This window comes from Ailuropoda melanoleuca, chromosome 3 (genome assembly GCF_002007445.2).
Source record: "Ailuropoda melanoleuca isolate Jingjing chromosome 3, ASM200744v2, whole genome shotgun sequence".
Taxonomy (NCBI): domain Eukaryota; kingdom Metazoa; phylum Chordata; class Mammalia; order Carnivora; family Ursidae; genus Ailuropoda; species Ailuropoda melanoleuca.
In genome coordinates, this window is record NC_048220.1 from 67,956,822 (window position 1) to 68,008,180 (window position 51,359).

At 40.0% G+C, this 51,359-nt stretch overlaps 3 protein-coding genes and 1 long non-coding RNA gene across 6 annotated transcripts in view; 3 read left to right on the forward strand and 1 right to left on the reverse strand.

Annotated features, from left to right (window-relative positions):
* The window catches only part of ARSK (arylsulfatase family member K), a 49,419-nt gene extending 40,836 nt beyond the window's left edge, over nucleotides 1–8,583 (forward strand). The window contains exons 7-8 of one of the 2 annotated variants that reach the window (XM_002927865.4): nucleotides 5,094–5,318; nucleotides 7,490–8,582. In XM_002927865.4, the coding sequence (XP_002927911.2) occupies nucleotides 5,094–5,318; nucleotides 7,490–7,779 (515 nt within the window). In that variant the 3' untranslated portion in view covers nucleotides 7,780–8,582. Of the gene's footprint in view, nucleotides 1–5,093; nucleotides 5,319–7,489 lie in introns of both variants that reach the window. The other variant, XM_019808595.2, reaches the window with a different exon arrangement.
* An 8,589-nt stretch (nucleotides 8,584–17,172) lies between these two features.
* GPR150 (G protein-coupled receptor 150) lies at nucleotides 17,173–18,825 on the forward strand. Of its 2 annotated transcripts, XM_034656525.1 has the most exons (2): nucleotides 17,173–18,277; nucleotides 18,374–18,825. In XM_034656525.1, exons 1-2 carry the CDS (start codon nucleotides 17,312–17,314, stop codon nucleotides 18,608–18,610), a joined length of 1,203 nt encoding a protein of 400 aa, XP_034512416.1. In that variant the 5' UTR covers nucleotides 17,173–17,311; the 3' UTR covers nucleotides 18,611–18,825. The 2 variants fall into 2 exon arrangements, with proteins under 2 accessions (XP_034512416.1, XP_019664150.2); XM_019808591.2 differs by having other exon boundaries at nucleotides 17,173–18,825.
* Nucleotides 18,826–24,993: 6,168 nt separating this feature from the next.
* On the reverse strand, nucleotides 24,994–37,403 carry LOC105241409. The gene is made up of 3 exons (XR_860459.3): nucleotides 37,293–37,403; nucleotides 29,897–30,030; nucleotides 24,994–27,549 (listed from the first exon to the last, which is right to left on the reverse strand). It is a non-coding gene; the product is annotated as an uncharacterized LOC105241409 (long non-coding RNA).
* Nucleotides 37,404–37,426: 23 nt separating this feature from the next.
* On the forward strand, nucleotides 37,427–49,356 carry RFESD (Rieske Fe-S domain containing). Its single transcript, XM_002927864.4, has 4 exons — nucleotides 37,427–37,549; nucleotides 47,050–47,225; nucleotides 47,344–47,378; nucleotides 49,070–49,356. Exons 2-4 carry the CDS (start codon nucleotides 47,051–47,053, stop codon nucleotides 49,331–49,333), a joined length of 474 nt encoding a protein of 157 aa, XP_002927910.1. The 5' UTR covers nucleotides 37,427–37,549; nucleotide 47,050; the 3' UTR covers nucleotides 49,334–49,356.
* Nucleotides 49,357–51,359: the final 2,003 nt, after the last annotated feature.

Here is a 51,359-nt window from a genome sequence, read left to right on the forward strand (position 1 = left end):
AACCAGGAAACAGCATGGCAACATTATCATTTATCTAAAATTAACCTTTTTTCAAGTGATAAAGCATTGGTATTCATAGAGCTCTTACAAATCTATAGGAAAAAGAGAAATACCCTACTAAAGAAGGGACCGAAAGATATAAACAAACAGTTCACAAGAGAAGATACACAAATGGCCAAGATATTTTAAAGGTTCAAACTCGGTAGTCAGAAAAATATTAAAACAAGAAGCCAATTTTCTTTCACATACAGAGTTTGCAAAGATTAAAAAGAATATATATATATGACTATATATAAGAATATATATATTTTATAAGATATATATTGATACATGTAATGTATATAAGAAATATAGAAAAAATATATATATATATAAGAAAATCTCATACTGGAAATAGGCTTTTCCTTATTCTGTTTCTGGGAGTATAAACTGGCACAGATTTTCTGGAGGCAATAAATATGCATACTTTTTGACCTAGAAATTCCAATTTTAGAAAATAACCTATAGCTATATACAAAGATTTATCTCCATGGATATTTATTGTAGTATTGCATTAAGTTAAAAAATCAGAAACAATATGAATACCAAGTAGTAACAGACTGGGTAAAAAAACAGTCAATTTTATTTTAAACGGTGACATGATATGTGAGAATGGCCCCCATGAATTATCGGAAAGAAAATGGAGGCTTTAAACTGTATAAACAGGGGTTTTTTGTTTTATTTAGTGAGATAGGGTGTATCTAATTTATTGTCCAAATTAGCACATTTTGGAGACTAGTAACAATTACACCAGGATGAATAGCCATAAACAGAGACTGTTGCCTTCTTGAACATTCTCACCAGCCAACAAGGCAGAATTGTCCTGATGGTGTGTGTTTAATATGATGTTTCAATCTACCTTTTAAAATGAAGTTGTCAGTACTGGAAGAGTTTAAAGCTACTTCAGTGAAGATTAACTCAAAAATTGGACCCGTAGGACAGTATGTTCTCTCTCACCTCTGCTTAATAAATAAGATCACAGATTGTGATAACGTATCTACAAGGGGCTTTTTTTGGTGACTCTTCTAACCAATTAGGAGTTTACGATAGATATAAAACATAATCTATTCTTAGGATTCTAAAGGCCCTTTTTTTATTAGCTTAGCCATAGCTGTATTATTTTGTATGAATCTAAATTACACACAGAGTATGGGATTAAATTTCTTAGATCAAAGCCTCCAGCCAGACCTCCTCTTCCCTTATGAATCTCATAAATATCATATAAGAGATGGTGATTAAAAACACCTCAAAGAGAAGGATATTAAATAGGAAAAACCAATTGGGATTCCTGTTTTCATAAACCTACCTTACTACGAAGAGCCTGTTCAAATTTAAGAGGCTACAATGCTTTTATTAAAAAGTCTAAATTTACAAATAGTTTTTCAAAGGTATTTTAACTACACCTGAAACTAGTATTGCACAGCATAGTAAAATTAATAAAAACTTGGGGAAAAAATATAAAAGGTATTTTAAAAGAGTTTTTTTTTCTTTCCTATAAAATGGTATTTTATGATAAAGTAGAAAGGGTATTCTTAGTCTGTTTATCTTAATAGTCCTTTATGGTATACTTTCACATTATCATTTTCTAATACTGGCAGAAGAGTGCCATTTTTACGAACAGGAATTCTTTATACTATTAAAGTTGATATCACTTCAGAGATTATTCTTTAAAAATTACTCCCCCATATTTTTTCTTCTTTAATAACCTATTATCAGCATCTTTTGGCTTATTAGAAATAAAGGTCGTCTCACTTTAAAATTAAAATTGTTTTGATTTTCTATTTTAAACTTAACTTCATGTGAATTTTTTTCTTTTAATAGTTGATCTTTTTTGTAAAATACCTGCCTTCCTCTCACATAAAAGAGAAACCCGTGTTTTTTGAATTGTGAAAATGTAATTATGTAAAAACGCAGTTGTGTTTAAAAGAATGCTTAATTGTGATGGATTCAAATTACAAACCCCTTCTTGCTACAAGATCTTAGTGGAGGGTTGGGAGAAGCATTCTACACAGACTATTTTGTTTTTATTACCTAAAAATATGGTGAAGTTGAGTAACTACAGGAAAGCAAGACTTGTGTTGTCGTACTGAAGATTCCAGAGATCCTGGCGTCAGACTGCCTAAATTCAAATCCCTCCTTCAGTATTGGCCTTGGGCAAGTTACTTAACATCTCTGGTCTCCAATTTTCTTACCAATAACGTGTATATAATAGCGGCTATTGCAAAGCTTAGAACAATGACTGGAACATGGCAAACGATTAAATGTTAGGCATGTCATCATTAGTAGTTTGTACTCTTCGGTGTGCCCTAAAACATGTACGCAGTGTGCGTCACTGCCGTACCAGTCTAGTCTTTTATCCACTCATATGCTCAGGAAGAAATACAATCTTCTGTCTCTTCAGGAAACCATCATATGTATCCAGGTCTGCATTTCCCCCATTTGTTCAGTGTTTTAAATTCAAGGCCCTTTATTGAGAATCCTGCAGTTACTTTTAATTTTTGCTTATACTACCAAGAAAGATGAAATTTACTTAAAACAGAATTCGAATGACAGATTTACCAGAAGGAAAAAACGTATGAAAAGGGGTTTTAAACGAAGATCAAAGAGCTTTTGAAATGCAGTTCAGGCTAATGTGCTTTTAAGGACATCACTGATAAATGTATGAGAAGTGAATACCCCATTTCCTGCAGCGCAGAGAAGCTAATCAATAGCTCAAGCATTTATTAAATACTCTGGATATTTGACAGGGGTTTTATTCTTCATCAGTTTACAAAGGTATATAATACTACTACTAATAGACTGGCAACGAGTCACTGTTCTCTCTTGCCTGGACTCCTGCAGTACCTTCCTCCACCCACCTGCTGCACTGACCACTTTTAGTCAATTCACCCTGAGGTCATTAGCGTCAGGCATGGCATGCTTCTACTCGAAGCCTCTGCTGGTTTCCCTTTCACACAGAGTAAAATTCAGAATCTCTCCTTGGGCCTAGGATTCCAACATGATCTCTCAGTCCTCCTTTACAGTTGCACCCCTCACCTACTCTGCTCCAGCCATTCAGGGCTCCGTGGTGTCTGGGGAGTGGACTAAGCAGGCTCCCGCCTCAGGATCGGTACATTTGCTCTGCCCTGGGGGGCTGCCCTTCCCCCTGGTATCTACGGGACTCACCCTGGCCCTTCCTTGGGGTTTACATGTCACCTCATCAGAGAGGCCTTCCCCTGACCACACTATATACAACGGCACCTGAACACACACTCGCCATCATTCTGTCTCCCTTGCCCTGCTTGATTTTTCTTCATTGCACCTAGCGCCATCTGACATGTTTGTGCGTCTGTCTCCTCACTTTAGAATGTAAGCTCTAGCAGAGCTTACCTGCCTTCTCTACTGTTGTTTCCTTACACCTGGAACAGCACCTAGGTTGTTGAATGAATTAAAAAAAACTCAACTGCGCTCTTCTCACAGTTTACTACTGACTTCTCATATAAACACGGAAAAACCATGTCAATTTTCTTAGTCTTCCAAACTTTTTTTAAGGAAAATTAGGCTAAGAATAGATCTGAAATAAGGTATTTCTAAGCATTAGAGATTATTAAAATGCTGAATACAGGAACTTCCCAGTCCTGGGTATATACCAATTGGTCCCTGCTTCCCAGTAATCTTTGAAGTCCTCTTCTCTCCCTTCCTACGCCTCACTGGTGGTGCCCCCTGAAGGCTGCCAGGAGACCAGCCTGAGCCAGCTGCTCCCCCACTACTTGCATTCCTTAGGAGACCTCACAGTAGTGGCCTACTGCCTTGTGGCTCAGTGACTTTTATCGGGCAGTCCCTTTGTCTCACACATCCTCTTTAATGTCTTTACTCCTTTTGTTTTTAACCAGCTATCTCTAATCTTTCTTTCTTTCTTTCTTCAAAAAAGTCCGTGATTATGATTGATTGGCAGAAGATTAGTACTTGTAATATGCCCCTTCCAAGGAAATGGGAGAATACGGATTTTTAAATTACGTTATATGTAAAACATGTAGCATCAGAAGATTTATAGAGGTCTTCGTGGACCTCCTGGTTCTCCTGTAATTAACATATTTTTCCTCAAATACTTAGTCATGTTAATTTTCTTATTCAATTTTGTTTAACTCCTAGCATTGCAGATATATTACTTCTTGTTTTTCATTGGAAATATTTAATTATACCTAAAAAAACATGGGACATGGAAACCAGAAAAGGGGTGGAAAGCAACTGCAAACTCATTTTGGAACTATCCCAAGTACCCAGTCATAATTAATGGTAATTTTTCTATAGGAAAAAGATAGTTTGAGTTCCAGGTACCTTAAAAGCAATTTTTAAAAATACCTCTTTTTAAGTTAGACATTTCTCATGCTATGTTTTATATGTTTATAAGGGGAAAATAAATTATTTTTCCCTACATCAGTATAATCCAGGATTTCCAACATATGTTCTGCAAAATATTATTAGCCCCTCAGTATGCTACTTAAAAATGTTATGTCATCAAATAATTTTGGAAAAAATGGCATACTGTTATACCACCCTTAAAGGTTTATGATATGTATTAGCAATACATTTACATCTACAATAAATTTACATACTTAATTTTAATCATTCTTTGCAAACATATGACTACTAAACCCCTTTCTCATTCTCATATAGGTCTTTTATCTTAATATCTGGTGGAACAAATGTGAGAAACAACTGTAATTATTTATCATTCAGAAATAAAGGACTGATTAATATCTGTTGAGGATTTCCTATCAGGTACTGTTCTCAGAACTTTACATAAGTCATCATATTTAAACCTAAAATAAGCATATGAAGTACAGGTATGATTATTATTCCCCTTTTACAAATGAGGAAACGGAGGTTCAGAGTGGTTAATATCATGTCCAAGGCCACATGGCTAATGAAGTAAGTATTTGGACCTATGCCGTCTATTTACAATGTCCATATATGGTCTTTGGTATCCATAGCATCTAATGATGTCATTTACATATATCTCAACTGATGAAAGAATAAGGTATTTAAAAATATTATGTTATTTTGTTACATAGATATTGCTGGAGCTCCTTTGCCTCAGAACCTGAGTGGATACTCTTTGTTGCCATTATCATCAGAATTGTTTAAGAATGAGCATAAATTCAAAAACCTACATCCGCCCTGGATTCTGAGTGAATTCCATGGATGCAATGTGAATGCTTCCACATATATGCTTCGGACTAACCAATGGAAGTATATAGCCTACTCTGATGGCACTTCAGTATTGCCTCAGCTCTTCGGTAAATCTGTCGATATATTTTTTTTAAGTGTAGTATTATATGGAATGAGCTGACTCCATGGTGTTGCTCAAGAGATCCAGAAATCATTGGTTAAATAAGTAAATATCTGCTGCTTCTCATGCCAGGACAATCTACAAAAGGCTGCCCATGTGAGGTGCAGCTTTGCAAATCATCTGAATTTCAGAGCAAGTGTCTGAAGGCTTCTGATCGGGGTCTCAAGATCGAAACCATGGTTTTCCCTGATCAAGGTGTCTTCTAATAGTCATGGTTATCTTTCCTAAATAGTAGTTAATACCCTCTCATTATATCTTGATTTCAGCTGTTCTGGAGATTAACCCCCTATATCTTGTGAATCCTGACATTCTACATTTATTATTTAAGATGATACCATTATCCTCATTTTATAGAGAAGACTAGGGGTCAAAGGGATTCAAATACCTGTGCAAGGTCTCACAGCTAAGTGACAGAACTGGGATTTTAAGCCACATCTAACTTCAAAATCCATGCTCCTACTCTATAAAGATGACTGCTATCTTCACTACTCTATGAATTAATTTTATTTTTTAAATTTTTAAGAAAGATTTATTTATTTTGGTGAGAGAGAGTGTGTGTGCACAGGGGGGATTTGATTTTGGCTCAGGTCATAATCTCAGGGTCCTGGGATTGAGCTCCACATCAGGCCCTGTACTGAGAGGGGGGTCTGCTTGAGATTCTCTCTCTCTGCCTGTGCCAAAATCAAAAGTTGGACGCTTAACCGATGGAGCCACGCAGGCACCCCTTTGTGAATTAATTTTATTTATTTTTATTTTTTTTAAAGATTTTATTTATTTATTCGACAGAGATAGAGACAGCCAGTGAGAGAGGGAACACAAGCAGGGGGAGTGGGAGAGGAAGAAGCAGGCTCATAGTGGAAGAGCCTGATGTGGGGCTTGATCCCATAACGCCGGGATCATGCCCTGAGCCGAAGGCAGACGCTCAACTGCTGTGCCACCCAGGCGCCCCTGTGAATTAATTTTAAAGCAACATTATTAAATTCAGGTTTTATTTATCCTTTGCCCCCCTTTTTCACATAAAATACTCCATTATTAATATTCATTTCCCCCTAATTTCCTTTCCAATTAGAAATGTCAAAATTGTTAACTCCAGATAATTCTTTAGGGGCTAAACTGATTGACCTCCCCCTCCCCTCTTAACTCTAAGAGCAGGAGATTCTTGGCTTCAAAAGGTAGTCCTTAAATTTTCATCCTGATGTGTAATAGGCGTCTCTTGCTCATTCATTGGACATTTTCTGCAAAAAGCAGATGTGACTGTAAAAGGATCAATGGGTGAGCCTACATTTCCTATATTCTCTAGGGTTTATTCACTGACTTCCCTTTCCCAAAGAGGTGCCATCTGAAATCACCTAACAAATTCATCAATGTTTTCAGGGCTCTTCTGGAAAATACACCACATAGGCCCATAGAGGTTTTTCCCTCAACATGTAATGTTCATTTATTAAGTAAATTGTCATAAGATCTTTGATTTGCGATTTTTCCAATTAGATTGACATCCAGTCATATTCTCTGACTTCCTTTTACCTAGGTAAATAGGGTATCATGTTCCAAAATATTTATCATTCTTTTCTTGGTGGTAGCAATTGAAATACATTCTTATTTCCTTGGCTGTTTGCTTAAATGGACAGTGTTGATGAATCAAACGTTCAAAAATCCAAGCACAAGATGCTGAAGTATATGGAAAACTAAGAGTAAGTGAAATTGCAAGAATATGACTTGACTATGTAAAGACTTCTTATATCTGGCAAGTTTGGGGCTGTTGCAATGGGACAATAAAAGCATTACTATTTTTTTTCCCTCTGTATGTCAAAGTAAACAAGGCATCAAAACCAGGAAGAATTAGGGCTAAGCCAGCTTACTAGTGATAAGAGTTCATCTATTTCTGTCATCTAGGAAAGGATAAGAAAAAAAAAGAGAGAGCAGGGTGATAGTAGGAAGGTAATTTGGACACCTTTGGTATATTACTTTACCATTTATACTGTCCTTTATCTTATTATGCTAAGAGGAATTGAAAATAAAAATAAATTCAAATACATTATCTGTCACAGAGTAATGATATTCTAAAATATGTTTCTGTAGCAGGTAACTTTTGACAGCTATTTCATTTTTTTCTTCCAGATCTTTCCTCAGATCCAGATGAGCTAACAAATATTGCTACAAAATTTCCAGAAGTTACGTATTCTTTGGATCAGAAGCTTCGTTCCATTATAAACTACCCTAAGGTTTCTGCCTCTGTCCACCAATACAACAGAGAGCAGTTTATCAAGTGGAAGCAAAGTGTAGGGCAGAACTATTCAAATGTTATAGCGAACCTCAGGTGGCATCAGGACTGGCTGAAAGAACCAAGGCAGTATGAAAGTGCGATTGATCGGTGGCTTAAAACCCCCATTAATCCTATTAAAATCTGAGCTACGGTTAGAAAATAATGTTGGAGAGCAACGAATAGAGATATGTTAAGAGATCATGATTAGCTTTTATATGTTTGTTTTAATAATTACTGATTTTTAGTTCCTTTTAAAGAATATATTCTATTTTAAAATAAAACAGTAATCGTTACAGAATTACATATTTTCAAAAATGATTACTATCAGGACCTCATTCTTACTAACTTAACAACTTAATGGAGGTATTAAAAGGATGGAAGCAAATAGTATAAAGTTATGTTCCTCTGAAAAATATGGAATATAGACAATTTTAACAATTATCTTATGATTTATGAACCATAAAATAGTTATTTGTATTTGGTGGTGTCTGATGAGTTATTTGCCTCTCAGGGGGCATAAATCATTTGGGTATATTTGATGGGAGTATTCAGAGCATTTGATGGGACACAGATCCTGGGTGTGGCTGACTTTATTACTATTTTTTTAAATAGGTAATATATACACAAGGTACAAAAGAGTTAACTATGAGCCTGAAGTCTCCCTCCTTTCCCAGTTCCCCTTCCAGGAGCAACCACAGTAACCACCTTCCTAAGTATCCTTTTAGACACACACCGTGTATCTAACAAACAAACTTTGTATTTTCCCTCCACACACAAAAGGTAGATTACTCTACAAAATGTTCCGCATCTTGCTCTTTTTTTTTCCTCCCACTTAAAAATACCTAGAAGTAAAATTGCTGGGGCAAGACTGTATCTAGCAAAATTATATCAAATTACCTCCAGGGAAGTTAGACCAATTTAAATTCTCACCAGTGATGCACTTCCTCACATCCTTCACCAACCTGATAAATAAAAAATATATATATATTATTTTTATTTCTTTTATTATGAGTAAGATAGATCATATTTTCATATATTTAATAGCCATTTGAATTTCCTTCACTGCGACCTTTCCTATTTCTATGCTTTGCCTGTTTTTCTATTGCTTGTCTTTTTAATTACACACATGGTTTTGGATCTTAGCTTTTGGTCTGTAAGAGAAGCTCCACATTTTTTTTCCTTTTTGTAATTTGTCTTTTGACTTTGTTCTGGTGTTTTGAACCTGTGGAAATTGGTATTTTCACGCAAACTTATGAATCTTTGCATTTATGGCTTTGGGATTTTATGTCATACGTATTCAGCATGGTATTTGCCACTTAACTTCTAGAGTTTTATTTTTTGTCCTTAGATCTTTCCCCATCTGGAATGTATTCCACATTAGAACTCTAACTTCAGTTTGTTATTTTAAGGTGGCTACCCAAATGACTTTTTATTGAGTACACTAACATTTGTCCCCTTGGTTAGAAAAAGGCCACTTCATTATATAACACCTTTTATTGAATCAATTATCTTTTTCTCTATTGATTTGAAATGTCATTTTATCATATTCCAAAGTCTCATTTACATTTGGGTGCTTTCAGAGCATTTTTTATCTTCCAGTGGACCAATCTTCTTTGCTAACTGATGCGGTTGTTCATCTCTGGTCAGACTAGTCCTTTCCAACACTCTCCTTTGTCAGGGTTGTCCTGGCCACTCTTGCTAACTTAGGTTTTCCACACAAATTTAGAATAAGTTTGCCTAGCTCAGAAATGAAACATCTTGTTAGTCTTTTAATGAAATCATATTAAATTTATAGCCTATTTTAGAAAAATTGACTTCATCATCTTCAGTTATGCTAAAGAATGTAGCACACTTTTCCCTTTCTTCAAGGTTTCTTTGATCTCCTTGTACTCGTCTAAGTCTTCTTCATATGGATCGGTTTCTTTAGAGAATTTTCGAAAAGTAAGGACCTTTAAAAAAAATACTGGCTAGGCCCCACCCCACACCAGTGAAATTCGAATTCTAGGGATGGCATCTGGGCACTGTTCTTTCTCACTGTCCGGTTAAGCTCTCCAGCTGGTGATCCTGAAGTGTAGGCAGAGATGAGTTTATTCCTGGTTGTTTTATCATTTGTTGGTGGTGTGCTATTTTAGGTGGACCTTTCTTCCATTAAATCTTCTAACTGGTTGTTTATATATGCAGATTCTTTTTCTATATATTAATTTTATGCCAATAATACAATATGTTTTGGTACCAATAGTTTTTCAAGTCATATCTTCTATTTTTCAGGTAAAAAGCAGATCTGCAAATGATAATTCTAACTCCCTCTTCAAACTGTCCTTGAAGTTTTCATGATGAACCATGTCATCTCCTTTGTTTACTCTTCTTCGGTGAATTTGTATGAGCTTATCTTTGCAGTTACATATGAGTTTTGAGAAATAAAAAATAAAAACTTCACTTCAGATACATTTGAAAGCAAAACCCTTAAGGAAAAGATCTCAACATTAGACTCTTACAATTAAAATGAAAATATACAAATCTACCTCCCATCTCCTAGTTAAACCTAAAGAACATGAGACAGCTAGTGTGTGGGTGTATATGCTAATTACAGGGGGAAAATAAAGCAATAATAATAGAAAGGTGGTTCTGAAAACATAGGCATATGAAGATAAATAAAATCCATCTCGTTCTACCCAAGGCCTTCAAGATGCCTTCATAGTTAGGACGAACCAACCATCCACAGTGGTTTAAGCATATTGGATATAGGATCACACTTAGGTCCAGCTGAGTTTTGGAGACAAAATCTAATTCAAACTGGTATCTAACCATGAAAACAGAAACATCAGAAAAACTTGGAAAACTAAGACATGAATGCCAGGATGTGAGAGAAACCGACTAAACTAATTACAAACTAAATTGAGGACAATCTTTCGGATTCATTTTCACTGCCCCCACTGCTCCACCGTGTTCCAGTCTACCATAATCTCGTTTGGAATTTTGCAGTAGCTTCCTCAGAGGTCTCCCTTGGCTTTCTTCAGTCTTTTCTGAACACAGCAACCAGAGTGACCCTGTTAAGATGTACCACATCACATCACTTCACTGGATACTCAAAACCTTCCACGGGTTTTCCATCTTACTCTGTAAAAGCCAAAATCATCACCAGGCCTATAGGACGCTGAACTATCTGGCTGCATGTTCTCTCACAGACCACTTCTCCTCCCACACTCCCACTTTGTTCGATCCCAGGACCCTGGGATCATGACCTGAGCTGAAGGCAGATGCTTAACGACTGAGCCACCCAGGCACCCCTGTTAAGTAGCTTTTCTAACACACAGAAGAAGGCAGGGACTTAGCTCTCTTCTGGCCACATTGGCATCCCTGTTGTTTTCTAGCACCCCAGGCATGCGCCACCACAAGACCCTTGTGCTTGTCAATGCTTTCGGTTTTTTCCTCAGATTTCCACATGGCTCACTCTGCCACCTCCTTCGAACTACTGCTCCATTGCTCCCTTCTCACAAGAACTTCCCTGCTTTATTTTTCTCTGTGGTAGTCATCACCATCCAATGCAGGGTAGAGTTCACATACTTAATTCGTTTATACTGTCCCCCACTCCTCCTACCCCAATAGGATGAAAGCTCCGTACAGGCATGGCTTTTTGTCCTTTTTGTTCCTAAAGTATCCCAAGTGCCTGACACATAGAAGATGAATAAACACTTTTTGAGTGAATTTGCTGGGAATTAGAGTTTTTCAGATAACACACTGGATTAAAAAACCAACACATTAGGCCACGGCAGGGCAGAGTTGAAAGGGAGTAGCCTTCTCAATAAAGTAGAGCCTTCTAAAAACACTTCTAGCAAAACCCCGCACAGGAGAGTTGACAAGAGGACTCTATTCTTCTTCGTCTTTTTCTATGAAAAAGGCCAGATATTGAATATTTTAGGCTTTGTGAACCATATGGTCTTTTTCACAACTTTTTCACAACTGCTCAATACTACCCTAGTAGCGTGAAAATAGCAATAGACAATACGCAAACAGATGAGCAGGGCTGCTTTCCAATGAAACGTTGTTTACAAAAACACAGGATTTGACCTGTTGTGGACCACAGTTTGTTAACCCCTACTCTAGAACAATGGTTCATAACTTCACTGCAAACTGGAATTACCTGAGGCTGTTAAACACTATTAATGCCTGGCTCCCACCTACAAGCTCTGAGATTTTTAAAAGCTTCCCAGATGACTCTAATGTGCAGCAAAATCTGGGAACCAAGGTTCTGGAACCTTGTTATTCAAATGATGGTCCTTGGACCAGAACCACCCACATCAACTGGGAGCCTTCTATGTTTTTATTTGTTTCTTTTTTTTTTTAAGATTTTTTATTTATTCATTCGACAGAGAGAAAGACAGCCAAGCGAGAGAGGGAACACAAGCAGGGGGAGTGGGAGAGGAAGAAGCAGGCTCCCAGCGGAGGAGCCTGATGTGGGGCTCGATCCCAGAATGCCGGGATCACGCCCTGAGCTGAAGGCAGACGGTTAACCGCTGTGCCACCCAGGCGCCCCTGTTTTTATATGTTTCTGTTAAAGATAAAATAAAGTGGTAGATTTTGTATTTATCCTTCTACTCTTTGTGGTTTTCCATCTCATTAAACCTAGGGCATCCTAATAAAAATTACTAGAATCGATGAAATTTGTTAAATAACTACGTATACCAAAATAAATATATATCTATAAGAATAATCACTAGGTAAAAATGGAAATTAGGAAAACTATCTCACATTATGACAATATAAAATAAATTTTAGCAAGAGGCACAACATAGACGAAAAAAATTACTAAGTTCTACTGAAGTATACAAACAAGATATGTACATGAAATGACAGCAAGTTCTTGGATGGGAGGATCTTTTATTAAAATGTCACTTCTCTCGAATTAATGTATAAATTTTGTACAATTCTGATTTTAATCTGAATAGAGTTTGGGGTATTTTTTTTTTTCTTAATTGGACTAAACAATCTTGAAGTTTTCATGGGGAAAAAAAAGCCTAAAATACCTAATAAAATTATGGAAAAAAAATTAAGGTGGGACTATTCTTAGTGGCTATTAAATCATACTATAAATCACTGAATCGAACTAAGAACTTGGCAATGAGGGATAATGAAAAAGAAAGATATGTCTCAACACAAACTAGGTGGAAGAAAATCATTGTGGAAAACAGGAAAGATCTAGACCTGTGCTAGAATTCTTCTCCTATACACTGATCATATATTGTGGATATATGTGTGTGTTATTTATAATTATACATATTAAGCTTTCAGGTAAGATTTTTAGCCCTTTAAAAACACAATTTAAAGTTATAAAGCAGAAGGGTGCCTGGGTGGCTCAGATGGTTAAGCGTCTGCCTTTGGCTCAGGTCATGATCCCAGGGTCCTGGGATGAGCCCCATGTTGGGCTCCCAGTTCAGCGGGGAGTCTGCTTCTCCCTCTGCTGCTTGCCCTGCTTGTGCTCTCTCTGCCTCTTTCTCTCTCAAATGAATAAATTAAATCTTTTAAAAAAATAAAGTTATAAAGCAGAATCTTAAATAATTCTTAGGTCAAAAAATTACAGTTCTATGCTATTTTTAAAATAAAGAAAATGAGAAAACTCAGAACATGTGACACACAACCAGAACCATACCCAGAGTATTTTTAGCCTTAAACTTTTTATTATTAAGAGGAAATAAAGTGTTCAAGAGTTAGACAACAAAATAAGCATCAATTTTGTAATATTTATAGCAAAGGATTTGTTCCTTAAATAATGTTTTGAGAGTTCTGCTTTCACATAGGATGGGGAAGGTTGCAAGGGAATGTTCCTCCCATGTTAACAAAAATCAAGAAAAAAAAGCCAGATAATCTAAGCTCTTTTTGAGGCCATCAGGTGCCTGAGGCTGCAAGGCAACAGGTAAACTGAATTCAAAAGTGTGGCAAGCTCCTCTGAGAAGGGGTGAGATACTCAAACTGGGTCACCTTTGGCAAAACATGGCGGGGGGTGGTGGTGGAGGGGAACTGGCAGCCAAAAGAATGGGTAACAAAACAACTGATACTTTGACAAATCCTTAAATGTCCAATGTGTGTGAAAATAACAACAGAAACTCTGGGAACCCCCCACACATGAACTTTGGTTCATGGACCTCAAGCAGCACTCATGAGAAGGACTGGGGGCAGGGCTAATGGAGCCCCTTTAGTGGGCCAGGTGGACAGTGGGCCAGGGAGCGGCGACCTCTGGAGGATGAGCACAGATCTCAAAACCTTGTGTTTTTAAAACATTTGTCAAGCGTAACATCACCGGTATTGAGACAAACTAGACTGTATGTCTCTGAAATGATTGCATTGAGAACACTGTATTACATGTAGTATTTCAGCCCAAAGACTCTATTCCAAATTTAATTATGTGGAAACGAATACAACTTTGGAGACAGTCTACCAAACGTGTCATGGACCCTTCAGACCTGTCAGAGTCATGAAAGGAAAAAGAAAGACTGGGAAATTATTCTAGATTGAAGGCCACTAGAGAAATAATGCAATTAAATACAACCCATGCAGTGGATCCAACTAAACACATCCTTGTGAAATTTGTCAGAGACAAGAGAAGAATCAAGTTCTAGAATGGAAAAAACAGTGATCACATTTGCACACCCAGGAACCAGAGCGGCTTTAGGCTTCTCAACACAAACACTTAGAAGCCGGAAGGCAATGGCGCAATGCCATGAAAATTCAGAAGGAAAGCATTTCCAGTGTAGAATTTTAACCCCAGCCGAATCATCAGTTAAGCATGATGGCAAAATAAAGAAATGTTCAGACCTGCAATATCCCAAAAATTTATCCTTTCTCAAGAAGCCACTGAACGATGCTTTCTACCAAGCAGGGAAATAGACCAAGAAGAAAAGCGCGCGTGCGATCCCACGCATGCACACGCGCACGCGAAACTAGAAAGCAGGAAACCCAGCATGAGATAATGAAAGGAGTCTCTAGGATCATGGTAAAGAGAGCTGCCTGGGTAACAGCTGTCCTGAAGGGCAACATGACTGATTCTACGTGACCCAAGAAATAGGCACAACGAGACTCTCACAGCTATGTCCTCAGCCTCTGCACGATCTTTTTAATCTTACGACATGTTTGATGATGTGTTCTACTAAAAGGGGGAAAAAAAACAAGAAAAATGACCAGATATCCAAGAAACAAGAATTCCAACTCAAGAGAATGGCAGAGTTTCAGTGATGACAAATAGACATTCTAGGATGATAGTTGGATGGAGGTCTCCAGTAAGAAAGTTTCCAAGAAAAATAAACTGGAATTGCTACACTATGTTACAAAACTGAACTGAGGGACTACTTAGAGATACAGGAAGAACTAGCTATGTAACAACGGAATTATTAACTTCAAGAAAAAGAAAATGATATTCATAATATTCTACAACATTCACCTGGGAATATTTTCATTTCATAATAATATAAACACCAAAGATAGATCTAACCCAAAATTACACTATTACTGTATTAAGTATGGGAAGGGAGAAATTATCCAATGAGAAGCTAATACATAGTGCATTACACATTTACCGTTCAGAATTCTGGAATTAAGTAAATGCCAGAAGAAACAGCAAATCAGTTCTGTTTAGAAGAGGGGCAGGAGGAGTGAGGATGTGTGGACACGAAAACTGTTGTCAGCCCTCTAGTTCTATTCAACTTTCCAAACTATGTGTATGTGTTTATTCTGAGAAGAATTATTTTTTTAAATCAATGATTTATCAGGTCTTAGTAAAGTTCTGTGAAATGTAATTTCGCTGGTAGAGTCTTGTTATATGAGAGCATTTCAACAAATTTGAGACAAATTATAGAATTATCTTGAGAAATATTAAACTGGTATTGGCTAGAGGAATCATTGAATTATGGGTATTGCTCAGAGAGATCTCCCTGGAAGAAGCGGATCATAAGCTGGGATGATGTATGTTACAAAGAAAAAGGCCTTGGCAAAACCCTCTGAGGGGAGAATGTGAAAATTAAACCAAGAGTTTGATTTCCCAAGGCTATCGCTCTACCTCTTTTTTAAGTGTTCCACCAAGAATGGCTCCTCCTCCATTTCCCCAGAGATTCCCTGGCCTTCTCTGGATGATCCTGGCGTAGGTATGAAAGTCATTTTTTTCCCTTAGGTTGATGGATTTATGGACAAAGCAGGAACATTTGCTCAAAGTTCTCTGAAATGCATCATATATCCATTAGTTCAGCAATTCAAAACATTATTTCCTGATTTCTAGACTGTGTCAGGCCCACTGTTAGGCCTGAGACAGGGGAGAGGATGATAAAAATGACAAAGGTCTCTGGCCAAAGGAGAACAGTTTGGGAATTAGGATTCCTCAAGTCGTCTTGACTGTCATCTGCACCCACCAAACCCTCCTCTCGGGAGCATCTTAAAGTGCCAAATGTGTCCCCAGCCTGGGACAGTGAATCCCACAGATGCCCAGACCAGGAAGCACAGGAAATCTACTTGCACAGTGATCATGTGGAGGCTGCATAAAAGACAAATTGATGCTTCCAGCAGGAAAACTAAAATTTGTTTGTGAGGAGATAGGGCTAAAACAAAAGAGACAGCATTGAATCTAAACCATTTCCTGTGACTTGGATTTCTTTTTTAAAAATTGGCCGCCTTATCATTTTCTTAGTCACCTTTTCTCTAGGCTTATTGGGGGCGTAGTCCCTCCCAGCAACCTCCATCTGCTTGGAAAACAGAATCAAGAGAATGAAGAGCCATGATGACACATCCGTCACTGGATGAAAATATTACGGGAAAAATCAACAAATGTACTACCATTTGCATGAAACCTATTAATGCCTCTTCAGACTAATGCAGTGAATTTTACATCACTGAGAGCAGCTGTGATCCACTGCTTCTAGTAATGAGGAGTATTTGAAACATCTGCAAATCACTGCTGCACCTAATTGCCAAGCAATATCATTACTTCTGTTCTCGGCAAGTAAATACTCTGTTGGCCAGAGGAAGGCATATCTTTAGCAAAGATTCATCTACTGGGCTCCTCTTTGCCCCAAATGCTATTGGGTTTCTTGTGTTTCCTGTTTTTCTCATGCTAGTACATGCAGATCCATGGCATTTTCGATTTTTTTTTAATCAAAACTATTGTCTGTTATTATTTATTTATTTTTTTTCCTACTGGCAATCCGTAACCATTTTGAGAGGTACAGTCTCGGTCAGGACCTTCCTCTCTGGTGTGTTGGTCCCAGCCAACATGAGCTTTTGCAAAGGCCAGGCAAAACGAGCTTCTGCCCTGCTGGGCTCTACGTGTCGACAGCGAACCCGTGAGGCGCCGGAGCTCGGTGGTCCGCGGCTACCGCGAGCGCACCGCGGGAGCCGCCGCAGAGATTGGAGGGCCATCCACCGGGATTGGGAGGAGAGACCCGGAGAAGGTGGAGAATAAGAATCATGTGTGTTCCTCGAGTGTACAACCCACATTTGAGTGACAAATGACGAGGACAACCTATAAAAACAACTAAGCGCAAGTCTACCCGAATCCATTTCCCCTCTGTGTGTGTGCGTTTTCAACTAACTTTGGGAACTCGTAGACGCGGCGTCGTGCCCCTCGCTGCCTCGCCTCCACCTGGGTTTCCCGCGCCCTGCCAGCCCGCTTCCGTACCTCCTTTTCCCCTAGGCTAAGGATGGAGGATCCCTTCAGCCCCTCAACTTTCTCGCCGGCGCCCAACGTCTCCGTACCTGTCTCTCCTGGCTGGGGTCTCAACTTCACTTCCGGACAGGGGGCCCCAGCCCCCGGGCCGCCGCCGCCGCCGCCTCCCGGACCACCCAGCCGCGGCATCCGCCTGGCCTTCCTGGGGGTCATCCTGGTGGTGGCGGTGGCCGGCAACGCCACGGTGCTGTGCCGCCTGTGCGGGGGTGGCGGGCCCTGGGCGGGTCCCAAGCGTCGCAAGATGGACTTCCTGCTGGTGCAGCTGGCGCTGGCTGACCTGTACGCGTGCGGAGGCACCGCGCTGTCGCAGCTGGCCTGGGAGCTGCTGGGCGAGCCGCGCCGGGCGGCGGGAGACCTGTCGTGCCGCTTCGTGCAGCTGCTGCAGGCGTCCGGCCGCGGCGCTTCTGCCCACCTCGTGGTGCTCATTGCCCTCGAACGCCAGCGCGCAGTGCGCCGGCCGCAGGGCCAGCCGCTGCCCGCGCGCGCCCTCGCCGCGCTGGGCTGGCTGCTGGCGCTGCTGCTGGCGCTGCCCCCCGCCTTCGTGGTGCGCGGGGGCGCCCCCTCGCCGCCTCCCGCCGCGCCCTCGGCCGCCCGCCCCTGGCCGGGAGAGCGTCGCTGCCGCGACATCTTCGCGCCCCTGCCGCGCTGGCATCTGCAGGTCTACGCGCTCTATGAGGCCGTCGCGGGCTTCGTGGCGCCGGCCGCGGTCATGGGCGTAGCATGCAGCCGCCTGCTCTGCGCCTGGTGGCAGCGCCTGCCCCAGGCCCCACTGCCTTCAGCGCCCTGGTCGGCGACTCCCGGCCGAGCCCCTGCGCCCAGTGCGCTGCCCCGCGCGAAGGTGCAGAGTCTGAAGATGAGCCTGGCGCTGGCGCTGCTGTTCGTGAGTTGCGAGCTTCCCTACTTCGCCGCCCGGCTGGCGGCCGCGTGGTCGTCCGGACAGGTGGGAGACTGGGAGACCGAGGACCTGGCGGCGGCACTGCACCTCGTGGGGGTGGCCAACAGCGCTCTCAATCCCTTCGTCTACCTCTTCTTCCAGGCGGGCGACTGCCAGCTCCTGCGGCGGCTGCGAAGGCGCCTGGGCGCAGTCTGCTGCTCGTGGGAGGGAAGAGCGGAGGACGATGAGGGGGCCGGGGGCCACCAAGCGCTTCACCGCCACCGCTGGCCCCACCCCCATTACCACCACGCTAGACGGGAGCAGCCCGAGGAGGGCGGCTTGCGCCCACCCCCGCCGCGCCCCCGGCCACTGCCCTGCTCCTGCGAAAGCGCTTTCTAGTTGCTCGATGGCCAGACGGGTCGGTCATCTGTCGCCGCCACACAGCCTCCACAGAACACGAGGCTGGCCCGGGTCTATCTAGATCATAAGGGGCAGGAGAGTCTCAGAGATTGCCCCTGAAGCTGTCCCCATCCTACACTCTGTTTCTTTCTAATGTTTACATTTTCCTACACTTTTCCAGTTTCTTCTCTCCCTTTCGGTTCTTCTCATATTTCCCAGTTTGGAGAAGAGTTTGAGCCACTGGGAAGTTGTAAAAACAAAGATACAGAGTTATTTTTGCAGTTCTCTTTGACGCTCCCATAGTGCTCTGGATAAGATCTTTTGGTTTAGCTAAATTGTCAAGCTTTCATTATTTGCTGTGTTATCATCCGTTTTTACTTATTTTGAATCGTGTTTAAATCAAGTGTACCTTCGAGACCAGAGAATTTGCCTTGCTTTCCAGAAGGAAAATCCCCACACTGCTCTCCCCGAGGAGCCTGGAAATTGTACCAGTGATACTGTCAGAAATGTAATCATGCTGTCACTGCAAAGCCACAGAGTATTTGTAAAATAAAAACATTACCCACAGAGCAATTAGTACTTTTTTTTCCATGGTAATGTGTTTTCTCAGAAGAAAATCGGTGTGGCCTTTATTTCCAGTCTTCACTTCAATAGAAGCTGGGGTTGTAGGAGGGACGCATAAAAGCTTCCCTTAGTCCCTTTCAGATATGCCCAGTTTCTGTAGGAAATTGTGCCTGTGCCCAAACTAGCCTTTACAGCTGAGGGGCTGTGCTCAGGTGTAGCCTCCCAGCTCAGAGTGCCCAGCAAACTAGAGAAATGAAACACCAAGGTGGTGTAGACGGGCAGGGCTCACTGTCCCAGGTGGAGCCTCATGGAGATGCTCAGCTGGGAAGAAAGCTGCACCCCCCCCCATGTTGCATGTATATGTAAAACTCGCTTTTGAAAATTGAAGGCAATGCCTATTGGTGTGTATTGCTAAGAACAAAGTCAAGAAGCAGATTTAAACCGTGACCTCCTCCTCTTAACTGTCTTTGGTTCTAGAAAGAAGTGGCAGCACTTATGAACAATATATCCACATGTTTACCAGTGTCTTTCATCTGAGAATCTGCGAGCTTTCCGTGACAGCGCTTCCTGTTCGTGCGCAAATGCCAAACTAAGATGGAGAAAGGGGATATGATATGATTGCTAGAGTTCGCTTGTAGAGTCAATGCTCTTTGAGGGCTTTCTCTGTTTACTTCACTGATGTATCCCAAACTCTTAAACAATGCTTGACATGTACTAGGCACTCACCACATATTTGTTAAATAATTCATCATATGAGTCAGGCAAATATAGAATGGATAAAAGATTTACAAAAATCTCCACTAAAATTGATTTACCTTTCTCAAATTCTGTCAAAAATGTTTCAAAGGTTTTCCTTCATCTTTTTAATTCCCCCACCCTGCATAGGATACTATGGTGTGTAATATAAGAATAAGTCAGCCAAAGAGAGAACACAGTTGTCTTCATGACATTATTTTTATTCAGCAGCATGACATTCATTGGCATTTTTATTCATTAATAAATATTAATTCCTTATTTTGTGCCAAGCAATGTGTTAGGCATTGGACATACTAAAATGAATAACACACATCTTTCCCTCAAAGGCCTTATAATCATATGTAGGAGACAATCTGACAATTACTGCACAGTAGCACATATGCTTTAATAAGGGTTCCACTCAGGGTGTTGGGTCACTGAAAAAGTACATCTGGACAACCTCAGGAGACTGAAGCGGTCATTCCAATGATGTTATGAAGGACCAACCAGTGGGAAAGGGGGAACAGGTAAAGTCAGGGATCAAGGCAGAAGCTCAGAGAGACTCAAAATATGACCTGTTGCATCACTTTGAATGTTCCCAACTGAGGATTTAAGCCAGCTGAGTTGCTGTTTCTGTTATTTGCAACTGAGGGCACCCTAACAGAAAAATGAGTTCAGCTGGTTTAAATTTATTTTCTCACATAACAAGAAGCCCAGTGGTAGAGCTGCTGCAGAGTTGGTTAGTCGAGTAGCTTCGTAACTTCAACGAAGTTGCCATCCTGACCTGGTGGGCTTGACATTAAGGTCTGCATTCCTTGAGGTCACAGAATGGCTGCTACAGTTCCAGGCATCACATTCATATATGACGATGTCCAGAAAAGGAAGAATTTCTCTTTTTTTCACTCTTTATAGGAGTGAAGAAACATTTCTTACAATTCCCAAGCACATGTTCCTGCATCGCTCATTGGCCAGAACTATATCATATATCAGTATGTAGACCATTTCAAGGGAAATGGGGCCACCATGATGGCTTAGACATGGAGCGGAAGATATGAGTTGCACAGTAAAGGGGTAAAAAAATGCGACTTCTATTTTTTAGAAAAGAAGGGGAAATGCTTATGGGAGGGCAAGACTAAACTTTCATACAATTGCCAAACTGTTAAGTTGATTTTTATAATCCATTAGAGAAATTTTAAGAACTCTCCATCTGGGTTAAAAATAGTATATATTCATATAGTTAATTTGAAATTAAACTGTATATTCCCAAGATTTTGTGGAAGAGTTGGTTAAGCCCAATTCATACTGAAATACTTCCACAGCTAAGGAAGTTTCTCTAATCTTAACTAAATCTGACACTTGAAGATAGAAGGTAGATCCACGTGACTTGGTTCCCATCTTTAGAGGCATTGTAGGTTAAGAAATTTGAAGCATCACCTCAGAATTTGATCCCCAGAACCTTCATTGCTATAGACAACTCAGAGATTCAGTTCTGTTCCCATCAAGGAAGCCCCCAAAGGTTATTTTAAATTTAGACTCTTGCTTGAGTGGGACATACCATTCACACTTCACAGCAAAAGTATGTGAACAGTTGACCCTGAACTTGATCTATTTTCTAGGTATTACCCAAATAGGATATGACTAGAGGAGAAACCAGACCACGTATTTGGAGTTGAGGAGGAATCAAATAATATACCCTCACCCACTGCACATTTCCCCTTGGAGTTAGATTTTAACTAGGCTGCTGCACACAGGCCTAGACTGCAGGACTCCAGGAGGCACTATTCATATAGATAGCAATGTAAATGTCACCACCAGAACTTTAAAACCTAAATACAAAGAATTCTATATTTTTAAAAAAAAATAACTGGCTGCATGGTAACATACAGCTAAAATAAGTAAACATGACCTATTACATAATTCGAAGCAGAGAGTATGTAGGAAACAGCCAGGAGTGGAATTAAAACACAATTAGTGACTAGCTATAATTCATTTACTAAAAATAGAATAGTCAAGCTGATTTGTGGAAGAGGAGGTTGATTTTTTCTAAGCTTCCTAGGAAGCTTCCCGGGAAACAAAAGAAAGTCAAAAATTGGAGGAGTTTCCCTGGCATTCCTAAAATGTTCTGACTTTATTGAAGGGAAGATATTATAATGAAAATGAATAGTCTAATTAAATTAAACAGATGTTTTGCTGAGCTGTGAGGCAGTATAATGAAAAGAGCAGTCTTTACAGCCTACAGACCTGGACTTGAATTTCATCTCTACCACTTAGTAGCTGCGTGACTTTAGGTTGTTTGCTGAATCTTTCTGAGTCTTGGTTTTCTTTTCTTTTTTTCTCTTTTTTTCTTTGCTTTCTTTTCTTTTCTTTTTTTTTTTGAGTCTTGGTTTTCTTATCAGTAAAAATGAGATATTATCTACGTCATAGGATCGATATATGTAAAAGTGTAAAATACTTGATGGGCGGAGGCGGCTCCTGTCAGTCTGTCTCTTCAGATTCACCCTAGTACTCAATATATAATAGTTATTATTATTTTCTAACACTGGGTCACAGGGATAAAATCCAGTTGAGTAATATTACATGAAGGGAAGCAAGGGATCTTGGGAAATCAATCTATGGAAGACTAATGGTGGCACATAGTAATAGGGAAGTTGGGCCTCACAGAAGGTATACTGTTAACAGTAATTGTTGACTGCTTCCTGGCGTCCATTTCTCCTTTTCTAGCAGGACTCAGATTCTTGTATCTAATGCCTCTTATGAGGAGTCAAGTGCTTTGAGGGAAGCTCAAACACTGGACCTTAATTAGTGTAAACACATCAAAGTAATTTCACTCCTCTTCCCTCCATGGCTTGCTCAGGAATGGTCATGTGATCCAGTTAAGACCAGTGAGATGTGTTATAGGGCAAGGGGAGTTGCTGGGGCTTCTAGGAAGAAGTCCTTAACCCTTCTGAGAGCCAATATGCTCTCTCCCTCTCTCTCTTAATGAAGGTAAATGAGGAAGCATGTAGTGCTCCTGCCTGCTGGCAGCCCACCTCTGACCATCAGAGGCCAGAAGATGAAAACAACACTATGCATATGGCAGAGTGGAGATATGAAAAGAACTGAGGTCCTTAATGACCTCACTGAGCTGTCAGGTCAAACACCAGAGGCATGCCTATTGGATGTCCTGTTAAATGAGATGCATTTTCTTATTGTTTGAGGCAGTTGAGCTGGATTTTCTGTTATTTGTGACAGCAAGCATGCTGTAATTGAAAAAGTTTGGCAAGAAAAAGAGTCTCATTTTAGCTTACTGCATGTTCTTTATCAAAGAAATAAGAACATTCCAAGTGTACTTTTATTTAGTCCATCAGCCAGTATGTATTGAAGAACCGTATTGGACACTATCTTGAGCATAGTGGAGCAAAGGGAAGAAAATAAAAAATGTAACTCATATTTTAAAAATTTGTATTCTATGAAGAACTTTGATTTTCATGGTAAGGACTTTGTTGAGAAATCTCAATCTACAATTATTAATGATATAGGACATTATTTGCAAATTCTTACCATTGGTGGTATGACTGATTTATTCATTAATTATTCACTGGTTATTTATTAAAGATCCATCATGTGAAAAGTACATAGGAACTTTTATATATATATATCACTTATCATAGACGTAAATTCCATTTAAAATTTAGCTTTTGGGTGGGAACTTAGGACCAACTATTACTGGTTGGCCAAACCTGGAATTGACAACCACAAAATGGGTTGGAGTAATTATATAATAGCTTCCAGTGAATCACTCTTCTTGATACCCACCCCTTGTGTAATCTTTTCCCACAGAGTCTGGGCTTGGTCATGTCACCTATTTTGGCATTGGACATCAAAAGATTGTTCACAAGCAGGGTACTGAAAAGCACATACACATGGGGCTTGCCCTCTCAGAAAAGCTGCCCTAATATCACTATGACATGAAGAAGCCAAGAATGAAAGAGCATATGGGGAGGGAGGCCCAGCTACTCAGCCACTGCAGCTGAGCCCAGTTCCCAACTGACTCTCCAGCTAACTGCAGCCACATGAGTGAGCCCAGGGGAGATGAACAGTGGAACTGCTGAGCTAACCTACAGACTTGTGAGAAATAAGAAATCACAGCCATGAAGTTTGGGGGTTTGTTTTGCAGCAATAGATAACTAAATCATGTCTGAGTAGTAAAACGGTGTTGGATACATTAAAAATGGAAGTCAAATGACCCAGATATCAGAACACAGGGTTCTAGCCTTCCACCACATGTCAAATTGGGATATTTACTGCTCACCATGTAATCTGATGAGACTTCACACCAACTTGAAATGCAGAGAACCCCAAGGGGAATATCAAGATCAAGGGAAAGAGTTAACCCTTTTTCCACGTGGCGAAATCTATTGCCAAACCCTGGCAGTTCTGGGTACAGTTTTATTAAGTAAGGTACTATTGTGTGCCTTACAAAATACCCATAAGATAAATAATGAGAACCATAATAATGATAGCTAAAATTTATTAATTTTTTTTTTTAGCAGTGGGCAGCAAAGTTTATTAAGCGATAGTACTGAGCAATAGTACAAGGCTCCCAAAGAGAAAGGGAACCCAAGAAGGTTGCTCTAAATAATTTCTATGACGCTTAGCACTTTACAAGCATCAATTCAATTAATCCTCACAACAACTTTAAGTGTTATATCATAATCCTCTTCATCTATTAGATAAGAAAATTGGGACTAAGGATAACTTGTCCATCATCAAACAGCTAGTAAGTGGCAGAGGTAAAGCCATGAGGGGTTCTTCATTGATGTTGGTGCTATTTTGTCATTTGAACAGGTAATAGCCAAGAAGTTCCTCTGAGCCTAAGATACTGGTCTTGTTTTATGTAAACTGTGTCTGTTAGAGCCGCAGCCTGGGCACACAAGTGTGAGGTGGGAAAGAACGTGTTACATTAAAAAATGGCTACCTGAAAAATTAAATGCATTTTAGAAAAACTACACAATTTTTTTTAAAGATTTTATTTATTTATTCGACAGAGATAGAGACAGCCAGCGAGAGAGGGAACACAAGCAGGGGGAGTGGGAGAGGAAGAAGCAGGCTCACAGCAGAGAAGCCTGATGTGGGGCTCGATCCCATAACGCCAGGATCACGCCCTGAGCCGAAGGCAGACGCTTAACCACTGTGCCACACAGGCGCCCCTAGAAAAACTACACAATTATATCAGAGTTTCATCATCTTAGCCTCCAAATTATCCAAGTAAAGAACTGACTTGCTAGGAATGGAGAACACTGCCAGCTATTCACCAAAATCCATTTCCCCTCCTCTGTTCAGCCAGAGACTACATTTCCCACTCTCCTTTGCATATAGTTAGAGCCATGTGACTATGTTCTTAGCAACAGAATGTGAACAAAAGTGACATGGGTGGCTTCCAGACTTGGGTCTTAAAACATAGACATTGGGCTCCTCCATGCTGTCTTTCCCCTTCCTGTTGGCTGGAAAATATGATATGATAGTCACACAATGTAACCATGATCAGGTTCAGCCTTGCAGATGTGGACAACATCCTAGAAGGTGACAGAGCAACAAGATAAAAGGAATCTGGGTCCTTTCTGGATCTTGCAGGACAAAGGCAGCCTAAACTGGACAGAAGATTATGTGACAGAGAAATAAATTTCTTTAAGGCACTGAATTTTGGGAGTCTCCTTATTTCAGCTAGCCTTTATCTTAACTTTATTTCAAGGTTATATTAGATTAGACTAAGGGATGGTTTTGCTTCTTTTTTGTTCCACAGGGCTTCTGTGTTTGCAGGGGAGCTTGGTGACAATTTGGACTGACCAAGTCTAGAATGTAACTCTTCAGAGGCTTGAGGGACCCTAGGTCCAAAATGTCTGAACAAAATCATGCCCGTGGGATGTCTTTTTTTTTTTTTAAAGATTTTATTTATTTGAAGAGAGAGAGAAAAAGAGATAGCGAAAGAGAGCACAAGCGGGGAGGAGAGGGAGAAGCAGGCTCCCCACTGAGCAGGGAGCCCTACGCAGGACTCAATCCCAGGACCCTGGGATCATGACCTGAGCCGAAGAGAGATGCTTAACCGAATAAGCTACCCAGCTACCCAGGATGTCTTTTATTTGCCCCCAAAGAACATCACTTAACCCTAGGAAACACTTTTTGTTCAAAAAAAAAAAATCTAAAAGTTGGGTATGTTCGAGAAACCCAATGCCCATGGACATCAATATAAGAGCCAGCATCAAAAACAGGGCAGGCTCTGTGGTTGTCCGTAACAACATCAACCATTCTCTAACTATTCTCTTGCCTTACTAAAAGAATCCTAATTTTGTTCAGGACTAACGTGTTCTAGTTATCTGTTGTTATGCAACAACCTATCCCAAATTTTGTGGTGTAAAATAACCACCACTTAATTACACTTATGGATTTTGTGGATCAGGGCGTGGACAGAGTATAGGAGAGCTGGTTTGTCTCTCTTCCATGATACCTGGGGCCTTAGTGGGGGAAGACTCAAATGACTGGGGTCTACAATGGGACGCTTCTTTACTCATATATCTGCTGCCTTGGCTGGAACATTCAAAAGCAGGGCTCATCAGGAACTACTGACTAGAGTCTCTAAGCATGGCCCTCTACGTGGTTTTGACTTTCTTACTGCATGGTAGCCTTAGAGCAGTCAAACTTCTTTTAAGGCAGCTCAAGTTTTCAAGAACAAACGTTCTGTGAGCAATATGGAAGCCACATGGCTTGGTATGTCTTGTCTCAGAAGTCATACAGAGTCCTCTGTACTCTACTGTTGAAGCAGTCATAAACCTGCCCAGATTTTTAAAGGCATAAACCCTACCTTCTAATGGAAGAAGTGTCAAAGAATTTGGTGTCATATTTCACAACTGCCACTTCACCCATCAAGTAAGATAACCCTCCCCCAGCTCTGGGAGATACCTAAGTCAACCATGGTCATCCCATTCTGCTTGCTGGTTGACTGGTTCTGGACAATGAAACTAGAGGCAAGGGCTTCTGGCAAAGGTTTCCTAACTTTAAATAGGAGGTATCAGTAGAGGTAATTCTTTCTCTTCCTCTGAATGGTGTAGTTTATAGATGTGACCTGAAGCTCTCACAGCCATCTTGTAACCCACAGAATGGAGATAACCTTAAGAGAAGGCCACCATCATACAGCTCAAAGAATGGAAAGGTAAAAAACCCAAGTCTTTGATTATGTAGTTGAGCAGCTGAATTCACCAAAGTTGGAGTCATCCAACCTCAGACTGTCTTATGTGAAATAGTAAATTTTCTAATTGTCTAATCAGCTTGAGTTGCTGTCTTCTCTAAAGTCATCCAAGTGGTTATAGGGAATGTATTAGTCTAGGTTCTCCAGAGAAACAACAATAGTGTGTGTGTGTACACATATATTTATATGTTATAAGGAATTGGCTCAAGCAATTACAGAGGCTGAGAAGTCCCACGATGTGCTGTCTACAAGCTGGAGACCCAGGAGAGCTGATGGTGCAGTTCCCGTTGGAGAGGAGGAGACCAATGTCCCAGCACAGTCAGGCAGAGAGAGTGAATTCTCCCTTTCTCCGGTTTTGTGTTCTGTTGCTCTTTTGTTCTATTGAAGCCCTCAGTGGATTAGATGATGCCCAGCCATACTGGGGAAGGCAATTTGCTTTAGTCAGTCTACCAATTCAAATGCTCATCCAGAAACACCCTCACAGACATACCCAAAAATAATGTTTAACCAAATATCTGGGCATTCCTTGGTCCAGTCAAGCTGATACATAGAATTAACCACCAGGAGAGACTACAGGGTTTCCTTATAAATTCATCCCAGATAGAGTCAATTATGCCTGCAAATTTTTGTTTCTCTCTCTTCCTGAAAGTGCTCTAAGCCATCTATCATTTCACCTAATTCTTTAAAGACGGAAGGATACAGATGATTGAGAATTTAGCCTGGATCATCATCATCTAAAAGGTTACATTAAAACAAAGTATTTGCAGAATGCAATTCTAGACATTCAAGAACCACTCTACAAGCTGTGAACTCCATTCCTTTGGCCAGTGAAGCCACACCACTGTGTTAAAATGAGTATTAGAACTGCTGCACTGTAGACGAGGTAGCAAACATGTAGCAAACATTTCCTCAGCTAGCTGGATAGAGTTTTTTGAGGGCATTCTGAATTTTTAAAAAGGATTTGTATTCTTCACTGAGCATTTATCATTACTGCATATATTTTAAATGTAGCCACTGAAAGCTTGACCTAGGCCAACATGTTCCAGAGTATACTGTGCGAAGCAACAGATGCTTCCATATTAATATATCATAAAGGAGAAAAAGAATTTCAGAGTTAAACGTTTAGCACACTAGGTTAAATAGATCTCTCTTTTTAGTTTTTTATTATAAAATACATAGAAATGTTGAAGAATAATACAAAAGAACACCCACATATTCACCATTGAGATTCAACAGTCGTTAACATTTTGCCATCTTTCCTTTTACACATCTATATATATTTTGCTGTCTTTGAATAACTTGAAAATTAGCTGCAAACACTGTATCATTAGCCTTCACCTCTGAATACCTGAGCATGCACCTTCTAAGACATTCTAGCATGACTACAAGAGCATTACCACACTTAAGGGAGTTAACATTTCCTAAAATCTCCTAATACTCAGTCCATATTCAAATTTTCACTTTTGTCCTCAATATAATTTGAAAATTTTCCTTTTGAGCCAAAATCTAATCATAGTGTATACACTCTGCCTTTGATTGCTATGTCTTCCTGGTTTCTTTTACTCCAAAATGACCTCCCTGACCTTTTAACCAAAAAAGCTATTGTGTTTTTTGAAAAAACCAAGCCAGTTTTCTTGCAGAATATCCCACATTCCGAATTTTTCTGAGTACTTCCTTGTAACTTCTATTTGATTCCTCTCTTCCCAACCAGGTTTCTTGAAAGCAGGACCTCTCAGAGCCTTCAATATGCTAAGTGCAAAACAACCCTCCAAGTGAACACGTTTTAGGAACCTCTGCCTTCTTTGCAATAACCCTTTCTTTGGGAAATGTCCCCACTTTCAAAACACACACACACACACACACACACACACACACACACACACACGGGGCTTCCAGCAGTCACATATGGACTTTGTAGCCTGACCTCTGGGGCTAGTCCATTAGAACCACCTCCTTAAAGACTAATACAGATTTAAGGGAGAAGAAGACTAGGAAAATCAGGATAAAATACTCAGTTTAGGTGAGTTCAAAAGTGATACCCAAAGTAGGATATTGGTAATGCCTACACTTCAAGGGAATAGGCAGTAGAAATGTGTGGAGTTAGGGCCCTAGAGAAGGCACAACCAAGATGACACACACTAAAGTCAAGCCAGCTTGGACAATACCAGAGCAAGCACAGGTCTGGCTTAGATGTTGATCTGGTGGAAGGTTATCTTCTCTTGGGATCATCCAGTTAAAGAAAAATTTGTTTTTGCACAGTGCTTCTTTTGGGAAGATCCAGGGGAGAAAAAATCCAGGCTAGAAAGCAAGAAGTAAGTTAAAGGAAGGAAAGAAGGCACTCAGTTTGGTAAGCAGTGCATATGGCAGATAAAGACACCAACCTAAGGAGCAAGTTAACATGTTAGAAACTCACCCAAGCCTTCCTAGAAGGAACAGAGGCACAGCGGAAGGGACTGAAGCTTTGAAGATATATTCTACCATATACAGACAAAGCCAGAGTTGAGGTAAGGCCATAGTTTTGAAGAGCATGTGGCAGAGGTATTCTTGCTCCCTAAGGCCTGAGGAAACCAGATTCAGAAGCATCAAGAGCAGTATCAGAACTGTGCCACAAATTGATACCCCAGGTGCAGCAAAGGTGAGGAATATTGGAGAATCATCCCTGGCAGCATTTTGCGTGAACCTAACCAATTCTATAACAAGATAAGGAGAAGTCAGACACTGTGTCAAGACTTAAAATGCTGCTCTCAAGAGATGTGGAGACCCACCTTTAATGCAGCATATGCATGCCAGGAACACTGGGCTCGGGCTCGGCGGAGTGTTAGACAGCACCACACAGCCCTCACCCCTTGGCCTCATGTGAAGGGACTTCAACCAGACCAGCTCTCCTGGAATCTCTCCACTGCTGGGGTGAGAGGAGCCAAATTAAAACCAAAACAAACAACAACAATCAAAACCAAAACAAACATTCTCCCTATTTAGGTTCTAAACCAATGTCTAGGGAGAAACTGAGGTTCAGAGATTAAATCGTCTTGCAGGTTAAAGCCCAAAGATAACCAAATCCAAGGAACTGCAGTTCAAAAATCAAAATTTCCTATCCTGTATGAAAAAATTAAAGACCTTGGTTGCCGATTTCACATAGCCTCTGCTGGAGAAGTCCCCTGAAGCACGGGGGACTTTTGGATCCTTCCTTCAGCAGCCGGAGCTGCAGACTGCTCTCCCTGAAACGGGGAATTCCCTTAGGACCTCTGAGGCTCTATTTGTTCATTTCCCAGTTTATGATGAGCCTCACTCTTTTAAAAAGTTCAAAGTGTTAACAGGAAGCAGAACTTTACTGCAGCACTGGTTCCTAACCCCCCTATTTAACTTAGGAAACAAACCACCCCCCACTCCTAGAACAATGGCCAAGCAAAACTGTTCTGAGAACCCAGTACTTGGGGTTACCAAAGACTCTCAAGAAGAGGCTTAGGATATGACATAAGAAAGGCGCTTGGCCTCGGCTTCCCCAGGGTGGATGCCAGTTGGTGGATGCAGGTGGTCCAAATCTACAACCTGGGAGGTGAACTCAACTGGGAGAAATCCGCTCATAAAAGGTTAATTTGGCATCATGTTTAATAACTCTGGGGATGGGGAGAAGATCCATCTATGCATTTACCTGAGATAGAGGCAACTGAATCTGCCTTCTTACAAGTTTAGAAATTTGCAAAGGTGGAGGTCCCCATCTCTTCTTCTTCTTACAGATCAAAAATCTCTTCACTGTCATTTCCATTCTGAGTGCTCCTACTTAACTGAGCAGGGCCTCTATGGAGCTCTCTTGGAGCATGTATTTTCAGTCCTGTGCCTCAGTGACTGCTTCCAATGACTTTGGCTAAGCAATCTGCCTCTAGGTATGCTTTCTCCAGCACCATCTGGACTCAACGAGGTGGTGTGGAGTGACTTTGAGCATGTGACATCTACACGAATCCAAGGCTAGCTCTGCCATGCTTCCCTTTCTGGGCCAGAATGCAAATGGAATTTGGAGCAGCCCAGGCAGCCTACCCACGCTGTCCTGGATAATTTCCAGTTAGATACTCATTAGTACTTTGTAGCAGGCACGGAGCTCAGCCGCCCTGCAGTTTAAATGTAGCTCAGGGTAGATCCAGGTCACAGTGGGTGGGACAGGGAGGCTCTCTTCAAGAAAAAGAATACAAAATAATAAATTAAAAAATTAGGTATGAAAGTGAATGTTCAGAATGGGCGAATAATCACAAAAGATACAAATATTAAAAATCAAACATAATAGCAAATATTTATTAATTGCTAGACACACTGCTATCATAGTTTTTGCCTACAATTTTTGTCTCTCACTCTTTACTCGTCCCTTCATATAATGATTTAAAAATATTTTACATAAAGACAACAGAAAGAGAACTTGATCTTTCCTATAGCACAATCTTTTTTTAATCGACAGAAAGCATAAAACAAACGATAGTCTTAGTACAGGTTTGTGTACTTACAGACATAGGAATTATGATAAATTCTACTTCATGTGATTCCCATCAAGAAAGATGCATGAATTTATAGGCTGTATTATATATCCCACGTGTACCGTCTATGAGAACAGAATCCTGTGCTTACAATTTTACCAAGAGTCTAATGATAAGACAAATTTTCCATAGAATAGTGGCTCTATCTGTTCAAATCTTATTTCTCCCCAAGACTTCCATAATCCCTGGGGCAGACACCACAGCACATAGTCACACTTTGAAAGCACCCTGGCCTGAGTGCTAGCATATAAGGAGAGCCATCACAGTGGGCACTGGGAGTATTTTTGGAGGCTGTTTTTACACTAGGATGGCCAGCAAAAACTTAACTGTACACCACAACTGGCTGCAAACCATATAAATATATCCCACCAAACACAAATTAAATACATTTCCAACTCAAATGTCTCTCAGCCAAATCCCAAAAATGCCTGGGTGACAGAAGGAAAAGAGACAACGGCCTTCATCCACTGAAGTTAAATTATCTTACTCTTGCACGTTTACAAAAACATATGACAACTATTCCTTTCTCTCTTCTCTCTCCCTCACAAACAATTCAGTCCTAAAGCCAGTAGGGAGGACAGGACAGGGTATAGACACCTATGCTGGCTACGGGACTGGGGGGACATACGGTGGCTTAGAGAGGAGAGACAGAGGCCCAGTGGGGTAGATGGCAACACAGCAGTGTAGTGAGTCTCCTTCAAGCTGAATGAGTAGGGAGCCCTAGGGGGCTCCGAGGCCAGTCTATGTGAAGTTCCTGCCAAAGATGCAGAATCTGAATCTCATCATAAAGACATGTCAGACAAACTGCAGTTGGGGGGGGGCATTCTATAAAATATAAGGCCTAAAATCTTTGAAAATGTGCATGTCATGAATGTTAAGACTGAGAAATCATCCCAGGCAAGGAAGTGAAACAGACATGGCAACTAAATCGACTTGATTCTGAACTGGATTTGAGGATCAGATGTCAGGGTTAACTTCCTGCTTCTGATGGCTGTATTGCAGTTTGTAGAAGAATGTCCTTGTTTGCAGGAAATATATACTAAAGCATTAAAGGCTGATGTGGCATCAGATTAGCAACGTACTTTTAAACGGCTGCTGTGATGGAGTTCCCTGTACTACTTTTGTGTTATTCTGTGTGCTTTCAAATTACAGTAAAAGGATATAAAGGATGACCATGGGAACACATAACTAGAGCTGCCCAGGACCTTGGAAAGGGCCCACAAATGTGAGGGGACCTGAAGCGTATGTTTCATTAACTTCACTATCTCTAATTGCAGTAAATATTCTGTGTAGATACATTGTTCCTGTAATTTAATCCTTGCCTTGGCTATGCCCGCTTTCTGAGGTCTTTTGGCCTTCCTACCTTTGCTAAGAATGAATGTGGTAGAATGAGTCTGTTCTAAACACGCTTCAAGGTCAAGAAGCAGCAGCCTGCACCCTACAACGCACATTACAAGGCCCTTTGCTGGGGCCACGGAGCTCTGTGCCTACTTTGTTTAGCCTGGCTTGGTACTAATGGCCACTGTTTTGCTTGAGGCTCACTACAGACAACGTGGTGTTCGCTGACCACACTCCCTTCTCCGCTGCCTACTTATGGTCAGCTCGTGTAGCATTTACTTAATGCCCAGGACTTGGAGTTCCACTTGCAACATAAAATTCACAGTGGGTAAGAAATCTCAAAATCTCCACCTTTCACTCCTTTTTTTGTATGCTCAGCTCAGCAACCCTCCCCCCTTTCTACAAAAGTGTGTGCCTAAAGAGAGCACAATCTCTCAAGATGGACAGCTCTAAGGTAGAGGGCAGCAATTTGGGCATGTAAATTTAATTCAGGAGATGTTAGCAAATCCATTTGACTGCACATTTAAGCTACCCCAATCTAGATTTTTATTATTAAATAAAGTTTACACTTTGATTTCTTTTTTTTTTTTTTAAGATTTTATTTATTTATTCGACAGAGATAGAGACAGCCAGTGAGAGAGGGAACACAAGTAGGGGGAGTGGGAGAGGAAGCAGCAGGCTCATAGCGGAAGAGCCTGATGTGGGGCTCGATCCCCTAATGCCGGGATCACGCCCTGAGCCGAAGGGAGACGCTTAACTGCTGTGCCACCCAGGCGCCCCTACACTTTGATTTCTTACTGTATCTCTCAGTTGGTTCCAAACTCAGGCAAGGAAAAAAAAAAAAGGTTTTTTATCGGGTCCTCTTAAAGTCCAATACAACTAAAAGATGATGACACCTTCCAGAGTAGTGACAGCAAATAAAGAAAAGCAGCGCAATAATTTGAAGTATATTTTAGGAAGTAGAATTGACATGACTCAGTGCTGGATTAGATGGGGGGGATACCACAGGGGTCCCTAAGACCATATCATATTTGGGGATTCACTAGAATGACTCATGGAATTCATTATATAGTTCTTATCATACTAAGATGATTATAATGATATTATAAGGATACACAGCTGGATCATAAGGAAAAAGGACACAGGTGGAAAATGGAAGAATCCAGGTGCAGGCTTCCTTATGTTCTCTCCCTCTCTGGAGGGGTAACACAGCCAGCAACGAAAATGCAGAAACATGTGTGCAATGTTTTTGCCCAGGGAAGCCTGTTAAAGACTCAACACCCAAAGGTTTTTATTGGGGGTTGGTCATGTAAGCACCTCTGCTTAGCATGTACCAAAGTTCTAGATTCCCAGAAGGAAAGCAGGTTGAGGTCGGCATAAACCATATTGTTTGTGCAAACAATTTAGTCACAGTGAGGCATCCTTCTTGTTTAGAGAAAATCTTATATCAGTGTAGGGAACTATTTGCCAGCCAAATTCCCAGACACCAGCTAGGGGCCAACCTTATAAGCAGAGCTTTATAAGGATAGCAGTTTTAGGTCAGCTATGTCAACTCTTTTCTGCACAGGAGAAGTGAGAAAAGGGGAGATGTGAGTATGGCTTCCAGGTTTCTCCCTTAAGCATGTAGATGAACAGGCTGTCACTTATGGAGATGGAGGGAACAAAGGAAGTATAGGTTTACAGGAGAACTTTAGTGTTTCAATCTTGAACACATAAAACTGAAGATAGCAATGAGATGTTAGGTCAAATTATGCTTTGGGGCAATCATAAACAACCTTAGAATTTCAGTGGCTTAACACAACAAACTGATTATTTCTCACTTGTTACATATCTTTAATGGCTCAGTGGAACGTAGTGACTGGTGGGTGGTCTCTGTTCCACATGGTCACTCAGGGACCCAGGCTGGTAGAGGTCCACCATCTAGAATGTCTGTGGTTGTGACCAAAAAAAAAAAAAAAAAAAAAAGAGAGAGAGAGAGAGAGACACTGGAGAGGTGGAATAGGAGCTCTTCTATGCTTCAATCTAGGAGTGACACACTGCATATTCACCCACTGCCCACTGGCCAAAAGCAGTCACAGAGCCTCAACCAACTGAAATTGGGGTTGGAAATGTGGGGTAGTAGATGGGCTGTTTGGTGAACACCACTGTTTCTGCCACAATATCCAGGTAGGAATGTCATATAGGTGCCCACAACAAATGAATATTATGGAGATTTTCAGTTAGGAGTCATAAGCAGAAAGGTTGTATTTAAAGCCACTCTCACTTTCTCATTATCTGAATCCCAATAGCCTAATAAGAGCAGTGTTGTCACCCTTTTCTGGTTTGAACGAATAGGAAATCCAGAATGGTTGATACTCTTCAAACCTCCCTGTAGTGAAACTATCAGCACATTGATGTCTTCATTAGCTCACAAAACAGATTACAGTTTAGGACTGAAGGCAGGTTTTGAACATCTCTAAGAGGAAAGGCTTGGTCCCAAAAAAGCCTGCCTAGGCATAGCCTGATGCTCAGAGCACAGGAGAGGGGCTCACAGAGATGAAAAGGGACATTTAAAACTACTTTTAGACAAAGATACTGAGGAGCAAGTTCACAGGGGCAAAGTTGCTTTCCGTGGTAGGTAACAAAACTCACGCCAGGGCTACCACTAGGTGTCAATAGTAGGAAAGGAAAAGATGAAAGCAAAAATGGAGGAAGGTTCTAGAGGAAGATGCAGATTGGTTCCAAGGAGAGAAAAGGAAGAAAGTGTTCTCACACTCCCATTAAAGTTTTCCAGGCATTTCATATTATTAGATGATTAACCCCATTAATACTTTAGGTAGAGATAAAAGAAACTTTCCATTTCTCTTTCTCCCTCTTGTGTATATACGGGTGCATAACAACTGAGGTCTTTAGTTTATTAGAAACCAGATTTAAGGTCAATGAATCTAAGATGTGTCTTATTTTAATGCCCAGATTATGCCAAGGCAAGAAAGAAGGACTTTTCATTAGATAGAGCAAACCTTATTTAGTCCTTCCATGACACAACCAAAAGACTTCTAATAACCTCCATGGCCATAAAATAATTTGGATGGCTAATTGATAATGTAAATTATAATAATCCAAATATATTTTATTATCTCTTTGGTAAAGCAGTTCATCAAAACCAGATGGTTAGTTTTTGCTTGGATCAGTGAAATAAATGGTCAAAAGGGAAATTATCCCATAAAATACTGTCATCCTAAAACTATACTGAACAGAAGAGAAATCAAAAGAAACTAGCACTGGAGGCAAATCCATCATTTCGGTTTTCTCAATCTCTTATATGTTGAGGCTTATAGAAAAAAATGGTATTTGCATGGCACACTCAAGTAAATGGACAAGGCCCCTGGGTTTCAGCTGCCTGAGACCCACTGGGCCACTCTAGGACCTGAGATCATTATTCAGGATTTTAAATATAGATTGTGGTTTTCAACCTTGAGTTCACACTGGAGTCACTTGGGAAGTTAGAAAAAATATATTGACCCCTCCTAACCCTCTCACCCCCACCCCCCAGGTTTCATTGGTCTGGCCATCATGACTGTCTAAAACTCCCAGGTAACTCTAAGGCATAACCCGAGTTAAGAAGTACAGCATTAGAAGACAGTCAAGGACACTTTAAAAAACATTCCAGACTCAACTACCTTCCAGTTTTGAATACAAGTAGGAAGTGGGTTTTTGATTGTTTTTTAACTCCTGAAGTACAGAGAAAAAGTTGCAATGTTCAAAAAATTAAAGTGAAAAACCACCACCTCCAATGCAACCACTAAGTTTTTTTTAAAAATTTTTATAAAAAGCTTATGTGCAAACATACCTATTTGTATCTTGAGAAATAATTTTTACTAATACTAAAGAATTGTGTATTGTATACTTTCCTTTTTTAACATTCAATACATTCATGAAATCTGGTCTGTGAGTATATGGCTACAAAGTAATTCACATGTCCACACTATATCTTATTTAACCAACGTTCCCTTTTGCCGATCACTTCAGCTATTCTTATTCTTTCCTTGCAATAAGCATCCTTATACATGGATTACATGCATCGTGAGGACCTTCCGGAAATTTTTTTATTAGGTAAATTCCGGAGAGTGAGATTGGTGGGTGCATTTAAAATCTATGCAAGGGGCGCCTGGTTAGCTCAGTTGGAAGAGCCTAAGACTCTTGATCTCCAGCCCCGTGTTAAGTGTAGAGATTGCTTAAATAAGCAAATAAACTTGAAATAAAATAAAATGTGGATAAATGTAATGAGATTAACGTTCAAAAGTAAATAGATGCCACCTACGTTTGTCAAGCACACTTTCACTACTATCAGTTCGGGAGTCCCAGCAGAGCACGGTTCGGGGGTGGGGGGGTCATCAGCGCGCAGTGCCAAAGAGGTACTCCCCGAGGCCAGGCGCTCTCGGGTCACGTGGGCGACTTCGCCCCGCCCCGCCCCGCGGAGGCTCCGCGCGGTGGTCAGAACCTTGGCTGGCTCAAGACCGTCACGCGGACTCCGCGGCTGGCCGGTTTTGCGGAGGCGGAGCAAGGAACTAGAGGAAGGTAAGTTATGTTCTCGCGCGGAGTTGGGCGGGGCTCGCGAGCGCCGCTGCTTCCGGCCAGGCGGAGGGCCTGAGCTCGGGTTTCCGGCGGCTGCAGCTGCGGCGGCACCGGCGCCCTGGAGCGGTCGAGGGGGTCTCCTCGGCCTTTGCTCCCCGCCCTTCTCAGGAAGGGCACGAGTTCATTAAACGTTAACCTCCGGGTAGGCTTCCGCCCAGTCACAGCGAGGCCCGCCGAGCTTGTTCCTCTTCGAGTCTGGGCCCACGCGGGACCCGCCTCCTGGGTGGGGCAGGAGGGGCATTTTTAAGCACTAGCTTTCCTGGCATTCGTACACGCTGAACCTGCCCCGGGGTTTCTGCAGCCCCGGCGGTCGTAGGTACTCGTCTCCCGCAGTCTGCCGGTAGAACAGTCCACCGCATCAGGACAGCCACGCGTAGACTGTGCCTGTGGTTCCTGAGCGCCTCTCCGTGTAACTTCTTTACTAAAATGTTAAATACAGCTTTAAGTCTTGCGTTGATAAATTGTCAGAGCTGGAAGGACTTAGAGATGACAGCTAACACGATTGGAGCGTTTCCTCTCGGGCGGGTCCTGCTCTAAAACACTTGATTTGTAGTGAAGCATTTATTTCTCACCACAGCCCTTTGTGGCAGACTTTTTTTTTTTTTTTTTTTAACGTGCAAACTGCAGCACAGTGAAATTAAGCAACTTGCCCCAGTTCACACAGAGCAGATATTCAAAACCAGATGAACTCACCTGGTGATCACAAATCTCTAATAGCAGGGACATGGTAGCGGATCCCAGAGCAGCTACGTGAATTTATTAAAAGATTAGGAAACTATTCCATTTTAAACATCTGTTGATGCAACTCTTGCACATTAGCATTCCTAAATTTTAAAAAATTCAGAATCATGTTTGGTGATACACACACATATACGTACACAAATAGCTTTATTTTGCTAAAAGGTTTTGTACGTTTAAGACTACTTGCAGGCTTGTTTTTATAAACCTGTGGATGCTACTTAGATGAAATGTTAAGATTTATATATATTCATCGAATTTAGACTCAGAAGATACACGTTTGTATCTTGACTGCTACTTTGTGGTTTTAGGAAACATTTCGTTAAAAAGGATCCTTTACCTTTAGTTTCCTCATCTGGAAAATAAATATGCTATTTTCCTTGGAGGTTTTGCGAGGATTAATGAACTCAGCTATGCAAACAGTCCAAGAGGTTGGCACCCACTGAAGGATAACTAGTTTTATCTACTATTATTCTGCCATCCAAAGAGATAGAAAACTACTAAGACATTTCTCTTCTCTGAACTAAAAGCAAGGGTGTCACCCTGGAGTTATGCATTCTGATAATGTGTAGACCAAGGCCCCAGACTTAGTACAAGCACCTTGGTCAGAGCTCAAGAGGAGTAGTAACAAGTAAGTTCCTTTAATTTTCTCTTTCGTTTCCAGTGTCTTATGGAAACTTACTTTTCTTTCTTTTTAATTTCAATTTGTGCTGGAAAGGTATCTGATAGACAGATGATCCATTTAGCTAATCTGTAATTTTATATGGCATTAGCACCTTTAGAAACCTATTTGAGGCACAGGCCAAAAAACTTTTCTTTAAGAGGAAATGGAACAAAATAGCTAAATTTTTCAGGAGTAACTTTTCTTCATCTAGCTCCCAAACTGTTAATTTTTCACTTTCTTTTTATTAAGATTTGCTATCTTAAGGTCGACTCAAAATAGAGGAAATATGTGGGAGCATATGAGTAGTGCATCAAAGTAATGGTAATTAAAGTGAATGTATTGACTTTTGTTATTGTCTGAATGGACCATGATATTCATAATATTTAAGAATAATGTGGGTGTTAATTATAAATATAACCAGATATCATAAATAAATATGACCATTATTTGAGAGATACGATAATACTTTACTAAGCAAAATGCAAGACTGTAATCATAATTCTCTGAAACCTTTATCGTTGAGCCCAGTGTTCTCTGCTCATTTCTTATCAGCTCCTGCAAAGTTCCCTGCAGTTTTCCTTGGTTGGGGTGCATACTCTGCTAAAACTCTGTGTCCAAAGAAACTGAAACTTGAAGGATTGTATTTCATTCTCATTTATTTGGAAATGGGGGAGAACTTAATTTTTGGTACTATTCCACATCTCATGTATTTTGTTACTTGCTTGATACTAGTATTTCTTTTCTAATTTCTTGCCTACAAAAAGAAAAGTAAATATTCATTTATTTCCTCTTCTAGTGCAAAGTTTTTAAATAAGCTGAACAAAATTCTCGAATAGTCCATTCATGATCTAAGTGCACAGGCACATTTTCTGAGGATAGAAAGTTCCATTTTTATCCCCTTTTTTCTTGATTTTTGGATCATTTGCTACATAAATATATAGTAGGATACAACTTAAATGTTAAAAGAGTAATTTTAAATATAGGAATAAATGTGATATTTTGAGACATTTAAGAAAGTTTACTATCACCTTGCTTTTCTTTATAAATTTACCCCAGCTGCATGTATCCATTATATATTGCTCTGTTTTGCCTGTTTCTGCACTTGGTAAAAATAGAAGCATACTCTGAGTTCTTGAAAAAAAATTTTTCCTTTAAAGTTATATTTTTGAAATTAATCCAACTTAATGTACCCAGACATTTTTTGCTACTACAAAGCACTCCACTGAATGAACGTAAAAATTCTCCATTCTACGGTTGATGCATTTTGAGTTTTTTTCCTGTCTTTTGCTTGTCTTATGCATGTCTCCTGGTGTCTGTGCATGCTTCTCTATAATATACTTCAAGAGGGATTAACGGGTCATGAATATGTTAGAAAAGTCTAGGAATGCCAAATTGTGGTATTGCTATTTGATGTCATTACTATCAGTTTCTCCATATCCTTACCAATACTTGGTATAATTTTCGCCAGTCAATTGGATAGAAAATAGTATCCCATTTGTGACTTTGCCTTACATTTCTTTTATTTTTTCCTACTGATGAGGTTGAGCATCTTTATATGTGATCCCTGGCCATTCAGACGTCTTCATTTATGAAATGTTTGTATCTTTTTCTCATTTTTCTTTTTCTCTTTCTTTCTTTCTTTCTTTTTCTTTTCTTTCTTTCTTTTTTTTTTTTTTTGAACTTTCTTACTGGTTTGTAGAACTTCTTCATGTATTCTGAGTCATAATCCTTTGTCGGTTTTATGTGTTGCAAATTCCAGATTTCTTTTTTTTTCAGCCTATTTCAGTTCATCTGTTCCCATTTTTCTTATCTTTATTGCCCCTCTATCTGTCCTGTCACAAAATGTGATAAAGCCTGCACACCCAATACTGTGGAAGTAAGTACTACCACCTGAGCAATTTGTATACTTTGGGTGCCTGCCAATATCAAGCAAAACAAGATAACTGTTTAGAGTTGTAGTAATCCAGCCTTCTGTCAGCCATAGCTAATCCAGAGAATCATGGCATGGTCCTCATTGACTTTTCATAAAAATACTATATTTTTGTTTTTCACTGTAAAATAATTTTTAACTTTTTTGTTTCAGTATAGTTGACATATGATGTTACAATAGTTTCAGGTGTACAACATAGTGATTCAACTTCTCTGTAGGTTATGCTGTGCTCACCACAAGTGTAGCTCCCATCTGTCACTATACAACACCGTTATAGTATTGCTGACTATATTCCCTTTGCTGTGTCTTTTATTCCCATGACTTAGTCATTCCCTAACTGGAAGCCTGTACCTCCCACTGCTGTTTACCGATTTGCCATTTCCCCCCCTACTCCCTTCCCTTTGGCAGCCATCAGTTCTCTGTATTTATAGGTCTGATCCTGCTTTTTGTTACTTTGTTTATTCGTTTGACTGAAATCACATGTTATTTGTCTTTCTCAGTTTGACTTATTGTGAAATAGTTTTTTTAAATAGCATGTTCTTTTTTCCATCATTTAAAAAGTAACTAGGTTAGTTAGAGCAAGAGTTAACAGTGCAAACTTCAGAGTACAAATTTGACATCTCTGTAATTTCCTAAGCTTGATTTGTGTAATGCTTTCCTTTATACCTTGAATTCAAAGTTCCTTCCTGCCTCTCCCCATCAACACACATGCACACACACGAACATCCCACTTCCTACACCTCAGTTTTGGAGCCCAGGTTTATGTAAGATCTAATATCTGTCTTCCTTATGGCTCAGGATTACCCTTCTCAAAATAGTAGCCTATAAATTCCTACTTTCTAAAGGTCACTCCTAACACATTCATATAGAGATTTTTACTTCTAAATAATAATTTCTGTTTTACAAACTTATTTTTTAATACTCCATGTTCTTTTCCTCCCAACATTCTAGACTTCCAATCAGTCATACAAGATTAAATATTTAGAGAAGCCATCAGAAAGCCTGGAGACTCTTGGTGCTGCCACATAACAAATGTTCCCTCTTGTTGAGGGGTGGGGATTGGGTCTATAGTTTATAACCATCCTAAGCTAGGTTCATCAAGGTCCAAGTGACCTTTTTAAAGAAGTTGCATACACATGTTTGTATGTAAAATGTTAAACTAAGACTTGAGTGAAATAAAAATGGTAGTTTTCTGTTATCAAGGAAAGGTCATCGTTCTGTACAACTTCCTATGAATATGACAGTATTACTATATTTGAAGAGAACATGGATTTGGAAGGATCATCTTTCTAAAATTAGAATATTTGAAGTTGACATGTGATTTGTCATTTTGTTAAGTACCTAAAAGTATAGGCAGTTGTATTTTGTTTGATATGAGCATTCCATGGCAACCTTCCTAATGTTTAACACCCATCTGGGTCTCTACAGCTATCATGGGCCATCACTTTAATTCACTTCCTTTTCCTTTCCTATATGTAATGCCTTATGTTGTATAAGACAGAGTTGGATGCCTCTCAAGTTATCTGGAACTTTCTCTAGTTTCCCAATCTGATGAAATCCATAAAATAATGAAATTGTTAAAATGGAACTGAAATTGAAAATGTTAAATAAAACCTAGCCTTGCCACAACCTTTAGAAATAGTTGTTGCATTTTGTTTTGGAAGGCTTGTGTCAACATAAACATCTATTGAGACATTATGACTGGAGAGTTATTTTGGATTGAAAATGAGCATATATGGGGGCGCCTGGGTGGCTCAGTCAGTTAAGCATCTGCCTTCAGCTCAGGTCAAGATCCCAGGGTCCTGGAATCGAGTCCCAGGTCAGGCTCCCTGCTCAAGAGGGAGTCTGCTTCTTCCTCTGCCCCTCCCCCTGCTCATGCTCTCTCTCTCTAATAAATAAATAAAATCTTTAAAAAAAAAAGAAAAGAAAATGAAGGGCTGGAGGCCCCAAACTAATAAAGAAAAAAAAAGAAAATGAACATATATGCCATTTTTAAGGCTGACTGGTGCTTAACTGAATGTCAAATAATGGCTCTTAAATGTTATACTGTGATGAATACAAATCATTATTTTGGTTCAAGAACTGGATCAGGGGCACCTGGGTGGCTCACTCGGTTAAGGGTCTGACTCTTGGTTTCGGCTCAGGTCATAATCTCAGGGTCCTGAAATCGAGCCCTGCATCCGACTCTGTGCTCCGCGGAGTCGGCTTGAGATTCTCCCTCTTCCTCTGCCCCTCCCCCGGCTCTCTCAAATAAACACAATCTTTTTTTTAAAAAGGACTGGATCAGACCTATGCAGAGTTGACACCTGAGCCAGTATCAATGAACAATATTGAAAGATTTCTTAGTTTTGATTCTTCTCACTTTTCAATTTCTATTTTTGACCAAAAGAGTATTTAAGATTCTAATAGGAGACAAACTTTAAAAATACTGGGAAAAGAGTAGTAATAATAATTCTGGATATAAACCATTGCTTGGATATTAACCAGTATTTGATTTCTAGGAGAGTGGAGGTTAAAGGAATAAGTGAAATTGCAAGGAGAAAGGGGTATGGCATAGGTCCAACTCTTCATGAAAGAACCAGTCTTTTGGGACAGCTTCTTAGGAAGCCCGTGTTTTGTTCATGGATCATTGTGTGAATAGGTGGCCAGCATTAGAATGTATTTTACCTCATAGCCTGCCTTTTTTTGCTGGGTTACCACTTACTTGCCATTTGAGGAGAATGTAGGATAGAGTAGTGAGCAGTGAGTGAATTTCATTAGATTAGCAATAGATTGGACACTCTACTGGTCTTGGCCCTCTTAAGCCTCTCTGGACCTCACTCAGTTTACTCACTGCACAATTAAAGTCTAATATTTTTGTGGTAATACGTTGGGAGATTGAATGAGTTAAATAAATGTGAAGTCTTTAAACAGTGCCTGACATGTAGTTAGCACAGTGTGATTGTAGCTATTGCTGTTGCTGCTGCTGTTGTTGTTATTACTTTTTACTGTTTTACTATTACTTCCCCAGAAGAGTCAACACCCTGGTCCAAACCACCATATTCTCCCCCATGGACCACTGCAATAGCTTTCTGATTTCTGTGCTTCCTTCTTATTTTGCTACAATCCACACAGCAAGGGCATTCTTTTAAAAATAGATCATGTCACCCTTCCCTGCTTTACACGCTTCAGTGCCTTCCCATTGCTCTTAGAACAAAATCCACACACAGTGCTGCATGACCTGGCTCCTGTCTGTCTCACCAAGCTCACTCGTTATGCTCCACTCTCCTATCTGTTCCGCAAATTAACCAAGCCTCCTGCCCCCACATCCTATTTCCTCAGGCTTTCATATTTGTTGTTCCTTCAGCCTGGAATGCTCTTCCTTCAGCTCTTAAAATGTCTAGTTCATTTGCAGGTTCCAGCTCAACTGTCATTTCAGAGTCACCTTCCCAGTCTTTTCTTTCCAAAATGGCCTCCCCTTTTCTCTCATATTGCCCAGTTCATTTTCTTCACGGCTGCTTCGGTAGTGTGTAATTATCTCATTTGTGTATTTGTTTACTGGTATTTGTTGTTGATCTCACCAACTAGAATATACTATCTAGAGGACAGAGACCTGATCTGATTATTTCCTTGAAGTGCCAGTCACGTACTACATGTTCAGAAAATATTTATCAAATAAATGATAATCTCCGACAAGGAAAGAGAACTTGGCAAAAGGAGAATCTGAAGATCCACTGGTGAAATTTTTCTTTTGAAATTTTGTTATTCTGTGCTAAAGATTATTGTCAGTAGCCACTTCTTGAGAATTTTGCTTGCTTGCTTTTTAGACATATATTCCTCCCTAAATAGATTACAGAGAAACTTGTCCATCAGTGACCCAAAGAAAAAAGTAGGTTGTGATTAGATGTTACCATGAACTTTTAATTTCTTTCATATAATAAAGGGGTTGAAGCAGCACTGCTCCAAGATAATGGTTGAGGTACATATAAGATCTCATGACCAAATGCTCTAGGCAGCCTCTTTCCTGTCCACGCATATCGGGGAGTGAGCTTGCCTTATGCCAGTTGTGAAACTGGATATTGTCCAGATGGTTGAAGATTCCCATTCTCCAGCAGAGGGCAGAAACCATGCAGGATATCCGAAAATGCAATTATTGAAGAAATAAAAAGTAAAGTCATTTGAGTGACACAGTTTGTGTCTTGTGATTTTTATTTCATTACGTGCAAAGATTCAAAATGTGCTCTTGCCCAGGGAAGAAAGTTCTTTGTCAACCCTAAGATAATATTATATACATGGTTCTTTACACTTTTTGAAAGTTAGAGACAACCAGTCCCCATCCTGAGATAGGGAGGAAAAGCAGGAATGTTTCCAGAAAATTTGGGATAACTGCTCTAATGGAAAAATGGTGGGGATAAGAAGAAAGATGCGGGGTTAAGAGTGGAGAAAGAAAAAATATAACAACTCTTGGCAAAACAGGATATATAGTTTTATTCAGAAACTGTCATCGCATAAAATAAATACCCCCAAGTGGGAGGCCCTCAGGAAAATCCTCTACAAGGCCTGACAGTCCTGACACTGATGTATCTTGATGTTTCCTTCTCACATGGAATTAACAGACTATGACTATATTCTTAAAGTATATATAAGGTCTCTTTAAAAGGGTTGTTTTCACAACAAATGTTGGAGAGGATGTGGAGAAAGGGGATCCCTCTTACACTGTTGGTGGGAATGCAAATTGGTACAGCCACTCTGGAAAACAGTGTGGAGGTCCCTTAAAAAGTTAAAAATTGAGCTACCCTATGATCCAGCAATTGCACTACTGGGTATTTACCCCAAAGATACAGACGTAGTCAAGAGAAGGGCCATATGCACCCCAATGTTCATAGCAGCATTGTCCACAATAGCTAAATCGTGGAAGGAGCCGAGATGCCCTTCAACAGATGACTGGATTAAGAAGTTGTGGTCCATATATACAATGGAATATTACTCAGCCATCAAAAAGAACGATTTCACAACATTTGCAGCAACATGGACGGGACTGGAGGAGATAATGCTAAGCAAAATAAGTCAAGCAGAGAAAGACAATTATCATATGGTTTCGCTCATTTATGGAACATAAGAAGTAGGAAGATCGTAGGAGAAGAAAGGAAGAATGAAGGGGGGCGGTAAACAGAGGGGGAATGAACCATGAGAGACTATGGACTCTGGGAAACAAACTGAGGGCTTCAGGGGGGCGGGGGGGGATTGGGATAGGCTGGTGATGGGTATTAAGGAGGGCATGTATTGCACGGTGCACTGGGTGTTATACGCAAGTAATGAATCATGGAACACTACATCAAATACTAGGAATGTACTGTATGGTGACAAACATAGCATAATAAAAAATTATAAAAAAATAAAAATAAAAGGGTTGTTTTAAAAAAAATAGACTGAATATCTATGCTGAGAAAAAATATATTTTGTGTACCCGAAAATTCTCTACTCAAAGTTCTTTGTTTAGAAATATGGGTTTATATACTTACATAAATTAATTGAAGAGAAAGCCATCTCTTTGAATTCCCAAGTAAGGCAGAAGAAAGTAATGTTAATTTCTGTCCGAGTTAAGAAAATGAAATGTGCCCATTCATACCTATCCCCTTGTATTAGTATAGTTAACTGGTTGACTTCTAAGACTGGCTGTCCACTCCAGGCAGTATCAAATGAGTCACCTCAATGAAGAGATCCAAGACTATTCCAACTATCAAAGAATCCTACCTTTAAGAGAAAGCTGAAAACAACACTGATAACTGGGTGTTGTTTAGCATTGAAATGATAGGGAACAAAAGAAAAATGAAACTTCAGTCTCTGGGTCTTGCGACTTCTGAAATATCCATCTTACACATTGAAATGAATCTGAGTCCAGCCTCAAAGTAGGGAGTCCCCCCTAATTTTGGCAAGCTTTAAGAGTCTCTAACTCAAAATCATGACTAACTATAACCCAGTATATATGAATGTTTCATTTTATATAGCTATAAAAAAAGCCTCCATCAATCTTAGAGCATTTAAATATATAATAATATGATGATCTCTGTGAGTTAAGTTGTAGCCAAAGTTGTGAAGACTACTTGCCTCTTTTTTCTTTTGTTCAACTAGCATGGACCTTGATGGCTCTGAACAAGATCCTGAAATGAAGGAATATTCTTCTGTCTATGTTGGGAGAGAAGAGGACATTAAAAAATCTGAAAGAATGACAGCTGTTGTCCATGATAGAGAAGTGGTCATTTTCTACCACAAAGGAGAATATCATGCTATGGATATTCGTTGTTACCGTAAGAGTTTATTTTTCATTTGTAAACCTTGTATATTTGTTTACTAACCACAAAACTATCAAAATTTAAGGCTATTTTTTTTTTTAGTGACTAGATGTAATATTCGATTTCTTTTCAGACTCAGGAGGACCTTTACATTTGGGAGATATAGAGGTATGTAAAATTAAATCTGTTCTCTACAAATTCACGTTTCTTATTTATATTCTTTATTTCATTCTGTATGCAAAAATAATTTATATTTGGGTTTGAACTGCTTTTTAATGCTTTGAGTATAACTGCTAATATTTCAGGAATTCACAGTCCTACAATGTAAAGAAAACTGTTTCACAGGTAAATAGGGGAAGTATACATGGCTTCTGACCTAGCAATTATACTCTGAGATATCTACCCTACAGATATCATTGCACAAATGTTCAAGTATATATACGGGAGAGGTTTATTGTCGCATTATTTGTTGTAAGGAAAAATTGAAGCCAACCTAAATGTTTTTAACAATAAGAAACAGTTTAAATAAACTCAATAGCCATGCTATGGAAAACTATGCAATACTGCCTCATTAATTTATGAGGCAGATCTGTATGTGTTGGTATGGAGGGATGTCAGCAATATATTTTTGAGTGAAAAAAGCAAGTCATTGGATGATAGGTGTAATGAGATCCCACTTTTAAATAAAAAAATAATATTTGCTTTGTACTTTATACACTTCTACGCAGTTTGCTTTTTCAGTGAGTATATATTACGTGAATAATGTAGTAAAAATATAAATATGTATATTTTAAAAAGGAAATCACACACTGAAGGTTTATTTGAGGAAAGAATGGGGGAACTTACTTCCTTGCATTCCCAAACTAGCTAGTTGCCTAATTTCTTGTTTTCTACTTCATAAAACTGATCTTTCTCCATCCTTCTCCTTCCTGCCACCTGCCACTGGTACAAAATACAAGCTGAAACTTCGCATTCACTCTCTCTACTTCATGTCTACCTACTTTCACACCTGTCCTCAAGTTAAAGGACTTATGTGTGCTTAAATTATGAACATGAATTTATGAATTATAAAAATGTGATGGTTGTTGACTGTTCTGTGGGGATAAAATATCAGTATTACTGCACTTCTGGTGTAGAGAAACAAATGTCAGCACCTGGTGGTGATAATGTCAAAGAATCTCCTTCAGTTTTGGACCATAATGACACCTGTAAGACTTTGCTACCTAAAGTGTGCTCCATGGATCAGCAACATTGGTGTCACCTGGGAGCTTCTCGGAAATGCAGAATCTTGTGCCCTACCTTAGGACTACTGAGTTTAAACAAGATCTGCATTTAAACAAGATCCAGGGATTCCCATGCTCTTTAAAATTTGAGAAGCACTGATTTAAGACAATTAAAAAGTTGGGAATTGACTACTTGGGATCAAAAATTGCTCTTTAGTTAACATATAGTCTCTTGCCTTTAGTAACCTCTCTTAAATTTATATTTGAAGCTCACCATTCTTCGAGCAGCTAGTGACAATTCCTTTAGAAGCACTTGATGCCCTTGTCCCTTTTCTATCAAGGAAATGATATTAACATCTAATAGATAACATCATAGCTTCAGTCACATGGTATAGTTGCCTGAGCTCATTTTCTGATAGAGTTCCAACACACTGGGTTTCTAATCAAATGCAGAAGGGACTTGATGACTGCCAAGATTAGGTTCTGCCTTATGTTGAATAATTTGTAAATGGAAGGATAAAAGAGAAGCTGGCCTGTTCTTTAACCTGGTTTTTCTGTAATAGAATCTGTTGAGTCTGAGATTTATTGTGAATGTTGGAAATGTCAGACTATTAAATCATTTATTTCCTTCCCCAGGATTTTGATGGACGACCATGTATAGTTTGTCCCTGGCATAAATACAAAATTACTTTGGCAACGGGAGAAGGACTGTATCAGTCTATAAACCCTAGAGATCCATCAGCAAAACCCAAGTGGTGCTCCAAAGGGGTAAAGCAAAGGATTCATACAGTGACAGTGGACAACGGGAATATTTATGTGACTCTTTCTAATGAACCTTTTAAGTGTGACTCTGATTTTTATGCCACTGGAGACTTCAAAGTAATTCGGAGTTCTTTCTGATAAAACTATATGGCAATGAAAAATGTTGTGTATGTTCTGAGTATATTAGAATAATCGTGCTTCAATACCAAAAATATTAATTTTTCCAACATAGGCACATTTATTACCTATCTTTAAAAAATCATATGAATCTGACCAGTTCAAAAGTACATATATTCAGTGTGATGGAAGGATTATTATCAGGATCTATAGAATACATTTCATCCGGTCCTCTGGATTGATTGGAACCTGAAGGTTTTAGGTTTGGAATGTGCATTTTAAGAAGGGTGAAAATATTTGCAGTAACCACAATGAAGAAAAGGTAAAAAATTAGATCTAATAAGAAATGGGGGGTAATCCCTATTTTGATGCAGCAGACTTTATCATGCAGAAGTTTTAATATATACAAACTACACAGAGCAGCATAATAAACTCTCATCACCCAACTTCCACAATTATCAGCATTCTTCCATTCTTGTATTCTTGTATTCTTGTTTCACTGATACTTCGACACACTCTTCACCCCCCGCCCCCCCGCCATTTGGTTGTTACTCTTACTTTTTTTAGGTAAAATTTAAATACACTGAAATGCTTATATCTCAACTATTCAATTTTTCCAAATATATAGCAGACTTTTTACACTTAAAACAATGCCTCCAATATGGGATCAATTTACAGTGCTTCATTTAAAAATAAGAAACTTATTCAACATTTCCATACAGCACTCAGTGCTCACCACAAGTGCACTTCTTAATCCTCATGTACTGTGCATTGAAACCAAATAAATCTTGGCGCCATTTCCGTCTGGTCAAACCAAACACTCTCAAAGCAAGGCAGGCACACACAGCTGCTGCCCAGCCATGAGAGATGTGAAGTCTCTTAGTGAGCCAAAGTACTTTGAATGTCCTACGTGAAATTTTCAAATAAAGGTATGTTCTTGTTTTGTTTTGTTTTTGAGAATGTTGTGATGTATGTAGAACTAAGTGTTTCCGGTAACTGTTCCAGAGATGAGATAGAGGGTGTTGTTCCTCAGAGTTCTTTCTGCTGAGTTCACAGGCAGGGTCGATGTTAAATTGGCCCACCCTGCGGTCACAGGCCAGTCATTTATGGCCAGCACTATTCTGGTTGGTTGCCTGGGCCCCACACCGTACTGTAACACTCTGGGTGCTTCTCATCTGAAACTCGGCAGCAGGCAGTAGAATAGAAGCATAACTAGAATCAGAACCACGATGATCACATTACGAATACAAAGTGCAAAAAACTGTTTGTCAAAATTGGAACCTTGTGGGGCGCCCGGGTGGCACAGCGGTTAAGCGTCTGCCTTCGGCTCAGGGTGTGATCCCAGCGTTATGGGATCGAGCCCCACGTCAGGCTCCTCTGCTATGAGCCTGCTTCTTCCTCTCCCTCTCCCCCTGCTTGTGTTCCCTCTCTCGCTGGCTGTCTCTATCTCTGTCGAATAAATAAATAAAATCTTTAAAAAAAAAAATTGGAACCTTGTCTTTAAGCACAGTAATCTTCTTAGTGGCCTCGGATTGAATTAAAGCCCCAAACCTAATACTGAACATTCTAGGGGAGCCACCTGGACTCTTTCCCTTGGTTATTGCAAAAATACTAAGTGAATTAAGTACCTATCATTAAGGGTCTGATTACAGAGTCCTTTGCTACATATTATTGCATTTCCTTTTCTGGTGGAATATGGGTAACATGAGGTGATACCGCACTGGTTACTCATTTCTCAGACTCCTGAAAAGTCAGGGTTGGGCTTTTTATAAATATTTTTGTGGCAGCAGCTATTTCCCAGGTACAGGAAATGTACCATCACTCGATGGGTACATCCTAGCCTATTATATCAGGTGCTAATCCTCCAATGACCAGTCAGGTCTTAACACGTGTCCAGAATTTAAGACACGTGGAAGAAACCAAAGTACCTTCTGCAGGCGGAAAAGTGGCCCTCATTTTCAGGGCCAGTACCAGAAGCATTTTCTCTCAGGACCCAGGGGCAACAATGAGTAATATGGACTTGATTTCTGGTTCTAAATGTGTTCCT

Coding starts and splice junctions, on each gene's coding strand:
- GPR150 (XM_019808591.2), top strand. CDS start 17,312: ATGGAGGATCCCTTCAGCCCCTCAACTTTCTCGCCGGCGCCCAACGTC.
- RFESD (XM_002927864.4), top strand. CDS start 47,051: ATGGACCTTGATGGCTCTGAACAAGATCCTGAAATGAAGGAATATTCT. Junction 47,226..47,343: donor TATGGATATTCGTTGTTACC/GTAAGAGTTTAT, acceptor ATTTCTTTTCAG/ACTCAGGAGGACCTTTACAT. Junction 47,379..49,069: donor TACATTTGGGAGATATAGAG/GTATGTAAAATT, acceptor TTCCTTCCCCAG/GATTTTGATGGACGACCATG.